Source organism: Labeo rohita, chromosome 3, assembly GCF_022985175.1.
Source record: "Labeo rohita strain BAU-BD-2019 chromosome 3, IGBB_LRoh.1.0, whole genome shotgun sequence".
In the NCBI taxonomy this organism is placed as follows: domain Eukaryota; kingdom Metazoa; phylum Chordata; class Actinopteri; order Cypriniformes; family Cyprinidae; genus Labeo; species Labeo rohita.
Window position 1 is genome coordinate 8,836,765 of NC_066871.1, and position 72,089 is coordinate 8,908,853.

At 35.7% G+C, this 72,089-nt stretch overlaps 2 protein-coding genes and 1 long non-coding RNA gene across 4 annotated transcripts in view; all 3 read left to right on the forward strand.

Moving 5' to 3' along the window:
• kctd5a (potassium channel tetramerization domain containing 5a) overlaps positions 1-2,088 on the forward strand; it is a 13,237-nt gene extending 11,149 nt beyond the window's left edge. The window contains exon 6 of the mRNA XM_051100277.1: positions 1,616-2,088. Within this exon, the coding sequence (XP_050956234.1) occupies positions 1,616-1,645 (30 nt within the window). The 3' untranslated portion in view covers positions 1,646-2,088. The remainder of the gene's footprint in view (positions 1-1,615) is intronic.
• Positions 2,089-9,060: 6,972 nt separating this feature from the next.
• Positions 9,061-38,218, forward strand: usp31 (ubiquitin specific peptidase 31). 2 transcript variants are annotated; one of them, XM_051100229.1, is made up of 17 exons: positions 9,061-10,621; positions 14,343-14,480; positions 17,092-17,186; positions 17,274-17,366; positions 23,168-23,303; positions 23,571-23,718; positions 24,302-24,476; positions 24,640-24,751; positions 25,628-25,722; positions 26,103-26,180; positions 28,240-28,369; positions 29,116-29,235; positions 31,254-31,479; positions 31,816-31,974; positions 33,616-33,768; positions 33,949-33,987; positions 34,074-38,218. In XM_051100229.1, exons 1-17 carry the CDS (start codon positions 10,094-10,096, stop codon positions 35,570-35,572), a joined length of 3,924 nt encoding a protein of 1,307 aa, XP_050956186.1. In that variant the 5' UTR covers positions 9,061-10,093; the 3' UTR covers positions 35,573-38,218. The 2 variants fall into 2 exon arrangements, with proteins under 2 accessions (XP_050956186.1, XP_050956195.1); XM_051100238.1 differs by lacking the exon at positions 33,949-33,987.
• A 2,684-nt stretch (positions 38,219-40,902) lies between these two features.
• Positions 40,903-43,852, forward strand: LOC127163484 (uncharacterized). The gene is made up of 5 exons (XR_007827491.1): positions 40,903-40,984; positions 41,340-41,442; positions 41,514-41,625; positions 43,154-43,266; positions 43,525-43,852. It is a non-coding gene; the product is annotated as an uncharacterized LOC127163484 (long non-coding RNA).
• Positions 43,853-72,089: the final 28,237 nt, after the last annotated feature.

Here is a 72,089-nt window from a genome sequence, read left to right on the forward strand (position 1 = left end):
AAAAATTAATAGAAATTAGAATGATGTCTCCATGCTAATTTTTAAAAAAGTATATACATTTTATTTTATTTGTTTATTATATAATTTTTTATTTACAGGTTATTAGATTAACTAAAACTGTTTAAAAAAAAAAAAAATAATAATAAAAAAATGTCAGCATTTCTCATTCATTTACCAGGATCTACTAAATACTATATATATATATATATATATATATATATATATATATATATATATATATATATAGATATAAAAAAAAAAAAAAAACTGAATAATTTACTAAAACTTTACAACCAGGAGTTATTATAGTTGACCAAAACGGTAAAAAAATACATTTGATTTGTTTAACTTGATCTACTAAATGAATAAAAATACTATAGACAAAATACATAATTTACTAAAACTTTAACTTGAATTAAAATAAAAACAGAAAGTGTAAAAATAAATGAAGAAATTAATAGAAATTTTGATAGTGTTTTTTTTTTTTTTTTTAAATAACTTTTATTTATATACATTTTATTATTTTATTTATATATTATATTATTGATTGTTTACAGGTTATTAAATCTAACTAAAACTGGAAAAAAAAATTGTCAGCATTTTTCATTCGTTTACCTGGGGGTGTTTCATAAAACAAGTTTATCAAATAAGCCAGGCTAATTTCAGTTAGTCCGACTTATTGTCAATTGATTTTTGCTCAAAATAAGTCAGAATAACTGAAATAAGCCTGGCTTATTTGGTAAACTGGTTTTATGAAGCAGCGCCCAGGATCTACTAAATGAAAAAATATTATATAAACAAAACAAACAAACAAACAAAAAAAAAAAAAACACAGAATAATCTACTATTTTATTTATTGTGTAATTCTTTATTTAGGGGTTATTATACTTAACTCAAACTTTTTTTTATCATTTTTTTATTTATGGGTTATTATAGTTATCAAAAAAAAAAGTTATCATTTCTCATGTTTAAATTAATCTAAATGCATAACTATAGACAAAAATTATGTACTAAAACTTACTTGAGTTAAAATTAAAACTAAAAAAGAAAGAAAATGTAAAAACTTTTATTTATTTAATAGTTTATTTTTTAGAAATTTTAATGGTATCTCAACACTAAACAGATTTTCTTTTCATATTCATATGCATTTTATTATTCATTTTATTTATTATATAATTGTTTATTTATGGGTTATTATAGTTATCAAAAACTGTAAAAACTAATTTAAAAATTAATAAAGTTATAATGGTATCTTGATGAATTTTATTTATTTGTTTAACAATTGTTTATTTACATTAATATTTAATATAAATGCTCTTTTTTAGATTTATTATATTTATATTTTCAAACAATGCATAGTGATTTATACTCACATATTTACACATTTTAAAATGTTTTCATAAATTATATGTAAAATAGTACGGAAGTGTTTCTGTGAACATTTGAGTCAATTCAGTGTTGAACTGATGCACAGAAATAAACCAAACTTCAAATCCATCCGTTTTCTATGAATTTTAAATCACATATTGAATATTTAATGTCTTTCCTTGTTTTATTTAGACATGCTCGCTTTCATCATTCAATCCGTCCATTAACTGTTGTTCCTCTCTTTTAGATCCTTCAAGAACAAGGCTCTCGAATGTGAAACAACCGTGTTTAATATCCTCCGGTCCTGCAGTTGCCGGGCAAAACAACCCGCACCATATCACATCGAGAAGCAGAAAATCGTCAAGCGGAATGACAACCTATTTGGAACGGATGTTCTGTTTTGTTTTAGATTAATTGACACTTGTTTGTGCCTGCACAGTCATACCGGACTGTTGGCGGATCTAAGGTAGGAATATGCATGTCATTAGTAAAAAGCTGAGCAAAAAGGGCCTCAATCACGCCTGGTCCAATCATGTTTACTCAGGGTCTCTTATCGACTTTCACAAAATATGTTTATCATGTCATACGTGGTCCAGTGAGCAATTTTGTCAAAAAGAGAGAAAAATGTATATTATGCCAGAGAGTTGAACCTCGCTGTTTAAAATTATAATTAAGAAAGGAAAAAAAAAAAAAAAAAAAAAAGTATTTTTTGATTCAGATGACATTGGTGGCTTACATATGTAACGTTGACTGCTAAGTGGGATCGGTGGATTTTTACAGCAAGGATTTTCGTTTTAGCGGCGTGTTTGTAAAATGAGATTATGATTTGGTTTTATTTTTTGACTCGCATAGTGTTAGATTTTCTACCAGGAGGGTGAAAGAACATCCGTAAGAGTTTGCCTCAAAGTTTCCTCACTTTTGTGAGGTTTTACTGTTGCTGCCTTGAGTTGGTTAAAACAGAACAGAAAAAGTTCGTCTTCCATCCCCACTTTCATTCCACTTTGGATAAACTGGAACTATTTTTACATTTTCAGGGGTGAAAAACACCTAACGCTGTTGAGTTTGTGACAGAGCTAGATTTGGATTAATTGAAGAATTACGGCAAGGCTGCGACGGCACTCGGTCTGATTTGTTTTGGCAATACGGTTTCGAACAACGCTTTATTTACATGACGGCGACTGTTAATTGGTGGCGTCGTAGGGCTTATTTTGTTCAAGAGAGATGGAGACGGAGTGGGCGCTTGTTGAAGAGAGACAAATTGACATTCACACTGCGGTTTTTGATTTGCTTTAAAGTGCATAATCCTGTTGTTATTTAAAAACATTTGAAAATGTTGCCTTTAATGAACCGACACAAGATCTGAATTTGATTTGGAGTTGTTGTCAGGGAAATACATCACATCACATCACTTTGCTAGGCTACAAGCATATCTGTCATCATGTATATAGACTAAAGAGCATCATATTCAGTGCATGTTATTTTTCCTAAACCTCTCACACATAAACACAAACACACACATACACACACAAAGGGCTTTTAATAGTGGAATACAAGCTATAATTTTTTGCAGAGATTCATCCGATCTCTTAATATTGCCTGATCGAGGCGAAGTTTACATGGCTAGTGTTTTATAAACGATAATACTACACGTTTACTTACCTTGACTATGTGACACCACATTCTAGTTTGGTTTCAAGACCTGTATGTTTACATATCCTCTCAGTTACCTAGTTAGTTAACGTCAACCTTGTGTCTTAGCAGCTAGAGGGGAGTTTTGGATCCGTATCGGTGGAGTGTTACGTTGTTTGCTCACTGAGGTGAAATGTGCCTCTGAGGCTTCACTGAAAACGCCCATCGCTCACCGCTGACGTCCGGGCCGTGACACTGGAGAGTGACGGTCATCACTGTGTAGGGCGCTCGGCCCTTAAACTGTTTTTTTACGTCCTGCCTCTTAAGTAGGATGCGCACGCTGATGCACCGATTTCACGTCTCCTTTACGTCTGCTGGATTTTGTCAGCTACGGTCTACATTTCAGTTGCCCGTTTACATCTACTCGTTTCTGATGGGCCCCCGGTGAGGTTTTATTTATTTTATTTTTTTTCCTTGAGGCAGGTGTCCCACCTCTTTCGTTCTCTCTCCATTTAAAGCGTGCAATCTGCAAAATGTATTTTGAAAATGGGCAAAAGCAGACTGAGACTGAGTCTCTTGCTCCACTTTGTCACTGCTGTTCCTATACTTATTATTATCCTATAACATGTTTTTGTATTTGTATTTTTTTTATGCTTACGATTTGTGTATTCACATAGTATATTATATATGTAATTGCAAGTTACGACTGGGCAAAATGTATATGATGGTAATGCTAGAACCTGGTCAAACTAAATAAACACTTTTGAATTCTGAAACGGGGTTTCTTTTCTTAACCTGGGCTTGAATGCATACAACTAAGAAATGTATTAACTGTTGTTCAGTGGAAATTTAAACTGCAGGTGTGTTTTGAAGAATTGCAGTTATGAAATTGAGTATAGCACATTAGTGGGCAGGTTATGGATTAAGGCTGTTGGCTGGAATTTGAAAATACTGCGCTGTAGTGACACAACTAGCACAGCAGAGGGCATTTTTTAGGTTTTTTTTTTTTTTTTAAGAGTTGGAAGATTTGTTGGAGAATGTAGATCCTAAACCAGCTGTTTTTGGACTTTTTTTTCTTTTTTTTTAATGCCAGGTTCCCCAAAAGATAATGGTAATTCAAAAATTAATGTTAAGTCATTCATATATTCTAATGTTTAAGGCAATAAATAAATAAATCCATATATTTTTTAAAATATTTATAAAAAAGATTTTATTCGCCACTACCACTTATGCAAAAAGTCTATTATGCTCACCAAGGCTGCATGTATTTTATCAAAAAAAGACAGTAGAAACGGTAATATTTTTATATAGTTCAATTGAAACTATTTATTGTCTATTTAAGTATATTATCAAAATGTATATCAAAACATAGCTTGAGAATTTTGATCGATTTAATAAATTGTCCTTTATTTGTTCAGGAAAGTAAACCTTTTTGTAAACTTGTCCTCCTTTCATTGAGATTAAAAATCTATTTTTTCAAAAGTTTCTAGGCCCTAATGCCTTATTGAATAATTTTTTTATTTATTTACTTTATATTATAAGTATTTTGTTTGGTTTGGTTTTGTTTTTTTTGTTTTAGTGTTGGGTTTGGTTTGGTTTCTGGTGTTGTTGTGTTGTGTTTTTTTTTTTTTTTTTTTTTTTTTTTGGTTTTGTTTAGTTTTTTGTTTGGTTTTTGGTTTGTATTGGTTTGGGTTTTGGTTTTGTTCTTGGTTTTTTTTTTTTTTTTTTTTTTTTTTTTTTTTTTGGTTTTTGTTTTTGGTGTTTTTGAACGTGGTTTGAATGTGGTTTGGGGTAAGATAGATATTAAGTTTATAAAATTGATGAATAAATGTTATTAGCGTGATTTCTGAAGGATCATGTGATGAAGACTGGAGTGATGATGCTGAAAATTCAGCTTTTCAGGAATGCTTTTTTAAATATATTAAAATGGAAACATTTTAAATTGTAATATTTCGTAGTATTGATGTTTTACTTTTTATAAATGTATATTTCATACATGAAATCTGAATTTAGCAAGTATTAACATTACAAATGTGAAAATGTATAATATATGAATCTGTTTTTTTAATGGCATGATTTATAACCAGTCTTTGGAAAGCACAATAAAACAACAACAATGCCAAATTTAGTAATTTTTTCCTGTAACATTTTCCACAGAACACCTATTTTGGCCCCAGATCCTATTTTAAAAATAATGGTAATACTTTACAATGAGGCTCATTGGTTATCATTAGTTAACTACCTTAGTTAACATGAACTAAGAATGAACAGCATTTAATAATGTTAGTTAATGCTAATTTCAGCTTTCACTAATGCATTATTAAAGTCACAAGTTGTTTGTTAATGCACTGTGATCTAACATGAGCAAAGAATGAACCACAGCATTTTTATTAACTAACATTAACAAAAATTGATAAATAGTGTAATAAATGTATTGTTCATAGTTTGTTTGTTCATTAACTAATGTTAACAAATGACACCTTATTGTAAAGTGTTACTAAAATAATAAAATGCACTACCCACAAAGTTAAATCACGCTTACAAATACTCATGCATAACAAATGTTCTCACTTCTCATTACTCTGTGACTGAACTGATTCTAGTTTCACTTGAGCGAACGTGTCTTTTTGTATATTTTGACTGCACAAAACATTCTGCTCATGCATATCCAGGGAGCCTGCTGCAGGTGCACTTGTGCAATTTCCCATGATATTTCAACAAGCTGCGACACGCTTTTCTGCCTTGTGTATGTGTCTCTGCTTAACGGGGTGCGTGCTCTATTCAGCAGTGTGGGAATGCCCTGTCCCTCCGATGAGTTACTGCACTTTGACTCTTAGCAACAAGCCAGCCAATCCCTCCGTACAACCTACACCAAGCTCAGATTTCTATTGGCCAAAACGTCAGAAGTGACAGATTTGTTGGGGAGCAGCACAAGAGCTAAGCATTAATAAAGAGTATTTGCCCAAACAGGACAGCCCTGTTGCATCCTAGCCTGATTCAAAACCAGGTATGTAAGAAAAACAGTGCTTTGTTGACAAAGAAAACTTTGGTTTCCCCTCACGCGTTCTGAATGCGCTGATGTAATGTGTCTTTTTCATGAAAACTGTAGACATTTATCTTGTTCACATGAGAAGGTGATACATGACTTGCCTTTGAAATAAATCAGTCATTTTCTACTTCTGATCTCGGATGACGTACATCAAGCAGAGCTCTGAGAATCCACAGAATTATCACAATCCACAGGGAAAAAAGCAATAAAGATATAAATGAACAGTCATTAAAGGTCATGCATTTTTAATATGTGTCCTATATTGAGCATCCCAGCTATTCTTTATTTCCACTCAGAAGAGAGCTGTTCTATGTGTAGATGAGTGTTATGCAGGATGGATGTGCTACAGGGGATGGGCAAAGAGCTTTCTGCCAGATAGAGATGCTGCTCTCATGTTACAACAGACCTTAGTCAAACGACCTTGAATGTGTAACAACTGGATCAGCTGTGGCAGCAGGCCAAAACCGATGTCTGATGGTTCACATTTAGTACTCCTGGTCATGTTTTTGTACTATAAATTACACAAATGAATGAATGGATTTCATAATATATATCAATAGTTTATCAATAGTTACATAAATTTATGTATCAACATCAATCTACATGTTACAGATGACAGACAATTTGTTTTACACATTTATATGTAAAATATGTATGTATAGATAGATAGACAGATATTTGTTTTACACTATGTAAAATGTGTATAGATAGATAATTATGTTTTTACACATTTATATGGAAAATGTGTATATATTGGCAGATAGATAGATAAATAGATATTTTATATTTTACTTCATATGTAAAAAATATATGTATATACTAGCATAGATGGACAGATAGATATTTGTTTTACACATGTAAAATGTGTGTAGATAGATAATTATTTGTTTTACACATTTATATGTAAAATGTGTTTCTTTGTAGATAGATAGATAGATAGATGGATAGTTTCACACATTTATGTAAAATGTGTATAGATAGATACTTGTTTTACACATTTATATGTAAAATGTGTTTATTTGTGGATGGATGCATGAATGGATGGATAGATACACAGATACATATGGATAGTTTTACACATTTATATGTAAAATGTGTATATATTGGCAGACAGATAGATAGATAGATTTACACATTTATGTAAAATGTGTATAGATAGATAATTATTTGTTTTACACATTTATATGTAAAATGTGTTTATTTGTGGATGGATGGATAGATAGTTTTACACATTTATGTAAAATGTGTTTATTTGTGGATGGATGGATGGATAGATACATACATAGATACATAGATAAACAGATAGATAGATACATAGATAGTTTTACACATTTATGTAAAATGTGTATAGATAGATACTTGTTTTACACATTTATGTAAAATGTGTATAGATAGATACTTGTTTTACACATTTATATGTAAAATGTGTTTATTTGTGGATGGATGGATGGATGGATGGATAGATAGATACATGTACACATTTATGTAAAATGTGTATAGATAATTGTTTTACACATTTATGTGTAAAATGTGTATATATTGGCAGATAGATAGATATTTTTACATCTGTATGTAAAATGTATGTATGTACTAGCATAGATAGATATTTGTTTTACACGTAAAATGTGTATAGATACATATTTGCTTTACACATTTATATGTAAAATGTGTATATATTGGCAGATAGATAGATTTTACACATTTTTGTAAAATGCGTATAGATAGATACTTGTTTTCTATCTATTGAATTAAGTTATTTTATGTAAAATGTGTTTATTTGTGGATGGATGGATAGATAGATACATACATAGATACATAGATAGATACATAGTTGTACACATTTATGTAAAATGTGTATAGATAATTGTTTTACACATTTATGTGTAAAATGTGTATATATTGGCAGATAGATATTTTTACATCTGTATATGTAAAATGTATGTATGTACTAGCATAGATATTTGTTTTACACGTAAAATGTGTATAGATAGATAAATAGATGATAATTCTATCTATCTATCTATCGTCATATAGATGAACACCAGCATAATGCTTTACTATAAATACCATCCAGTACCGTTTTATTAATAAATAAACAAACGAACGAAAATTTCTCCACAAATACTCAGTGTGGGTACCGGCTATGCATATCCACTAAGTAGGCCACTTCCCAAAGCGTAAAAGTCAGTTGGGTTAAAATCCTGTTTGACAAGATTTTCAAATTAATCTAAAACAGGTTTCTGTGCCCTCTTTATGACTCCATCCGCCTCAGCGCCTCACAAACACACTTTCCTCTCACATTCTGGATGACACTTCTCCACTGTCTTCTTTTCAAATAGCCTTTGAAAGAATTTTTGACTGTTAAATCTTCCCCGCAAACGTTCTTAATGATTACCCCAATTCAACTGCTGTTAATACAGGGTCGTGAACTGCCTTTTTTATTATTTTGCACTGTTCTCTGACATCCACTTATTATGTTATCAAAATTTTTACATTAAAAGCATGTGCTAAGATGTGCTTTGAAGCTAGAGATACCATGTGAATAGATGAAATAGCTGACTATTATTGTGCCATCAGAATAAATGAAAGTTGTGGCGTTTTGAAATCAAAAGCCCTTATATGTCAGTAACAAACATGATTTCTACTTGCTAGCTAGTTGCGATTTGCTTTTCTATTCACGGCATTCATTATTGAATTAAGTTATTTTAAGAACATTATTAAAAATGCTAAATAATAGCTATCCACTATGATATGAGTGAAAGGAACACATTTCTAATTTGTCGGGGGGCTATTTGAGCCTTACTAAGAGAGGTACCAAACAGCTTAGTAAACCATTTGAAAACACTTTTGTGTTACTGTCGTGCACTGCTCACTTCTTTAAAGTACGAAATCAAAGTGCTACGACTCGCTAAAGCCTGAGGACACCCCTAATCCTCGTACACCAGGACAATAGCTACCAGAAACTACCTGAACTAGACTGCTGCTGGGCTGTGACGTCACGGGCGCACCGCCGCCCTGCAGTGTCAGTGATTTTGGAAAAGCGCTGGAGGACGCGACGGCCCACCGACACACCGCTACCACTATCGGAATCCACCAGACACCTTCCAACCGGCCAGGCGGGCGAGGAGAAAACCGCTGAGTCAACGGGAACACGCGAAAACACGCGTTTGGGATTTGGGATGCACGCCGAACTCTGGCTCGATGGGGCGCATCTGCTGCTTGTAGCATCGCGCTGGATAGCGGTCGCTGCGACTGACTGTTGGATACAAAATCCGAATAGACAAACAAGCCGAGGTATCTCTCTAGTCTGAGCGCGTATGCATAATATTTAGCGGTCGGAGCGGAGCGTCATTGCCTGGGTGGAGTTGCAGTGCATCGCTCAATTATGCATGAAGAAGCGGCATCGGCTAGCGCACTAGCAGCGCGAGCTAACCACTGTCCCGTATTATGACAGTGATCTGCATGCCTACGGCGTTTGATCACCAAGCGCGTTTGACTTTGATGCTGGTGCTGGACACGATCTCCGGTGGAAATTCACTTTTGCCCGCTTTTTCGTTGACATGGCAAACGGTTAACCCGGGCAGGCCTAGCTAGCCGCCGTGTTAGCTAGTAGAAATCACTTCACTGGATTAGACAGCATGCAAACCCAAACGGTTTGTTTTTAGTGAGAGGGGCCAGTGAGTGCATGTATAGATGCGGAACGAGTAACGTTAGATATACGGCTGACAACGCGATCCTACTGCCAGGCTGCTGCCAACTTGACATAACAGGTTTTAATATCTGAAAAAAGTGGCAGGCGTGCGCGTTTCACAATGCATGTTCTTAAGGCAAATTTGGGTTGTGTCACTGAAGCAAACACTTGGATAATAGAGGCACCGCTGCCTCCGGCTAGCTAGCTCTCCGTGACTTTGCAAAGTAACATGCCAGATCTTGAGTCGATTTTATGCTCTAAATAAACAGCCAGCGTTTGCACTCGTTTTGCCTCGGCTGGCAATTGTAGCTAGTTTATCGCTGGGAACGAGGGGATGCCCTAACCGCTCCGAAAACATGTCCAGCAAAGCTTCGGGTAAAGAGAAGAAGTCCGGCTTCAGCAAGAAGCTCTTCCGCCGGGGCTCGGTGCGCTCCGTGGGGAGTTTTATGAGCAGAGTCCTGAAGACTCTCTCCACGCTCTCTCATTTCGGCTCGGAGCTGCACGCCCCTGAGGGCGACAAGGACGATGGGGGATTCACAGCCTTCAAGAACGAAGGCAAGGGGTCCGTCGCGTCGGACGACAGCGACTGCGGGGGGTTTCTTCCCAGGGACAAAATCCCCGGAGTGGCCGGTTTGAAAAACCACGGCAATACGTGCTTCATGAACGCTATTCTGCAGTGCCTGAGCAACACGGAGCTGTTCGCCGAGTATTTGGCGCTCGAGCAGTACCGAGGTGACCAGACCGACGACGAGAAACCCAAGACGAACGGGGTCGTGCAGAGGAAGGGCGGCCAGGACAGAGGAGAGGTGACGGAGCAGCTGTCGGGACTGGTTCGAGCCCTGTGGACTTTTGAGTACACGCCGCAACACAGCCGAGACTTCAAAGTAAGTTCACGCGGAGGAGTCTAGTGACGTCGTCGCTCACACCTGGGAATGTTTTACTTATCTGCACGCACGCAAGATTATCCGACTCAAACGAGTCTTGCGAAATTAAGCTGCTCTTTGTTGTGACACATCTAGGGACGGCGATTCTTTTGAGTCGGATCTTTTGAGTGAATCGTTTTAACCGTCATTCACCAGTTGGAATGAATCGGGTCAGTAACTCACTGATTCACTGAAACCAGAATCGAATGTCACTTTAGTAATTCGCCGAGACATATAACGGGAAATTACTAGTTTTGCTTTTTTTTGAACAACTTCTTGGAAGCATACTTTTCGAGAAGGGATTAATTTGTGGAAATATGTTGCGTACTCACAATGATTATTTCCGCAGTGATGTTTTGTTGGTTGCTAGTCAGCTTTAAAGTTCACTTCCAAAACAAAAATTTACAGATGATTTCTGTCATCCAAGATGTTCATGTCTTTCTTCAGTCGTGAAGAAATTGTTTTTTGAGGAAAACATTTCAGGATTTCTCTCCATATAGTGGGCTTCTATGGCGCTCAGAGTTTGAACTTCCAAAATGCAGATTAAATGCAGCTTCAAAGGGCTCTAAACGGGTCTTATCTAGCGAAATGATCGGTTATTTTCCAAAAAAAAAATTAAAATTTATATACATTTTAACCTCAAATGCTCGTTTTGTCTATCTCTGCGTGAACTCTGCGTATTCCGGTTTCATGTCAGTTAGGGTATGTCGAAAAACTCCCGTCTCATTTTCTTCTCCAACTTCAAAATCATCCTACATTGCAGTTTTACCTTTTTTTTTTTTTTTTTTTTTTTGTAAAGGGTGTTTGATCTTTGCATGTTAACTTTGTAAACGATGCGTCGGTGTATCTGCCGCGATGCAGGACGATTTTGAAGTTGGAGGAGAAAGTGAGATGGGAGTTTTTCGACATACCCTAACTCTCATGAACCGGAATACACACAGTTAGACAAGATGAGCATTTAAAATTTAAAAAGTGTATATATATAAAGTGACAAATTTATTTTTATTTTTTTAGAAAATAACCGATCATTTCGCTAGATAAGACCCTTTTTCCTCAGCTGGCATCATTTAGAGCCCTTTGAAACTGCATTTAAACTGCATTTTGGCACCATAAAAGTCCACTATATGGAGAGAAATGCTGAAATGTAATTTCATAATTCATAAATCAATAACTGAAAACATAATTTATTTACGACTGAAGAAAGAAAGACATGAACATCTTGGATGACAAGGGGCGGGGGGTGAGTAAATTATCTTTAATTTTTTTTTTTGGAAGTGAACTTCTCCTAAGTGTAAATAGTTTCTCCTTTCTTGTAGGACAGTTACAACTATAAGCAAGCCATATGTAGGTTTCATGGAAAAGTGTTTTTTTTAAAGAATTTAGTGAACCTGTTTGGTTCTCTTTGGTTAACAAGGTTAAGTGGTCCTTTGCCATTATTTCAGTCCATTGCAGTAATTTCAGAAGATCCACTGAGGCACCACAAATGTGAGTTTTATTCAGTGTTACATTAACCCTGACATGTGAGAAATAGTCTTTTTTTTTTTTTTTTTTTTTTTAATAAAATGGTATATAAAGGGTTTGCTCTTACATCATGGTTTGGTCAGTTTGGATGTGCGGCCATATTGGCGATACTTGGATGTAAACAACAGCATGGATTGCATGGTTAATGTACTACTGAATATGTTGTTCTGCTAATTTATGCTGTCTAAACCACAGAAAAAAAATGTGAAAGCTGCTGAATCATACAGAGGACTTAGTAAGCAGGAAAGGGCACAATATTTTGACAAACTAAAGTTAATAGGTGGTAAAGATACGTACAAGCAGTATTAATTATTAAGCCTAACATTTCACCTCCCTGACCGGAAGCGATAAGAACAAATACGAATGTTGTCAACATTCTTACCCTGGAAATCCTGGTTCAGTTTGGCCAACCACAAACGCCTTTTGTTCCTCAGACTGTTTTTTTTTTGCACTTGTCTCCTTGATTTGTTATATCTTTTGGCAGTCTACAGTAATCCAAATGTTTTTTTCCGGTCTGACCAATTAGTACAGCCCAAAACATGTCTATAGTTGACCATTTTCAGCTGCAATAATCAGCAAGTTTTGTTTGGTTTAGTGGCATTGTTTATGTTCAGTGCCACCAATGTAGCCGGCACATCATGAAAACATTATATTTAATGGCCCAACTGAGCAAAAATAAGCAAATTGTTGCAGATGTTGTTATTTATAAGGCTGAAAAGTAAGATAAAGTTCTATCTTGTAAATCAGTGAGATTTTTAAAACGGTATATTAGATTACTTACATAAATGCATATAAATATCACTATATTTCTCCCAGTAAGGCTTAGTTTTATGAAGTAGGGAAAATATAATGCAATGCACTACAATTATGATTGAGAAATGTACAAATAAACATTACTCAGAAGGCTGAGTAATCTGTATCAGATTTGATACTCACTTTTTAATGAATTTTCTTTTGGATAATTAAGTAAACCTAAGTTTTTTTTCAGTCCAGTAAATGTTCATCTTCAATACAGTTATGCTTACATTAAATACATAAAAATCATTAAAGATTTTTCTTGCTAAATAAATATCAGAACAAAAGGCATGTAGTAGTTTGAGTACAACAGGGTTTTCAGCAAAGTTTTAATATATTTAATGTGTTTAAATATATTTAATGTTTAATATAAGACTGATCAAGGCTGTGTTTATTTGATTTAAAATGCAGGAAAAAAACAGTAATATTCTGAAATATTATTGCAATTCAAAATGGTGGTTTTCTATTTTAATATACTTTAAAATAGAATTTATTCCTGTGATTAAAGTTGAATTTTAAACATCATTAGTCCAGTCTTTAGTGTCACATGATACTTCAGAAATCATTCTAAAATGCTGATTTATTATCAATGTTGTTGAAACAGTTGTGTTGCTTAATATTTTTATTATTATTATTATTTTTTTTGAACCTGTGATACTTTTTTTTTTCTGGATTCTTTGATGAATAAAAAGTTAAAATTTAAAATAGAATTTTTTTTGTAACTGAAATCTTTTGGGTCAGTAACTTTTTAATTTGAAAGAAATTAATACTTTTATTCAGAAAGGATGTGTTGAAAAGTGATAAAAAAGTGATAGGAGAGACTTAAATTGTTAGTAGATTTCTATTTGGAATAAATACTGTTCATTTTAACATTTTATTCATCAAAGAATCACAGATTCCAAAAAAAAAAAAAATCAGCATTTCTACATTGAAGACTGGAGTAACGGTTGTTAAAAATTCAGCTTTGCATCACAGAAATAAATTACATTCTAAAGTATATTAAAATAAAAAAACTGTTATTTTAAAGTGTGATAATATTTTATATAACTTTTTTTTTCTGTGTTTTTGATCAAATAAATGGAACTTTGATGAGCATACGTGACTTCTTTAAAAATTGAAATCCTTACTGATCCAAACTTTTGACCGGCTGTGTAAATACTGATAATTTAGAGGCTGTAGTGAATCATTTGTAAAATATGATACAGTAAGCTTTATATGATTAAAAACACATAAAAATAAATCCCTAAAAAGCACAAATGTCAACACTGATTAAAAGTTGTCCATATCTGATCTTGCTTCTGCAGATTAGAAACATTCATGTCGTATTGTTCAAAATGTGACTAATACTCTGTGTGTGTTGTGGTAGAATGCTGTGGCAAGGAGTGCCATGCAGTATCGAGGAAATGCCCAACATGATGCCCAGGAGTTCCTTCTCTGGCTGCTCGACCGTGTCCATGAAGACCTCAACCATCTGGTACACCCAAACATCAGAGCCTCTATAAAGGTATGGCTGGTATTTTAGTGAACGGACATAGATGGGTTTAATGACCGAATGTTTCGCTGAAGCATGGCTGTTTGGTCTAAGGATGTCAATACAGGACGTTCACCTCTTAACTTAAGGTCAGCTGAATTCGGCGACCGTTAACCACTCTAGCTGTTGCACAGAATGGGGTTTGTATCAGCAGCTCCATAAAAGCTTGGGATTTCAATCGTTTAAATAGCAGAACAGGAGAAGAGCCAAACATGGCTGGATTTATAGAGCCATTCTGCCCTGGAATGGCAACGAGGAGTCTTGCATTAGACATCAGTCTGACAAAGATCAGGACAGAAGAGTTTAAGGGATCTAAATCCTCCCTTATATCAAATAATGGGACGTCGTTGAGTCGCATCCTAAGGCCTGTTCGGAAGAGGGCTCGTTCGGTTTCTTTTTACAGCCTGTGGTGTCCTGGTCAGGGTCAGCCACTTGCATACTCGCATGAGGTCATTCAGCTTGTCCGATTGATTTAGATGTACGTTGTGGTTTCCTGGAGTTTGTGCCAAGAAGCACGAGGCTGACAGTTTCCTGGCCGACTGACTGCGCTGCTCTGAAGAGCCAGATGCTTAGCTGGAATCTTAAACTCATAGAAAAACGCCAGTCTCTCAAATTATTAATCATTTACACTGTCTTGGCAATATACAGAGGTTTTATTTACTGACTCAAGCTCTATCCTTATGGTGAAGCATAATCATAAAAACCTTTACTCTGACTTCTGACAACAATTCTTCGGTGCGCTTAGATTGTGTAAATAGTAGGGGTTTAACAGTACACAGATGTCACAGTTCGGTACGTACCTCAGTTCGAGGGTCATGGTTCGGTACAAGAAAAAAAAAAACAAATGTACTATTCTAGGTTTCTTTTCATTTATTTTAAACAGACAGTAGTACAAATTGCCATTGATTCCACCTACATGTGAAAATACTAAATGTTATATCAAATTAATGTCATATATAGGCTATAAAATCTGCATATACAGACAAGGAATAAATACTTGAAATATATTAAATTTAGTTAACTGATAGACAAGGGGAAAAACTGCGCGACACGTAAAGTAGCCTATATTTGTTGAGTTTCAGTTCAGTTTTGTGACAGAGAGGAAACTCAAATGGCAGAAAGTGACATTCTGTTTGTTTTTTAAGTTGATTTTGCTGGTATGAGGAAAATTATAATCGTGCTGACGCACACAAACACAAAACATATCAGTTCCAGACTTCCAGCATTGGTAACTTGACTGCAGTTAGTACTTTAAAGGGGTCATTGGATGCTAAGTTCACTTTTACGTGTTGTTTGAATATTAATGTGTGGTGGCAGTGTATGTCCAAATCTACCCTATAATGATAAAAATCCATGCAGTGTTTTTTAATTAATCTGTAAAAATAATATCCCCTTTTTCAAATCAAGCCATTCTCAGATGCCTGTCGTTGTTGCGTCACATCCACAGAGGCCGCTCCCACAATAGTTGATTGACATGAGCGTCTTACCTCAGATCAGTTGTAACAGTTCAACCTCCATGTTTCGATGCCGGAGCAGACATGAAAGTTAGACAAGAATTGAGCGATTGAGGTGTTGTGTTTCTGGATGTAATAATGAACGTAGTGGTCGTCATTTACTCCCAACATCTGAGCTGCTGAAGATGCAGTGGATTACGTTTGTTTGTGAAGGGAATGTGCCTCCCGATCTACATAAATCAATCTATGTTTGTGCAAATCATTCGTGATCCAGCTTCACTTACAGCAGATGTGAGTATAAGGGTTTTTTTTATGAATCTTTACGATGACCTTTCCTAATAATGTGCTAGTTAGCAAGTTTAGTGGTTAAACACGGCTAAAGTAAACAGGCTTGTCGCTCCACAGAGAGAAGAGAGGGGCGGATACACGAAATATGTACCTTGGATATTATACAATTTGCAGACATACAGCATATGTGGAAAAAGACACATTTGTTCAAGACTTGTTCTGTAGAATGGCCCATATACTAGTACTATTGTTTTTTTAAGATTTTTTTTTTCTTACCTAGGCTGAATTTATTTGATTAAAAATACAGTAAAACAGTAATATTGTGAAATATTATTGTCATTTAAAAAAACTCTTTTCTGTTTGAATACATTTTAAAATGTAATTTATTTCTGTGATGCAAAGCTTTTATTATTAATTATTATTATGAATGTTGAAAACAGTTGTGCTGGTTAATGTTTTTGTGGAAACCACAATCCACTTTTAATATATAAAGTTAAAAAGAACAGCATTTATTTAATCTTTTAATATCTATTATAAATGACTTTACTACCAGTCTTTAGCAATTTAATGCATCCTTGCTGCATTTAAGAAAAACATGCATGCCTTGTGATGATCATTTGTTCATTAGTTTTATGAATTATGTAGTTGTTCTGCTTTATGTACTTGATTTGAGCTTTATCTGCCTGTACATGACACATTTTATTTTATTGTTAGTGTGGTAAGTGTTTGTAATGTGATATGCAAATCTATCATGCATATTTAATAGCTGACCTTCCGCTGGTTTGTCTTGAGTTACTAGTATTGTTAAATAGCACCTAACATTCTCATGTTTGTCACCGTAGCCTCCTATTGAGGAAGACGATGGAGCATTAGAGGGACCTTCCCCCCCTCTTTCAGCTGGCTCTTTTGTCCAAGAGCTGTTTCAAGCTCAGTACAGGTAATGGTCACTGATACCTATCAGTTAATTGTATTTAAATGTTTGTCTTAGTTGAATCCGCTCACTTTGGCCTTTTGTTGATTCCAGATCTTCGCTTACCTGTCCGCACTGTCAAAAACAGAGCAACACTTTTGATCCTTTTCTTTGCATCTCCCTCCCAATTCCATTACCTCACACACGGTAAGTACTGATTTCAGAAACACCCCCATTTATTTTAATTTTTATGTTTTGTTGACAGCAACATGCTTCATTTGTAAGTGTAGACATGAAGGCAGATTGATCAACCGTCATGTCTTTATTAATAATGTAACTGATCATCAGGGTAGGTTGAATATGAAATATGATGAAGTGTTCCAGCTTTGTTCGATTTCATGACTGTTGGAATGATGTTGTTAATTTAGTCTGCTGTGGACTTCAACTTTGCATTGAGCTACAACTATTGGGTTATTTTAACTCTTAACTGAAGTTTGTGCTGCTGGATCCACCATTTATGAAACGTGTTGTTGCTCTGTGCTACCTGCTTAGATACAGTACCAATCAAAAAGTGTGGGTCGGTGTGATATTTATTATTTGAATCCAATTAACTCACAAAGGCTGTATTTATTTGTTTAAAAAAGCATGATTTTGAAGCTACATTTTCATTATTCCAGTCTTCAGTGTCACATGAGCCTTTAGAAATCATTCTAATCTGCTGATTTGCTGCTCAAAAAACATTTAAAAACAGTTGCGGTGCCAAAATTTGGTGTGGGAACAGAGATACATTTTATCCTGTAAGCATTTGTAAAATTACAGCATAATATTTTGCATTGCATTGCATAATATAGTTTTTTTTTGTAAAATATATACCTTACTGACCTTAAACTTTTGAACAGTGGTGTACTTATTCACTGAGTATGATGTTTTTGATATTTTTTTTTTTTGTTCTTGTTTAAAGAAATTATAGATTAAATACAACTGTACTGAGAGCATCAATATGTTGATTACCAAAGAAAATAATTTCTGAACAAAGGCTAAAAACAAGTGAGCTGGACGATTAAAAAAAAAAAAAAAAAAAAAAAAAAGCTAGTCTGAATCCAATTTTCTTAAAGCACTTAGGGCAGGAATTATTCAGTAAATACAGTTAGCTTCATGTAAAGTAGTGATTTATGAAAACTTATGTTGTATGATATCATCCGAAAGTTAGTTGTTTTAACAAGTTAATATGAATATTGCGTTTAACTTTGCACAAGGTTAATAAGTGGAACACCTCTCATTAGTCCTTTTCACGCATACAGTTTTACTGGTAAATTATTGTTTGGACATCAGGCCCTTTTAAAAAATACTGTTAAATTCATAATTTTTTTTTCTGGCAATTTATTGATTAGAGAAGTTGCAATGTTCGCAGTAAATTACCAGTAATGTGCTCTGTGTGAACACAGAAAAAGATTACCGGTATGAGCACATATGAGTTTAAAATGCGCTGGCGTAAGACGTCTACTCTGGGCCAGTCGTAAAGTTTTGAAGCAAATGACGCATTTACTCCATGCTTTGTAGTTTGGTTTGAAGCAGGGCTCTGAACCAGTTCAAGGAACGAAAACAAAAACCAGAAATGAACGAAATTTTGACCGAAACGGAAACAAAATCAAATTTTATAGTTCCGAACTGAATAGAAAATTTGAAATGGCCATTAACTGGTTAATAATGTTATTTTATTGTTCCATTTAATATTTGAAATTTGCCTTCAACCAATCACAGGTTCAATCAGTACAGCCAATGCAAATGTGATCCAACAAATGAAATGCCTGCACTCAGATATGAACTAAGTCGCAATGGCAATGCACCAGCGTTAGAGTTTATCTGAGCATAATTTAAAATAGATTCAACAGATCACATGCACCTGCAGTGCTTCTGTGAATGAAGAAAACAGAATAAATCTATAGGCTTACATAAAAAGGAATATATAGGCCTATACACTAAATATATTTCACTTAAATCATTGATGCATTAACAAAACGAAAGAAAAAAAATGTGCTGAGCTGCGGGTTATTGTGACACGATCCAAAGTTCACAGAAAGGAAAACAAGACAGCAGAAAGAAGTTTTCTTTATTTCGCAAAAGCTTTACAGTTTTGAATGTCTTGTAAGTGCAACAGTTAAGATACCAGATCTCTTCCTGTTTTTTTTTTTTTTTCTTTCTATTTTTCTTTTCTTTTTGAGTAAATAAAATGCTGTACTTTATTATTATTATTATTATTTTATTTTATTTTTTTCCAATTTGAAGTCATCTAAAATGATCTCTCTGGGCCAAAAACAGCTACATGAATGTGAACGTTTGACATAAAAATTAACACATCAATAAAAATACCTGTCCACATTTACAAACACCACACCGGGAGGCACAGCCATTTAGAGGTCATTTCTAGTTAATGATGTCACAACATTTGCAGGTGTTTTTAAACTGATGTGTGAATGGTGCTTTACCGGTAAAAAGATGAAACATTGTTGCCTGTGATTTTTGTATTTACCAGTAAATCCTTCTGGTAATTTTGTGACAATTTACCGGTATTACTGTGTGAAAAGGGGAAATTGCCTCATGTTGCATGTAGTATTTATTATTATTTTGAATTAGCTTGTATTATGTGTATTTTCAATATTACTCCTAAAAGTTCTTTTTCTATTCAGTTTTAATGTTTTTATTTCAGTTTTATTCGTTTTAGTGCTTTACCTTAAACTTACTTGTTTTTAGTTTGTATTGAATGTTTATATTTTATTTTATTTCAGCTTCATTTTACTTACAGAAACGATGTATAGTCTTAGTTTTATTTAACAAATACAACACTTGCTACATATCTTTCATCATAAGTGTATTACCAAAGAGTACAGACATTTTCCTTCGTTTTTACAAACTGATGGACAAATTAAATTTGTTGGAAATTGACAGCCATGGATATGTGTCGGTGGAGCTTAAATTACTTTTGCTCACAATATTTCTTGCTACTTTCACCTGGTTTTAGGTGCTAAATATATACTTTTCCCTTCACATGATCATCCTGTTCTGTTTCTCTCCTGAGGAGCTCTGATGCTATTTTTAAGAGGCCAGCATAGTGGTTGATCAAGGAGAGCACTTGGTTTAATCCCGAGGCTTTTTTTTAAGCTGCTGAATTTATTAGTACACATTAATGATTAAAGAAGCCGTAGTATTAGAAGACAGACAAGTGATTTACAGCACACCTGCCTCTCATAGTACAGCAGAGATGATGAACTAGTGAATAATAGTCCCTGGGAGAGCAGAATAGCTGGGCAGATTTAACTTCCACATCATTATTGAGTACAACCCTGCCGGTGTCTTCATATCATCCCTAATCCAAGACATTCTACATCATAAAGAAGAATCGGGGGGGTATTTTGACCCGGCTTTTTGCACTGTCGGCATCTCTCTGCCGACAGTGATAGATCTAAAAAATCTAAAAAACATTAGTGCGAGGAAAGACTAGATTTGGAGCTTATGCTCTGCCAGCATGAAGAATGGCCGATCCGAAAAGAGGAAATTTCGTCTGGAAGTTCAGCGATGTGCGTCTTAAGCGATAGTTGCCCTGGTCGTCACAGTCTGTGGGAGTAGATTTCATTTGCCCTCTCCTTTATTCTGTTTATCCATGCCTAGCAAGTGCTGTTATCTCTGTGTATTATTTCATAGGCCATTTATTCCCTATGCTTCCCTGATATGCCACTTCACGTGGGCAGATATTGATGAAGAGTTGTTGATTTAGTCTGCCTTGCCTTCTGGGGCCACTGCACACAGCTTTTCCTCTTTAGAGATGAGTTTGCTTCCTAATGCATTTAGAGGGGTGATCAAGCATCATTAAAGCAATTCTAAATGCTCTCAGTCCTTACAGGCTGCTGAATGCAGTAAAAGGTCCTTAAGTAGTGCATTTCGTGGTATCAGCTTAGTTTTTTAATTAATGTGGGTTTTTTGCTTTTCTTTGGAATGTTTATTTGAATGTTTATTTGTTTTATCCACACCCAAAATGTTTTCGTATATGAATATAGTTGCGTTAGCATTAGGGCTGGGGAAAAATATTGATTTCTCAATTTTTATGAAATGATTGATTCTTGAATCCAAGAATCGATTAGTCTAGCCCGTTTTCAGTTAATGAACGGAAGTATCGCACCTCCCATCCAGTAAATCGGAATAAGCTTTGTGCTTTGTTACATCTGATATGAAATAAGTCTCAGATTTCAAGTTCCATCCATTTTATTGCAATATTCAAACAATAAATGCTGTTTTGGTGCTGTTTAATGTGGAGTAACAGATTGATGTAGTGCCTCCATTCAAGAGAAGTGGCAGGTGAACTGATCGCCTCTGCTTTAATACCAGTTTCAGCACAAAATAAAGATGAATGAACATCCGAATATATGTTGAAAAAAAAAAGTACAATTTGTCAAAATCCATATCCTGTCTCATGTCAGTATAACTGCTTTTAAACGTAACGTCACATTTCCCTGCTGAAAAAATCAGCTAAAACCAGAGATTTAATTTCTTAAGTGTTTAGATTTCAAAATAACTTCAAGTAGTAGTAAAGTTAGTATTATAACTTAATTATTATAAAAGCTTAATTGAGTGTAATTTAAGTGATTGTATACAAATCAGTTAATTTTAACATTCAATACCACAGTAATATAGTAATAACTGACTCTCATGTATATTTTACAACATGAGAAATGAGAAAATGTGGCATGTACTGTACCTCATATATATACAAAATAATTGATATTGAATTGAATCGTGAGCTTGTAAGTCAAAATCAAATCGTGAAGTTTGTGTCAAAACCCAGCCCTAATTAGTATTAGTCTTTAAAGGGATAGTTCAACCAAAAATTCAAATTGCCATTATTTACTCACCCTCATGTCAGTCTAAACCCATAAGACTTTCATTCATCTGTGGAACACAAATGCAGATATTTTTATTGAAATTGAATGTCTATTTTATAAATGCTTCATAAAATGCTTAAGATTTAAAGAGTTCATAAAGACATTGTAAAAGAAATTCATATGAATTAAAGGCTTTAATCCAAGTTTTCTTTTTAATTTAGGCTTTTATTAAAATATGAGCATTGATCAGTACACCTATGTGGTAAACAAAAGCTCGGATTGGTTGTATGATAAGCAAATTTATTATTATGTGTCAGTCAAGCTGTTTGAACCTGATTAAACCATCTGATTCATGTGTGACCCTGGACCACAAAATTACTCATAAGGGTCAGTGTTCTGAAATTGAGATTTTATACAATCTGGAAGCTTCACATTTGTTTATGGTTTGTTAGGATGGGACAATATTTGGTCCAGATACAACTATTTGAAAATCTGAAATCTGAGGGTGCAAAAAAATCAACATATTGAGAAAATCGCTTTTAAAGTTGTCCAAATGAAGTTCTTAGCAATGCATATTACTAATCAGATATTATGTTTTGATATATTTACGGTAGGAAATTTACAAAATATCTTAATAGAACATGATCTTTATTTAATATCCTAATAATTTTTGGCATAAAAGAAAAATCGATAATTTTGACCCATACAATGCTTTGTTGGCTATTGCTACAAATATACCCGTGCTACTTAAGACTGGTTTTGTGGTCCAAGGTCACATATGGATTACTTTTGAGACAACTTTTTGAAGCATCAAAGTACTATCAATGAAGGGACAGAAATCTCTGAGGTCTTCATTTGTGTTTTGATGATGGATGAAAAACTTATGAATTTCAAACAATATGAAGATGAGCAAATAATGATAGAATTTTCATTTCGGGTTGACGGACCCTTTGAGTTTACTTTCAGGTGGTGATGTGAACTAATGGTTGAAAATTTGGGTTAGCAATTTAAAGTCTGAAGGTTTGCATGTGGTGATATATGAACTTTTTACTATTGTGCCCTTGGTTGCTCCAGGGTGACTATCTCTCTGAAGTTGCTTTGGATTAATTTGTTGTATTACTTGGCATCCCTCAGGCCTCTGTATGTGACCGTGGTTTATCAAGGCAAGTACTCTCACTGCATGAGGATCGGTGTGGCCGTACCACTCAACAGCACTGTGTCCAGACTGAGAGAGGCCGTATCACGCGAGACCAAGATCCCACCAGACCAGGTGCAGTTTCCACAGGTTTCTTTTGCACAGTACTGAGATGTTTTTGCGTCGAATTCCCGTCTTGGTGTAAAGATCTTTACAGTTTCCCTGAATGCAATATTGATTCTCCATTAATACTGAGGTGTAGACACTGATGGAGGGTTGATTGCTGTTTGTATGTTTGTCTTCCCACACAACGTCATCTACCAAAGCCGTTTCCTGTTTGTTTGCCTTGAGATGTTGAGTGTAAACCACTTCTGACCATCCGTCTCTCTTATGTCTGTGCAGTTTGTCCTGACTGAAATGTATTACGACGGTTTCCACCGGTCCTTTTGTGACGATGACGACGATCTTGATATCATTCAAGAAAGTGACTCAATCTTTGCTTTTGAAACTCCTGAGACTTTTAGATTAGAAAACATTCGCTCTAAAAGAGGTACTCTTTCATGCATTGCTCTTTGGTTATAGCTCAAAGTATACTTCAGTTTTGACGCAAACGCTTAGCGTACATCCCAACACTTTTGCTCTCATAGTAATCTCCATTACATAGCATATGCAAACACAGGTGGTTAACACATGTGCACTAGTAAGTCCAGTGTTGGTTTCTCTCGAGAACTGTAATCTAATCTAATCTCTTTACCCGTTCATCAAGGCAGGCGTCTATTTTTGTTACCATCTCCAGTAGTTTGTTTTTGTCTCATTTGTTTTGTTTTAGACTGTGAAACCTTGGGCTGGGCCAATGTTGGCCCCATTTGGACCAACTAATTAGTGCAACAACAAAAAATAACAAAAGTCACATGTGCAAGCTGAGCATAGAGAGTATTCACAGTATTTATGCAAATGTACGCAAACTTTAGCATACATGTAAAAACCGAAGTATACTTTGGGTATATCAGATGATTTTAGATTAGGATCATCATAAAAGTAGCTTGGAGAGTTTGACATTAATTGCTCTTGATACTATTTCTAAGTTTTATGTTGTTTATAGTAATGTAAGTAACATTTTTAACTATTTCCAGGGAGCCTCCTTGCTAATCTGAATCAGAACAATTTGAAATACGGTGCGGAAAGCAGCCGAACGCCGTCTTTCATGCAGGGTGCGATGAATCCAGCGTCTCCCAACAAGAATACTGGATGTGAGAAAATGATTCTGCTGATCTGTAACCGAGCCTGCACTGGCCATCAAGGACGGCGGTAAAATTATTGTCTTTATGAAATTCTCATACAAGGGTTTAAGTTTCATTATTTTTTGACACAACGTCTTGCATGGAGAAAATCTCGTTATACACAATATAAGAGCGTAATGTAGCACTGTCATGTAGTGGAACATCAATGCAGTACTTTCTTTTTGTTGCAGGTTCGGTCTTCCGTTTGTACTATATCTAGAGCGCAGTGTGACATGGGATGTGTTACAGAAAGAAATTCTAGAGAAAATGCGTCACCTGCTAAGGCCAGGGGTTTACATTCAGGTCAGTGAAACCTCTACCTGCCGTTAAAGGGATAGTTCAGCCCTCGCGTCGTTCCAAACCCGTACGACCTCCATTCAACTTCAGAACACAAGTTAAAGGGGTCATTGGATGTTCACTTTTACATGTTGTTTGAACATTAATGTGTGTTGGCAGTGTATGTACAAATCTACCCTGTAATGATAAAAATCCATGCAGTGGTTTTTATTTAATCTGTAAAAATAATATCCTCTTTTTCAAATCGAGCCATTCTCAGATGCCTGTTGTTATGGCATCACAATGACAGAGGCCGCTCCCACGATAGTTGATTGACATGAGCATCTTACCTCCGATCAGTTGTAACAGTCCAACCTCCATTGTTTTGATGGCGGAGCAGGGATGTAAGTTAGACAAGAATTGAGCGATTGAGGTGTTGCGTTTCTGGATGTAATAATGAACGTAGTGGTCGTCATTTACTCCCAACATCTGAGCTGCTGAAGATGCAGTGGATTACGTTTGTTTGTGAAGGGAATAAATATTTTTATTTTCTTTACACACAAAAAGTATTCTCATAGCTTTGTAAAATTACAGTTGAACCACTGGTGTCACGTGGACTATTTTAATAGTGTCCTTACTACCTTTCTGGGCCTTGAATGTGACAGTTGCTTTGCTGTCTATGCAGGGTCAGAAAGCTCTCTGATTTCTTTAAAAAATATCTTAATTTGTGTTCTGAAGATAAATGAAGGTCTTACAAGTTTGGAATGACATGAGGGTGAGTAATTAATGACAGAATTTTTATTTTTGGGTAAACTATCCCTTTAAACACAGATCTTAATTTTTTTTTTTTTTTCACGTCAGTACAATTAAATGACTGCTAATGACATAGATTGGTTCTTATAGGTTGGACCTTTTAGTTTGCGTGTGGTCGGAGTGGTTGGAATCACATATCTGTTGCCACAAGAGGAGCAGCCACTATGTCACCCAACTGTGGAAAGGTTTGTAATGCATGACTGCTGTGTTCAGAGCATATTTTGTGAAATTTAATTTCAGGTGTCCTGCTGACTGATTTAGACATGTATTTTGTTATACTGTTCATGAGTTTTTCCAAGGGCAGGAACATATTCCCTACCTTTATTACAGCAGCATTATTAACTACACAAACCTCCAAAGACTTTAAATACCTATGCTAGATTAATTGAGTGTAGATAAAAAATTTGTCATAACTGCTTTAGTATGATCATTGAATTTAACAAATGTAATAACATAACGAAGCTTGATTCTTCATTTTGATCTGTTAAAAGGATAGTTCAGCCAAAAATACATTTTTCCTTTTTTTTTTTTTTTTTTTTCCCATTCCTCAATTTTTCCTTTTTAGAGCATATAAATCCTGTGGGCCAGGAGGACCTCCTCATGTTAAGATTGTAGTGGAGTGGGACAAAGAGACAAAGGAATAGTAAGTAAAACTAAGCCACAATTAATAACTTGTCTGTAGTTTTTTTGTTTGTGCGTGTGTGTGTGTGTAGTGGCCCGAAAATAATACTTAGGCAATTAAACCACATGTAAAAATTGCTGAACATCATTGCTTTATATCAGAGATTCCCAAACTAGGATTTAAAAACCCTTGGGGTTTGTGAGGGAACGGCAGGGAGTTCATGAGCTGATGAAAAGCTAAAAACTAGGTCATTAACTCTTGCCCTGTCAAACACTGAATGTTCCGGGTTTCCGCGTTCTCGCTATTATACGCTCAGGGGTGCTATTACACTCCTGAGTCTAGAATGTGCCGATCAAAAACACAAATGAGAGAGAGACACAGAAACGAGCGATCTCATATGTAAGTATATGCAAATGAAAAATAATGTGATCATCAACAATAAGCAGCATATAAATGAAAAATGCCTAATGTTACTGAGTAAAATGGCAATCCAGGAAGTGGTAAAGGACTGTGCAAGTTGTAGGAGTGCTTATGGAAGCCATCTACTGCATCTTTGCTTTGATAATAGTACTGAATATAATCCAGATGTAGTATTTGATAAAAAATGGGATTTTCTCAGCTTTTTTGCTCAGAATGTTGCTTTTTTAATGAAACCTACCAACATTCAAGTATTTATAAAAAAAGGAATGCTTGAAAACTAAAATAAAACAGATTTTTTGTTGAAAAGTAAAGGGTCTGTTCTTTATTTTGATGTGTTGCATGTTTAAATATTCATGCAACAAAATATTCTCCTCAAAAATGCTGGCAGTGGCTGGCAACTTTTTTACAAAAATGCTGGTGGGGAACGAGTTAAGTGAAAAAAAATTTAAAATACAATATTAAAATAAACACATTTTTCTTCATAAATAAAATAATACTATTAAAATAAAATGAAAGTACTTATTTGTTTCCTTTGCATGTCATGTGACCATTAAAGGCACAGTATGTAAGATTTTTTTTTATTAAAATATCCAAAAACCACTAGAACAGTGTTATATATTTTGCTGACTTGTCTACTTACATTATCCCAAATGTGTCTAAGAATGTTTAAATCCAGAGAAATAAGCAATTTTAACTAGTGTAACGGACCTCGTCATAGCGTCGCCTGCCAATGACGTCAAACACCCTTGATTTTCCGGTTTGATTTTGTAGAAAACTTGGAAACCCCAAAGACGCTTTAATATGTTATGCATTTTATTAGACAGGTGACGAACGCACAGAGTTGCATTATAACAACACTTCAACACACTCAAATGTATCTAGTATGATAAAACAGAGTTGTATTTTTCATACATGCGCATGACCGGAAGAAGCGGAAGCGGTCGACTGTGGCAGAATAAAATCTCCGCTGCATTCAAGCGGTTTATCACACTCGTCCTTCATTAGTAATTGCTCCAGCGTCCTCGTTTTGCTTTCATGAGTTTCAGCCCTACCCTGCTTTACATTACAGTGACCTTAATACGTCGTTAATACATTAGCTCATAAAATGAACATGATTTCTGCTGTGGGGATGAAAACAACAACTCCCATGATTCCACACTCAATCATGGCATCATCAAACTTTGCCTTTGTTTCATGTTTGTTTTGAATATGCGCCCTCTAGTGGCAAAAACTTACATATTGTGGCTTAAAACTTTGAACATGCAAGCATATTGTTAAATTATTGAAATATTAAATTAAAATAAATGCTTTAGCTCAAATGGGTTTAGCTGAAAGAAACGTTTGGGAACCTCTGTATAAAAAAGCCACAAAAGTAGCCATTCAGGAGAATGTATGGCTATAAATTTTTAGAGCTCGAAATTTTAGTGAAGCTTGAGAAGAAGGGTCATTTCAAACAGTTTTTGAAGTTCGACACTTTAAGTGTCAGAGGAGTTCCTGACCACACGTGTGCATGTATTAAACATTCTCTGGCAGACTGTTGGAGAAAATATCTTACGGAGATGAAATAAATATGTGTGTTGAAGCCACAATAGAGGATAGCAGACATGCTTGACGGGTCTGGTTAGAGATTTGTTTCCAGCGTATGTTCTGATTCCCGCAGTTTGTTTGGACACACTGAGGAAGAGTACATCCCTGATGCTGAGAGTGTGTATCTGCACAGAGAGCAGCACCATCAGCCGCAGGCCTGCACCCTCGCTCAGTGCTTCCAGCTCTACACCAAAGAGGAGCAGGTAAACGTCCTGCATAATACACATTCAGGTTTTACCCACATAAAGGATCCGTTTAGCCAAAAATGAAAACTTTGTTGTGTTCTCACTGTCATGTCTTTCCAAACCTGTTCGATTTGTTTTCAAAGGGAGAAATGTCAAAATTACTCCATACAATGAAAATGAAAGAAGTCTAAGGCTGTCAAGCAAGATTTTCAGTTAATAACAACATAAATTTCTGTCCCTTCATCAAACAAGAGGCAGTTTATAATGCTTTTATGCCATCCTTGGAGCTTGACAGCCTCCATCCACTTTCCTTGTATGGAAAAGAGCAGCTCAGATATTCTCCTCCTGTGTTCATGGAAGAAAATCATACAGGTTATGAACGACATGAGAGTGAGTAACTAATGACAGAATTTTGATTTGTTGGGTGAACTATTCCTTTAAGAGAGCCCTCACACTCCTTTAATTTCTTTAATTTCCACTTCTCCAGAGCTGCCTTTGTGGGCGCATATGTCAAGGTTACTCTATTTCTGCTGTCAGTGCTGTTTTAAAATTGCTAGTTTTTTTGCGAACACATCTTTAACCCTGGAATTGGTCCATCCAGTGTATAAATATACACTGTGGTTAGCCAAAGCTGTCCTCGGGCAGCTAAGGAAAGGGTTTGGAACTGGCTGTGCTTTAAGGAAAATGAAGAAACAGCCAGATTTGTAAATGTAAAACCCTCTCTGACTGATTGTGTTTATGTCTGCTTCCTGTATGCCTTCCAGTTGGCCCCAGATGATGCCTGGCGCTGCCCCCATTGCAGGCAACTGCAACAGGGGCGGATCAAACTCAGCCTGTGGACCCTGCCGGATGTCCTCATACTGCACCTCAAGAGGTTTAGACAGGTGCTGTACTAATCAAATCACATCATCTGTGCAAATGTGCTCTCAGCACGGAGTGGAAATGTGCGGTGGCTTGTGCGGTTTGGATAGTAACTTAAAGTTTGAACCCCACTAGGTTCAATCCTTTGACTAGGGGTGTGCGATATATGTAATCTTTGATAATATCGTAATTGTTGTTTAAACTATATGCAATTTGGCATTGAATAAATCGCAAAAAAAACATACAAAAACACACCCAGAGAGTGCATGCATACACTACATGATTTAGGTTAAATTGTACAAGCACATTTAGAGTTCATGCTTTCACTGTGTGATTTAGTCTATTAAAATACATTTAGAATTCCCTCAAAATACAAGATATAGGGGCAAAAATGCCTCCGAATGTCTTCTATGTGTCTTTTATATTTAGAACATCTGATATAGTTAAAATTAGGGCTGCCCTCAACTAAAGATTTTTCTGGTCAGTAGTTCTGGTAGTTTATTTTAAGGATTAGTTAGGACTATTAGTTGCACGTTTAATAAACCATATAAAAAAAAGTTTGCCACAGCGCACTGGCAGATATAATAATTATGAATGTTTCAGGGAAAAACAGCATGGAGACTTCATTAATGTTATAATAATTCATCGATAGACTAGTGCTTTCTTGTTTTTGGTTTAAGATGAAGTCGGCGACACTGACTCGTCATCTCCACAGTAGTGGATGCACCTTTATGTTTCTTACGGATTATATAATCAGAGAATATTTGTTTTCTATTTGAATTGGTTCATTTAAAAGTAGACATTTCACTCTCTACAGATAAGCCAATATTTTTCATGTCAAGACAAGTATACACAGAGTTTTGAAGTTTCACATTCAAGTTCACGGAGACTGAGATGGCAGAAAGCGCATCCTGTTAGCTTTCTTTATTTTACAAAAGTGCAACATTTTGTTGTTATTCTTAGCACACACAAATACACACAGAGTCTTTACAGATTGGAAATTCACTAAGAATATAGATTCAATAAGTGACTAATAAAATTTTGGTCGACTAAGCCTCTTCTCATCGACTATTTGGGGGCAACCCTAGTTAAAATCACACGCAGAGTGCCGTTTTGTTCTCCAAATATCAGCACTGATTGCAAATGTGATATTGATTTTATAAAACAGTCCAGTAAACATTGTTAATATTAATTTACATTTACAAATTTCTGTTTTTGCTTTATTTCGTCAACGAGAATAGTTTCAAACAAAGCCACAGCAGAACTGTTTTGCATCTCTGAGCGACACACAGTGTTTCGATACTGAATCAATCAGCCATTTGAATGAATCGGTTGAATGAATGACTCAAGGACTCACTCATGCAGATTTTAGGTTTATATTAAAAGTATATTTTCCATTTTTTTTTTTTCCCCCAAAGAATTTCAAATATCAGTATTCAGTTGTTTTTTTTTTAACATCAAAACATGAATTATGCATTTATTTGCAGTTAAATGCATTCTAGTCCTGCATACCTCTGCATTTGCAAAGAAAAATTTAGTTGATAATGATTTTATTTGGTTGGTAACAGCCCTATAGAGTCCTACTATTTGAATTTGATTAAATGTAAGAATTTGACAAAAGATGATGCATACATTTAATTGTGTTAGAAAAAATGGCTGTATATAGATAAAAATGCCCATAAAAGGTAAAAAACAATTTAAACTTACTGGAAAAGTTCTGTTACTCCTGCAAACTAGTCACTGCACAGAATATGAAGAATATGAAGAAATGTTTTGGGTGTCAGCTGTCCATGTCAGTCGTAAACCTGCCAAAATAACACAATAACATGCCCAGCAAAATATTGTCTAATTATCGTTATCTACAAAATTCCGGGAAAATATCAAGAGATTGTTTTTTGTTTTTTTTTTTGTCATTATTGCACACCCCTACTTGAAGATCTACCTGATCTAGCTGTGTGTTCACAGACTATCTTTGGATTAAAATGCGTAATGTGTGTAAATGACTGCCTGGTTACTAATGTGTGCATCTTTTGTCTTCAAGGAAGGGGACAGGAGGGTTAAGATGCAAAACATGGTGCGGTTTCCTTTAATTGGCATGGATATGGCGCCTCATGTGGTTAAGAGAAGCCAGAGCAGCTGGAGTTTACCCTCCCACTGGTCACCATGGAGGCGACCTTATGGACTTGGCCGTAACCCAGATGACTACCTTTATGACCTTTATGCTGTGTGCAACCATCATGGCAACATGCACGGAGGACATTACACAGGTAACGCCTTATGGAGCACTAAGAAAAGAAATAGTTCACCCTCATGTCGTTCCAAACCCGTAAGACTTTCATTCATCTTCAGAACACAAAAGAAGTTATTTTTGATGAAATCCGAGAGCTTTCTGACCCTGCATAGACAGCAATGCAACTGACACGTTCAAGGCCCAGAAAGGTAGTGAGAACAACAATAAAATAGTCCATGTGACATCAGTGGTTCAACCGTAGTTTTAGAATTTTCATTTTTAGGTGAACCATCCCTTTAAGTCATTGGACTTACTTCAAAATTGTGTTGTATTATTTGATATTTCAATCCCTGGCTTTTTTCTCTCTTAACAGCGTACTGTAAGAACTCCATTGATGGGCAGTGGTATTGCTTTGATGACAGTGAGGTTCAGCCTGTAGCTGAGGAGGACGTCTGTCAGCAAACCGCATACATTTTGTTCTATCAAAGGAGGACGACTATTCCCTCGTGGTCGGCAAACAGCTCTGTCGCAGGTGACTCTTGTTCCTTATTGAGTTTTGGGTTGACACAGTTTGCTGAATCATTTGTCTTGTTCATTTTAAAGGCTTGTGAAGGTGCTGGCATGTGAACCAAGTGACCCTCTTTTTCCAGCCCAATGAAACTGCTTCATATTAGTATGACACTCTTTGATGAGACTTTCAGTAGAGCCTGATTCTGTTCTGGAGACGTAAAAAATAAAAAAATGTTTGATGTACTGTCTAGACATATCTAGCACTGAAGGGCATCCAGTTCATTTATGGAGGCTAAATTACAAAAAATGGGTCATTTAAATTTGTCAAAATATTGACAATTCATGTCATGAGTCATGAGCACATTACAGAAATAATTCACCCAAAAAATTACATTTTCTCGTTTTTCTTTCCACACTGTGGAACCAAAAAATTGGATTATTGTAAGTTACTTTTAGGGTGCTTTTATGATTTTTTTTTTTTTCTTATGAAACAGTACTGCTGTTTTATGGGGCTGAGTTACATTTTTTTTCTTCCCAAACCAGTCAAGACCCCGTTCTGCAGCCAGTTCTGAAGATTTCAGTGATCATGTCTAGGGCTGTGTAAAAAATATTGATTTCCCCATTTTAATTAATTCTCATTTTTATGAAACAATATTGATTCAATCCCAAGAATTGATTAGTCTAGCCTGTTTTCAGTTAATGAACGGATCATTTTAGCATGCCTCCTATCCAATAAATCTTTTGATGTTTCTTTTGATATGAAATTTGAATTATTTATTTATTTATTTATTTATTTTTTACTATATTCCAAAAATGAGTAACATTTTGGCACTGTTTAATGTGAGTAACAGATTGCTGTAGCTACTCAGTTCGAGAGAAGCAGCACAAAGTGCTATAAATTTCATTTATATGGGTATGTTATTAAGTGGTGTTAAAATTGCTCTGTGCATAATGAGCTGGTGGGTTTATGGTGTGGTGTGGACCGGGTGTGGTGGGCCACTCTGTGCCAGAAAGTCCAAGGCCGTTTTTTAGCCCCAGTCCGCAGTAACTGCCATATGACCAACGACTTTTACATATCAACATCTGTTGCTATTTAACAACCTTGCAGTGGTCAGTCTATAACAGGGGTGTCAAACTCAGTTCCTGTAGGGCCACAGCCTTGCAAAGTTTAGTTCCAGCCCTGCTCCAAAACGCAAATCATAAGCCTAAAAGAGTTGATTAGCTCGATCAGGTGTGTTTAATTAGGGTTGAATCTAAACTCTGCAGGGCTGTCACCCTCCAGGAACTGATTTTGACACCTGTGGTCTACAAGGTAGCCAATCAGCGTATAAAGAGTACTGTATCAAAACAGCCCATTTAATTTTAAGTGTCATAGAGTGGACAGAAAATAGCATGTTTTTTTTGTGTGAAAAATACAAGGTTATACTTTATTTTAAGGTGTCCTTGTTACAGTGTTACAATTATAAATTTAAGTTCTGAGTAATATCAATTTAATTAACTACACGTACGTATTATTAGGGTTAGGATTAGGGTTTGACTTACGGTTACTTGCATGTAATTTGTAATTATACATAATACATTTTTATTATAATAGTAAGTACATGTACCATGTGTGGCCCTGTAAATAAAGGTACTTGTTTTTTGATTTGTGTAACTCTCCTAGGCTCCACCAGTTCATCTTTATGTGAACACTGGGTTAACCGGCTTCCGGGCAGTAGGCCGCCCAGCCTGGCCTCCGGAGCCTCCTCGAGACGCACATCCCTGATCTCTTTGGCAGAGTCAGTGGAGTTCCCTGGTGATCGCAGCGAAGACGATGGTGAGGAGCTTCATTCTGCCTCTAACATGGGTGTTCATCTTTCTGGTGTCTTTAATAAGTCAATCTTTAGAAGCTAAGTAGTACCTATTTTGCCCTCATCTTCCTTGTGTCCTTTTATTCTGTGTATTGTGCCAGTGTTTTACTCTTGCCTTTCTTTATGATGTCTTCTCTCTCTTGTAGCTTTAGCGCTTACTAACACAGGATCTCCCGCCTTGCTCAGTTAAGACAAAACTGCATGCCAATGCTCTTTTCATTCACTCTGGTATTAGCGCATTATTTTAAATCTCTCTGTTCTTTTTCTTAAGGAGGATTTTCGACACGGCCCTTTGTGAGGAGCATTCAGCGCCAGAGCTTGTCCTCCAGATCGTCAGTTACCAGCCCTCTGGCTTTCAGCGAAAATGGGATGAAACCATCCTGGTCCCTGACACAGAAACTACAAATGAGATCCAACTCGCCCTCGCGATTCTCTTTGGACTCACGCTCCTCCCCTCCTCTCGAGAGGATAGGAGAAGCTTGTGACGACAAAGTGTCCACGTCTTGCTTCGGTGGCTATAGCAGGCATGAGCGACAGCCTAGCAGTAAAGCCCCGCTGGCCACGATGGAGGGTAACGGCAGCGATGACGGCAGCGGGAAACGGATCCTGGACGAGGCCTATTGCAGAGCTCCGACACAGTCCGACAGAAAGAGCTCTAAAGGCGAGCCCGTCGACAACAACAACCAGATTAATGCCGTGGACCAGAATGCTCTTGGAGCACTCTCCAAGGACCAGAAGCATAAGAGCTCCAGCTCGGAGAAGAAAGCAGAAGGATCCGCCAGCAAGAAGAGCTCCACAAAGACCAAGGGAGACCAAGAGAAGTCCTCCAAGAAGCGCCAGAGCACTTCATCCATAACCAAGTCTCCATCCTCCCAAGTGTCTTCCAGCCCTCAAACGAAGGGCACCAAAGCGACCAATCTAAAAGAGAAGAGCGATTCTCCCAAGAGTACCAAGGGTACGCCTTCAGGAACGCCCTCCAGAAGGAAAGAGTCCTTGCAGGCACAAGAGTCTCCAGTGTCTGGAAGCACAAAGGGGAAGCCGTCCTTTACTTCCACACCCCAGTCCTCTGCCTCTCCCTCGCCCACATCCAAAAAGAGCTCTTCGGTGGCTGAGAGGAACTCTGTGTCTGGCAAGAAGAAGCTGGTTGAAAGAGGCTCCAGCAAGGACTTGGCGCACACCAGTCCCCTGGCAGAGAAGTCTAGAGTCAGTGCCACCCCTCGAGCATCCCAACCCAAAACTGCCGAGGCGAGCCGACCCGAAAGGAGGCCGGTGAGAAGCTCCAGCAGCAGCTCCTCAGTCACCAGTCTGCGCTCCCCAAGCGTCTCCTCGAAAGACCTCCGCCGCAGCAGCAAATCCGAGGACAAGGGACTCTCGTTTTTCAAGAGCGCGCTTCGGCAGAAAGAGACTCGGCGGTCAGCCGATCTGGGCAAGACTACGATTCTCGCCAAGAAGGCTGTCGAGAGGACTGCCAAGTCCAGCAGCCAGTGCAAACTCAACGCAGACGATGGCGAAGGCTCGGGAAACTCCTCCCAGCAGGTCTCTCCGGAGCCGCGCTCCTGCAAGGCCGCCGCCGTCGAGAAGGAGTCCTCGAAGACCTCCACCCCTAACAAACGCTCTCTCTTACCAGTAGGCAAGTCCAAGTCTTCCAACTCTGAGACTAGTCTTCAGTCTCCCATCAATGGGAAGAGGCCTCTCGAAAAGATCTCATCCTCCAAAAAGCTTTCTTCCAGCATGCAATCTTCTGCACGGCCAACACAGACGCCTCAATGAAATTTGAATAGCAGTTCCATTATTTTCTGTAATGCAGCTATTTTTTGATGTGCCTAAGAAGAATATAAAGTATATAGTATATACCTGTATTTTACTTTTCTCAAAGAAAATATGTAAATTATCAGAAAGCGCCTTTCTATCCTGCCATGGAACCAAATCATTGCCTCCGGCAAGGTATGGTATATGAATCTACTACTGTTCACGACTCTGAATAGGAATGTTTTAACTTAGCACTTTGTATATATTTTTTCTCCCTCGAATAACGCTTAGATGTAACGGATGATCTGTACAATACTTTTTAACTTGGTACCGTTCCTTTTTATTTGGACAAGTCGAAATTAGATTCTTGCGATATTCCTTGGAGTACTGTACCAATTCGCTCCACATCTACACTTGGTGCTATTTACAGTCCAGTGTTCCCCTGGCACTGATACAGTATGAGATTGAGAAGAGTTACATCACGAAACCTGGCCGATTTAACGGGGTTCAGCAGAGAACAATCTCTTTGGTACCTCTCGAAGCCTGCTCTCCCACCCTGACTTTTTTCGTTTTTGTACTCGAGAGCAGTTACAAGTAGCATTACTGCCCCTTAGAAATGTGCGCAACAATGCCAACTAGAGGCCGATAGCTGAATTGTTGCTGTATGAATGTGATCTTTCGAATGGTACATTAGTGGAGGACAATCTTTAAACACACTCTCCTTATCTGGATATTAACGGAGCCCTGCATGAATTTGTTTTGTATATCTTTGTTTTTATAATGAAAGCCACATAATCATACTTGAACCATTTCGTGCCCGCCAAATCCAATGCCAACATATACGAGCGGTTTTCATTCGGCTTGCTTCGAGTTGGGGATGAACCCTTGCGCAGAGGTTTTCGTCGCCCATATTTATCTGTGGACAACCAGTGCAATAGTTTTCAACATTTTTAGGAGAACAGATATATGACCTTCTGTATTTGGGAAATACATTGAACTTGCTGTTTTAGAAACAAATTATTTTAAATATCAATACTGTGCATATGCAATAGTAATGAAAAACATTTAATCAAGACTGTAATGGCTCACCACAACAATGTTTTTTTTTTTTTTGTTTTTGTTTTTTGATTTTCTCCCAAGAGTTTGTGATTTAATATCCAATCGAAATGGCTCTGCAGAAAGGCCTTTGTTTATTTTGCGTACACCATAGAATATATTTTCTTCTCGAGTTAGCTCCGAGTTCATTCAGACTAATTCAAAATGTTATATATGACAGGAGAAATGTAAGGTTAAGCAAGTCATTATTGTTACATTTGCATAATAGTGTCATTACGTCGGCCGCTGCTCAGCTTGCTGCCCTGTAATTAAAACATTAATCCAAGCTGCTGACGCCACTGGTGAACCGTTCTCATTTTCATGCTGCTTTCTGGTCGCAGAAACCCATCTCTTTCAGCACACTTTATCTTAAAATAGATACTTCAGCAATGAACCTAATGTGTAGCACGCTTCTTATTATTTTTTTTAATAGTTTTTTTGCGACAGGCCCATATTGTGTGTGCACTGAAAAAGTATTTGTAAAAAGCAGTATTGCATGATAACATTAACGCATGCACTTAACTATGCAAGTGACTGTTGCTAAACAAAACGAGTCTGATTATTATTTTTTAAAGAAAACCGCATGAATTTTTTCCATTTTATTGCTTTTTTGCACACTTTTCCAACTTTTTAATTTTTAAATATTGTGATACGAGAGAATATATGATTAGCTTTAACCATATGTATTTCAAAATTAGAAATTGGCATCTTTTTTATTATTAAAACTATTATTTGAATTCATAAGCTGTTGTTTAGGGTAAGACCTCCCTGTTTCCATGTGATGAGTTTTTATATTTTTATAATCACCGCCTGTTTTGGTTTTTCACATTTCGCTGGCGTGATGTGGTCTGCTCATGCTTTCCCATGTAGTACGTAGGGAATGTCATATGTTATATCAGCTATGTAACTTTATTGTCAGCATTCAATCAGTGCACACAATTCCCGCATCGCTTGCAATGCTGATACACTAAACACTACATTCATTTGTGTTTTGTCATTCCATGTTTTAAGTTGTGAAGTTCTCGGACCATGAATTCAGAGAAGTGCTATTACCCTCTCTTAGTCTTATTGCATATGGGATGTTTTCAATGGCTCAAGTGCTAATATGAGATGGTCTTATCAAGCGTTTGGATAGGACGGATGATTTTATCATTATAATGAAGCTGTATCAGTCTTATGGGATAATATGCGTGCTCTTGGTTTACACACTGGACTTGAATGATTTCTCTCGGCCCAGAGCGGTTTTCATGTATTGTTCACGAACTGGTACCTGCTTTATAACTGGGCTGTCATTTTATTATATAAACACCGGTCTAGGTCAACCAAAAGAGGAAAATAATATTTGGTTTAGAAAAGGTGAAAAACCATGTAAATGTTTGGTTGCATGAGACTGCGTCAAATGCTTTTTTTGTTAATTTATTTGTATGTTTTATGTGTATGCACTTTTTTTTTTATTTTGAATGTTTGTTTTTTTATTATTTTAAAGAATGCATTTCTTTGAAGAATCATTTGTATTCATAACATTGTCTCCCCAATGTAAGTTGGCGGTTGAATTATGATTAAAAAATAGACCTGCATTAGAGGTCTAACCTCAAATTTGTCCTCGAAATTATTATTTTGATTAATTTTGTTTGCTTATCTTGGATTTGAACTTTTCTTTGCTGCAAGTATTGTAATATCCAAAGGTGACCACAAGATGGGGCTTTTCACCAAGCTTTTAAAAATATTCAGAGCTATATTTCCTGTTAGGGCAATTCTAGAGCCTTTTTGAAGGACTTTAGGCTCTTTGCAGTTAATTTCGTTCATAAATAATGAAAGTGATTTACCAATGGAATCATTGTAGTTTAGGTAAACACAGAGGTAAATGCAGCCATGTCCACTTAAAAATGAAAATTCACACCAAAGAACATATTTTGAAGAATGTGGCAACATTGTTGGTTCCTGTTGACTTCCATTGTGTTTTTGTCAGTAGGAACCAAAACTGTTTCATTACTAACAACATCATCTTTTTTTTATGTGGAACATAAGAGTCATACAAGTTTGGAATGACATGAGGGTGAGTAAATGTGACCCTGGACCACAAAACTAGTCGTAAGTCGCACGGGTATATTTCTAGCAATAGAGCCAACAATACATTGTATGGGTCAAAATTATTGATTTTATGCTGAAAGTCATTAGGATATTAAGTAAAGGTCATGTTCCATTAAGATATTTCGTACATTTCCTACTGTAAATATATCAAAACTTAATTTTAATTTTAATTTGCCCTGATAGCACACACACATCACAGAGACGTCTATTTGACGTCTGCATTTACATATGGAAGACATATTTTTTAGTGTTTGCTCATCTACAATATGTCTATAGAATGTTATTAGATGTCTAATAGATGTCTTTAAGATGTTTATGATTTAGAACATGTAAAACTGACGTCTTACAGATGTCTGTCAGATGTTTGTACACAGCAGATGCTTTCCAGATCAAATGATCTATAACAGACATCTTGCAGACGTACATGTGCTATCTGGGTGCATTGGGTGCATTCAGTTGATCAACTTAAGGCGATTTTCTTAATATTTTCTTTTTCTTTTTTTTTTGCACCCTCAGATTCCAAATTTTCAAATGGTTGCACGCGAGTCAAAAAAATTCACCTTTATGGCTGGTTTTGTGGTCCAGGGTCACAAATAATGACAGAATTTACATTTTTGGGTGAACTATTCCTGTAAGTGAACGTAAACAGGCAAGCTAATCTTAATGCGCTAAATGTGTCATATTCACATTAAATTAGTGCGTCAGCTCCAGTGTTTAAACATTTTCACATGAGAAGTTCATGTTCACATTTGTAATCTCTGTTTTGTAAAAAGCTCGTGTTGTTCTGTCATTAGACGAATAGTGGCCAAAATGTTTTTGCACTGAGAGAAAGCGAGGCTATTATTTCATTTGAGGCCTCGATATAGGCTACCCCAGGTGAAAAAGACGTAGTATTAAATGTATTAAAAATGTATTTGAAATTCAAATAGTGTGTTTTTAATACATTTGTATTACCAACGTGCTTATTTGAAGTGCATTAAAAATATACTAAATCGCATTTAAGCATATTTACAGAAAGTATAGTTGTAGTACTTTGGTAATAAATATATGCTTAATTACACTTTTAATAAATGTGCTAAAATGAAGTACAATTCAAATACATTTCTAATAAGTATAATAAAAGTACATTGGTAATAAATATATGATTAATTACACTTGTAAGAAATGTGCTAAACACAAATATATTGTAGATATATTTCTAGAAAGTATATTAGAAGTACTTTGATAATAAATATATGCTTAATTACACTTTTAAGAAATGTGCTAAACACAAAGATATTGTGAATATATTTATCGAAAGTATACTAGAAGTACTTTTGTAACAAATACATGCTTAATTACACTTTTACGGAATATGCAGAAATAAATGCACATTAAATATATTTACAAAAAGTATACTAAAAATACTTTGGTAGTAAATATATGCTTAATTACACTTTTTAAAATTATGCTAAAACAACAGCATACTTTTGTTAAACTTTTGGTGCACCTACAGAAAACATACTTAATGTACTCTTATTTAATGTATACATTATGTGTATTGTGTTGGCAGTATATGTAACTTGCAAGGCCTACTGCAATTTATATTAAATATTTATGTAATGAACATTAGACTGCTTTTCAAATATTTTTTTGATAAACATTTGTAACATTTAATATATTTTATAAAAACGGTAATACATACATTATATGAATATGCAATTGCATTCTTATGCGTAGTTTTTGGAATCTTATTATCTTGTAAATGCAGGTAAGATTTGTATGTCTTCATTACTTCGTCACTTCAGTGCCACATTTCATCCGAAGGTCAGGCGACAGAAATAATAATAATGATTGTATCATCAGTACTTAAATATATTTATTTATTTATTTTTTTTTTAATTTTTTTTTTTTGTAGCAGTGCATTCAGTTTGACCAATCACAGCCAATTCCTTGCAGTTCAATTTGGCCAATCAGAAACAAGCTATACAATTTGCAGGCAATTGTCCAATCACAGATTTTAAGGAGATGAGCACAAGTTGAGCGGGTAACGGATATGATATTTCAACGGAAATCATGTCGTTTCCTAGCTATGCTTTGTTTTATTTCCCTGACTCGGAGATAGTGGACAGCACCGATATAATTTTAAGAGAACACAGACGAGCAGAGTACCAGCTCGCGAACAACTCAGAATAGCGGTGCGCCTGACAAGTCGCGGCCGACATGGACAGAGCAAGATACTGGCAGCAAAAATACTACTACTTGGTGGTAAGTTAAGTTTATTATTGTTACCTATTAGCGACTAGCTTTAAGATAACATTTTGGGTGCATAAACTACTTTTCCACGTGGACAGTGTGCATATCTCAATGTTAGTACGTGGACCTTTGACGTTAACAGCAACACTTATTAACGTTAGGTCTAGAAACTTCTGATGCTTATTCTATAAAGTGACTTTTCTTGTTTGATTCAAGTATAAAAGCATTGTCTGTTGTCTGTTGTCTTTACTCATAAAAAGAGTAAACTTACTATAGGTAGATCAACCAGCTACCATCAAATCAAATAACTGTACACTGTGAAATTAAATGAAATGGTGTGTGTGTGTGTGTGTGTGTGTAATTGCAGACGTTTACAAAGACTTAATCATGAAGAGAGATGCTTTTAAGAGAGGAGAAGACATCTGGAAGACCACTGCAGAGAAAGGGAAAAACCACCTGAAGCCATAAAGGTTTTAGATTTTTTTATTTATTTATTTTTATTTTTATTGGTGAAATGTTAATTTTAGTGTGTTGCTTTTAGAGTGCAAGTACATCTCAAAGTGCAGCTGATGCTGCAATGGGAGACAAACTTAAAAGAGACCTCCAGAACCTGCAAAGACAGAAAGCACCTGTAACCTCTACTCCAATGTCAGGTGACTCAGATAACACTGACACTGAGCTGTTTGAAAATACAGAGCAGAGACAATCAAGGAAAAGAGTAAGCAGTGTTTGCATTTCATATAATTTTTTTTTTTTTTTTTTTTTTTTTTTTTTTTTTTAATATGACTAATGGTTGGCTGCCACTTCATCTCAGAAGAAGATTCATAAAGCATGTTCTCTTTCAGGTGTCCAACTGGTTCCTTCAGTAGACTGAAATATGCAAAAGTATATTTTAGTAAGACTTGCTAATGTAGATTTTGGTAAGATCTACCCAATTTTGAATCCTTTTGCCAAATTAACTGGGTATTTTAGAGTCGTTGTTGGTTATGTAAACATCCATCCATAGAAAAAAAATGAGTGACCATCTATACAACCATATGACTGTACTTTAGGGCAACATATATATGTGAAAATATCAAAAATATATTTACAAGCATTTATTAAAAAATGTAAATGGATGCTGCCTTTTTGGGACAGCAAAGTTCTTCCCTAAACCTACCCAATAGATTGATTATTAAACACTTGTTTAACACATTTATTAACATAATATTTAATTGTTATTGAAGAAATATTTCCGAAATATTTCCGATGTTCTGATATATACACTACCGTTCAAAAGTTTGGGGTCAGTAAGACTTGTAATAGTCTTTAAAGAAGTCTCTTATGCTCATCAAGGCTGCATTTATTTGATTAAAAATATAGAAAAAAAAACAGTAATATTGCAAAATGTTTTTACAATATAAAATAATGTTTTTTATTTTAACATACTTTAAAATAGAATTTATTCCTGTTACTCCAGTCTTAAGTGTCACATGATCCTTCAGAAATCATTCTAATATGTGAATTTATTATTAGAATGATCAATGTTGGATAATATCAACAGTTGTGCTGCCAAATATTTTTTGGAACCTGTGATTTTTTTTTTTTTCAGGATTCTTTCATGAATAACAAGTTTAAAAAGTACAGTGTTTATTCAAAATATAAATATTTTATAACAATGTAAATTATTTATTATTAACTTTTAATAAACTTTTAATTATTAACTTACTACATCCTTGGTGAATAAAAGTATTAATTTCTTAATTGTACTGACCCCAAACTTTTGAACGGTAGTGTATGTATATACTCTAATATATATATATATATATATATATATCTATATATATATATATATTAGAGTATTTTTGTCTTTGATAGGGTACCACAGCCAGTATGGAAAGGAAAAGTCATCTTGGTGACTCTTTATTAACAGCTATGTCAATATAAGGCAATGTAACCTTTTTTAGCCACATTACCATTATGGTATATGATCGTTTGTTATATTTATAAATGTAACAAAACCTTATTAGCCGTAACCAACTTGCCATTATCCTTAGAAATTCCTGTCTTTGCACAACAAAAGTTTTAAAGTTACAGCAATGCTTCTTTAGAAAATACATTTTATTGAATCAATAGACCTTGATTAACTAAAAATGAAGAACTCAAATGTGTGTTGTTTTTTTATTTATTTTTGTCTTGTAGAGTTTCCTGGGATTGTATCATCTCTCAAAGATGTCCTAGAGTCCATGAAAAGAGGCCCATACAGCTCAAGATCAAGTTCCAGTGAGCTGTCTCTTGCTGAGTCCTCAGAAATGGTAAGGAAAAAAGTTATGATAATAAATTCATGACTGTAATAATTATTGTGTGTTTTTGTATATGCTTAACCATATAGAAAATCCATTAGCATAGTCATTATGTGAGAATGGTGGACATTCGCTGCTTTCCAGCATAGACCAAGCCTATCAAGAAAGGGTACTGTTGCCAGTGAAAACACAAGCCGGATCAGGGTTTACAGTCCTGAATTGTACTGTAATTTGCTGAAATTTTTACAGTTTCTTTTTCCCCTTTCACAGACACTGTGATAAAAGAGTTCCCAAAGACGACAGTGTCTGAGGTGCGGGCCCTCATTTGGAGGAAGTGCAACAACGAGTCAACCTCAAAGAACAGTCACTCTCCACTGGAAGGATGAAGAAGATGTGATGTTTGAGTTGTTACAGTTCTTGGTTAACTGTTTGGCTATTGCTAGTTTGTTAAAAATGCATTTGTTTGTCTTCTGTGGCTCCATATGTGGTTCAATTGTTTGATGAAATTGCTAGTTTCCTACAAATGCTTTATGATTTATTTTTTATTATTCTTATTTTGTGTTAAATGGAGCTCTGCAGATCACTTATCTTTATTTTTGAGAACATATTTTGGCTAAAAAAATGTCAAATTAAATAAAAGTTTTGTACTTTTAAAAATGTGTATTTGATACTGTCTTTACAGAAACAGTAGTTTGCATTATATTTGTAATATATTAAACTTTTGTTATAAAAAGTATATTTTTAATATTAAAAAAAATGTATTATTGGCACACTAAATGGGTTTTTTAAATGTATATTTTTAATATATTAAACCTATATTTCTGGTATATTAAATGATTTTGTAAAATATATTTTTAATATATTAATAGTGAATTCTTCAGTGTTATGAAAATACATTATAAATGACCTAATGTTATATTTAAAATATACTGTAAATGCATTAATTATTAGCTTAGCTTAGCTTGTAATGCACTTCTAATACAACATTTAAGTGTACTCTAAATAAAATTAAGGGTAGTATAGTTAAAATACACTAAATGTACTTGAAGTGGGTCCATTTTAACACAATTTTAATACATTAAATATATTGCAAATAGATTAAAATTGATCTTAAACATATCTTGAAATGCACTTAATATACTTAAAGTTGTTTCAAAATAATACATTTAATATGTACTTAGTATAGTGCAATTTAAATATATTAAGTATGTCCAAAAAAGCACAATGTAAATATATTTCTTTTTCACCTGGGACACTTCAACCCGAACAAATATTTTTGAGGGCTTATCCCTCCCTCAGCATCCCAAGCCTCCAGGGACAACTACAATATTTATTGTTTGCTTTTAGCTTAACTTCACTCAGTTTCCACGTTGCTCAGCAGAGGTGAAAGCTGTCTCTAAACGAACTGCGTCGGCAAGGTGTTCAGAAGCACCGGCAGACCTAATACATTACCATGTGCTGCATTTCAAGCGCCCTTCTCTCTTTTCCCGTCTTTTTGTTTGCTTTTTTTAAATACAGCATCATCAGCATCCCGCTCCTTTTTTTTTTTTTTTTTTTTTTTTTTTTTTCTCCTCTTCATTACAGATTCTGACAGCCATTTGTGTTAGTGAACAGCCCAGTTCTTCGGAGTGTTGTTATCATTAGCAGCTATTTTTGAGAACTGGCAAGTGCCCTGGGTGTTGAGTGCAAATGCATTGCTGAATATTTAACATCTGCGATATTCATTTACACAGTCTAGAAAGAGGCTCACCTAAAGTGCTCTTTGCACCGTTTAATCCATAGATGATTTACAGATTGGAGGAACCTCGTTAATAATATTTCTTTCTTTGTGGCATTTTATGTTTTCCCATTAAGTTAATAGCTTTCTGTTAATTGTTAGTTGGAGATTTGGAAACTCCTGTCCAGCTCTAAAATTATGGCTGCATCTGTAAACCTAGCGAGCTGTTTAATAGCACAGCATTTTAGGTAATATTGGTGCAATCAAACATCCAATACTCTAGACATGCTGTAGATATTAGGAATGGGTCCACAATGAATAAATAAATACGCAATATATTTATGTAAATGTATTAATACATTTATTATAGTTTTTTTTTTTATTATTATTATTAATTCATTCATTATAGGATATGTTCAGTGTTATTAGCAGATGTTTCATAATTAAACCAAACTGCCATTTATTGCTCTGTGAATAATAATAATAATAATAATAATAATACAATACTCTAGACGTGCTGTAGATATTAGGAATGGGTCCACAATGAATAAATAAATACATAATATATTTATGTAAATGTATTAATACATTTATTATAGTTTTTTTTTTTTTTTTTTTATTAATTAATTAAAGGATATGTTCAGTGTTATTAGCAGATATTCCATAATTTAAACCAAACTGCCATTTATTACTCTGTGAATAATAATAATAATAATAATAATAATAATAATAATAATAATAATACAATACTCGATATAATACTCAAGACGTGCTGTAGATATTAGGAGTGGGTCCACAAAAATAATATAAAATAAAAATAAATAAATAAATAAATAATAGAGGTATCATAATCGAGGTAATGTAATATTATACATTTATTAAAACATTTATTATAGGTTTTTTAATTATATATATATTTTTTAATAATAATAATAATAATAATAATAATAATACAATTCTCTGGACATGCTGTAGATATTAGGACTGGAACACAAAATAAATAAATAAATAAATACATAATACAGTTATATTAACACAATGTTATACGCTTATTAATTTATTATAGTTTTTTAATGAATGAGTGAATGAATGAATTAATTATAGGTTAGTTTCAGTGTTAGCAGATGCACCATAAGTTAAACCCAGGTTAAACCAAACTGCCATTGTAACCCTGTAAATAATAATAATTAATAATAATAATTAATTAATAATAATCAAATACTTTACATTAATATAAGTATTTATATAATTTACATTAATATAATATTATAAATTTATTGATTTATTGTAGTTTTTTTTTATTAATTAATTATAGGTTATTTTCAGTGTTATTAGCAGATGCACCGTATTTTAAACCAAACTGCCATCATAACGCTGTAAATTCAATCACATATTTGGAACAGGAATTTCTTAGCTGTACTAAAATATCAGTGATCTGTATTCACGCTTTTATATGAACAAGTTTTATAAGAACATGGTGTCTATAGGAAACTTTTCCTTTAATTAACTGCAATATTCAGAATCTTGGGTAATTCCAATAAATAAATAGTAATGTTTATATTGTAATATATTTTCATCAGTATTGTACCATCAATTCATAAATATTTTAATATATATAATTTGATATATCTTTACTAATAGGCACATAATCAGCATCAGCAATTTAAAGCAACTTATATTTTTGCGACCTTAGTGCCCCTTACAGGTAAGTGGTATTCACTGTCGTAAATATATCACTGTTATAATTACACTGGACCGCTGCACGTTCGTTTGTTGCTGCTGTACAGCAATTCGTCCACTTGGCGGGATTTCGGTCGTACCGGCTCACGAAACTCACAAACTCCCAGAACAGACGTTTGGGGTGGAGTGTGGGAAAAAAAACAGATGCCATTCGCCTTGTTAGAAGTCGGTGTAACATCAGAGCGGATACCTTAAGCTAAAAAGAGGGGGGAAAAAACTTGCTTTACGAAATTATTTACTCAGAGTACAACTACTTTTTTATAATTCAATGAGTGGATAAAGTTACTTTTTACCCCCAGATGGTGTAGTTACGACATCTACCAGCAGGAGCTAATGTGGAGCTTCCAACAGAGCTAAACCTTTACCCCTTGTATCAGGTAAGCATCTCACAGCATTTGTGTCCACTGCATCACTCTGAATCCCACACAGCTGTTTATGATCACAGCCTAATACCGTCTCAACTTCTAACGGTCGTCTCACCTCCACACTTACTGCCGTGGGTATCTACCCCCTCCTCTGCTCTATCTGCAGTCTGATGAGCGCTCCAAAGTCTTTACATGCCAGATGAAGACTGTGTTCATCGCCATTCAACCCGATTGTGTTGGCTAATTATGACAGTTAGTAGTGGGGATTGTGAGAGTCATTCACAGGCCATTAGAGCTCAGCCCGCGAGGTGATATCATCTGTCACTTCCTCTACTCCCCTGCAGCGCTCCAATGTCTGTGGCATCAGTCTGCATCCCACAAGCCCTGAAACAGGAAGACTTAAATCTGCCTCGTAAGCCTTGCGCATTAGCTCCTTTCCTTCCTTTGTGAGGCGAGTACACACCTACCAGACTGGTGGTTTAATTGCACATTTAACATGATCGTGATATCTGTAGCCAGATGTGAGATGTAGGGAACAAACCTTTCAAAAAGGTCCTAAATGTTCCCAACTGTTTCACATCTAACCTCAGTGAAGGCAGTGAAAATAAACAAGACCGTCAAATTATGCTTATTTACCTTTGAGATGCAAATTTTTCATTTTACGCTGCTCCTCTAGTCAAGGGCAGAGGGACGATGAAATGATGAAAAATGTGTTGAATACCGATCAACAGAGGCCCCTTTGTGCATAAGCTGACCTCTAACCGCAACTGCGCTAAGAAAGATAATGCATTGGTCTCATTAGAGGGACAGGAAAAATGGAGAATTGTTTCAATATGACAACAATAATAGCTGTTAAATGATCTGGAACACTGTGGATAAAGGATCCGTTCAACGAAAACAAGAACAGTCTGTCATCGTTTACTTGTTCCAAGCCTGTACGACTTTCTTTTTAGTGTTCTTTTCCTGTTAAGCTCCAAAAATATCTGTAATGGTCTTATAAAAGTTGAACGTACAATTTACATAGTATTTTCCAAGCCATTCTTCCTAGTCCAGTCTTTCTGAGGTTATTTCGGAGCACTGAACATTAGAATGAGACAATCTAGCAGGGTTGCCAAGTCCTCTCAGAACCCCCTCGAAACATAATTTTGACATTGCTGACACCCAACGGAGGGGTAAACCACAGAAAAAAACATGACTGGGCTAGTTTTGCAGACCTGAATACGGGGTTGCCAGGTCTGCAAAACAAAATCAGCCTAAGTCCATGCACACTTGGACATGTCACACCTGCAGTCATGGCACAAAAATACTAGTAAAATTATAATTTGGATAATACTGTATATTAAAAATCTTAATATTAACTGGGTTTCTGTTAATGCAGTACATGTAATGACAAACATCTGCGGTCTCCCAGTGGTTTACATTATGCACCGTTTAGCACTGTGTGATTTAATTTACAAGAGAACAACAGAAAACATCATGCATTCATCTCCAAAATCGTTTTCTATCTTGCATGACATGAAACAGGACAAGCTCAGGAAGCTTTCATGAATTTTAATGTGTGCAAAGGATTGTAGGTGATTGAAGTACGTGAAGGATACACCTGGTGCACCCTTCAAAACAAGCCAAATGAAGGACGTGAACTTAAGACTGCCTACTAAGGATCCTGCAAACTGAGACGTCTTCTGTGGAGCTTGATGACATGGCAGCCAAGATAAGCAGTCTTACCAAGACACAACCTTCTGATTAAGAAGGACCCAGTGCTTCAAGTTCACTAGGAACAAAATTAAGCATTTTAAATTTAAACTCTGCAGGTTGTTGGCCTTACAGGAGCTGGATTTGACACCCCAAATTCCATCCACTGAAACTGAGTGGGATGCACCAGGAATATCGTGATATAGCCTTCCAGTAATGACGATACCTGTGATATTTAAAAAATGAAATAGGCCTCTTAATAATGTTTTAATACTACACAAAGGCCATGTACACACTGCAAGTTTCAGGACTGACAACTGCATTTAAATGTGGGAGTGAGTTCTGTAAATGATCGTTTCATGTGTGTACAGAACAGCAATCAGTCCCACAATTGTAACCATAGCAACATTTTGGCATCTTGCAGGAGTAAATAAGAACTGAGCTGTTTGATATCTGCCATTTTTTTTTTGCTTAAGACACTTTTTGTTAATCAATTTTAACTAAACTACCACTAATAGACGTGCTGTTTTGTTTATGATCAGGAGGCTGCTTTAGAGAGCGCTGTCTTGCAGTGTTGCCATGACCTCATATTTACAAGCACTTTTAGGCATGTTGTTTGGTCTTCGCTCATAAAGCTAGGCACTTTATAGAGTTAATAAAGTGGTCTTTTGCAGATATGAGATATATGTGGTTTTTGTGTGTGTGCGTGTGTGTTATAAAATAAAGCATTTGAGTTTTAGTGTTTTTGTGCTTGTCCTTGTTTTTTTTTTTTTCTATGAAGATCTGGCAACACTGACACTTTACTGCAGGGCTTGTGAACACAACTAGCCCCGTGTCAAAATTTGCTAAGGCAGGATGATCATACGTCCTCTTTCCCCCCATACATATCCTTTTATCCTAAAGAAATGCGCCTGGTCAGGATTTATAAATTGTCCAAAATGTCCAGAATTCGGCTTTTCCTTTCTACAGGCGCCATTCATTGTGCGCGTTTTTGTATTAAACCCTTGTGCAGGATTGTTTTCTTAATCCCGCTCCCACAAACATTGTAATATTGAATATAATTTTCACGCATCAGGGAGTCTTTATCAAAATGCGTAGTATTTAAACCGCTTTGGATGTAGCTCTTGTTAGATGTAGGGTTGCCAATTCCATTTTCCATAAAATTGAGCTGATTTTAAACAGTTAAAGCGGGTTGATTTTGTCCCGTGGGTTAAAGGTTTGAAATATTGCATAAATTACATCTCACTGAAATGCTTGCATTGAAACATTTTGCATTTTACCTATAATAAAACCAGTGCTTGAAGTGGGCCGGTACACACTGGTACGCAGTAGGGGGTGAACGGGGCACAACCTAACGCGGGGTTAGTTGTAACATGCGTGGTTTAAATATTTCCACACATGCTAACGTAACCAAATTTACGGTGTTTCTTTTGAAGATATTTATTTTACCATAGTAAAAGTACATTTCTGGCTAAAGTAAGTTTTTCATCTCAGTTTTTAGTATTCATTCAAAATAAGACAAAGCTGCTATTATTTTAATCTCCAATCTGTTATTTTATCAGTTTAGAAAGTTTATTAATGCTTGGTAAACCACCAGAAGACACGAACCAGTTTTATATTCCAGTCGCGCTGATGGGGAATACTGTAACACTGCGTTACAATCTGCCCCGCTATATTAAACTATGCTATTCTATGACATTAGCAATGTAATTTTCACTATTTTATGGATTTTAAAAAGAAACCACAAGTAACAGGTGAATAAAGACTGACAATCGATGTTCAATATTGAGAAATTATTATTTTAAGAAATGTAAAGCATTTTGGCTCGTTTATGTGTCTCGTATTCTATGAGAGCCGTGTTTGGAGGGAGGGAAGTGTTATTTTGAATGTCTGAATGTGTTTCATCTATTTGCGCACTTTGTTTTGAGCTATACTGTATAGCTGTGTTTTGAGATCATAGCCATCCCACGCATGGTTGCAATGTGTTCATTGTGAACCTTAAAAATTAGACATTTTTTTAATTCTTAAAAAACGCCATTATTTTATTTGAAAAATGTAATCATTTTATTTTATTGACAAAATATTTTAGTTTGTCATGTATATTTTTTTTAATTCGATCAGACAACATTTTAAGCTGTCATATGGTTACAACGTGCCCCTTACATGTTACAATGTACCCCACCTACAGGGCATGTTGTCACTTTTCACTTTCTTTCTTTTGAGGTAAATAACAAAAAGGTACACACTGTAATTATGAAACAAAGTTACGTATTTGTACTAGACAAGTGTGAAAATAACGTGGATAAAAAAATTGTACTCTGAACCCCACGTGGATTTACACAAACTGAGAGATTAAAGTAGTGTTAGGTTGTGCCCCACACTCTCCTACTGGCACTTCCGTATTTTAGCCTCCTGCGTACTGGCACTTTTTCGTGCATACCAGTGTTGTGCCCATTTTCGACCCTGCCAAATTATTACTCCCTCTCGTTGAAATCGCTACCTGATTTGCCTAATCCTAACCCCCTCCTCCACACCTAACGCTAAACCTACCAATACTAGGGGGGGTAGTAATCTGGCGGGGGTCAGAATTTGGCATAACACCTACACTTATTTTTTTCCACTTCAAGCACTGGATAAAACTGGTAAATATAAGTTTTGTGAAGGATGGCCACTGTAGTAGGAAGCCTTTTAGCTGTGTTTATGATCAATCTGCATAACGCTGACTGTAAAATATGTAGTTTAGGTATGGAAATGACATACTGTCCTCTTTTTTGAAAACTAAAATATGTTCACCCCAGCTAAGGTTAAAATGTCTTTCACTGTTATTTTCTTGCATAGAATTTCTGTAAATGTGGTTGTCACAACTTGTATATTTTATGGGAGTTAATGTGGTTGTTGAATGTGGTTGTCACTCCCGTATTTTAGTGAATTATGTGTGTACAGAATGCGATTAAGGAGTAAAAGGTGAACTGACAACCAAATTTAGCTGCAGTGTATACTGACATCGTAAATAATCCAGTGCCAGTAACTATTAAGTATTGCAGCTTAAGCCCCGTTCAGACTACACCGTTTTTTTTGTCGGTTACGACAATCACTATGTCAGATTATGCAATTTTGACTCATACAATCTTGTCGTGTCGTGAACATGTCAGACTACACAATGCTACCAGACCATTCGTCTCATGCCGTCATTAACGACGTGCATGCTGTCATTAATACAGCGGGACTACAGAAGTTGCTATGAGTGTAAACAAACAACGACTAGCAAACACCGTGTTTTGCCCTGTTTTCTTGGAAAAGCCCCAAAAAAGAAAGCAAACATGATAGTGGACACAAATCTGGATGGCATGAAGAAGATGGTATGGACTGTCAAAAAGAGCTGAGGAAAAATAGTTATTTTACCTTTTTTCTCATCTGCTCTCCACAGCTCTCACTGTGCTTTAATACCATACACCGATCGGTCTGCACAGCGCCACTTCAAGTCGAACACACCTGTAAACAAATCCTCTCCCATGGCCTCATGGGATAATAAAGTGTCCACCAGATGCACATTTCAGAATATCAACAGAAATAGCAGGTCATCCAGGTACTGTTTGCCAACTGTTTACTGAACACAGTGAATTTGCTCATTCTACTCTGTTCACATATTGTTTTTCACTGACTGTATAGTAGAGAAGAATGCATATTTAGATATAGCCAGTGTATTGCTATTACTGGCGCACAAAACCAAAAGTGAGACATTCTACGTACCAAAAAGTATGGGATGTTTTTGAGATGTTTAATGTTTTTTGAGGTGTATGAGACCCCAGTATGCAGGTAAACAGTACATTCTTTTTATACATTTTGTGTTACCCTAAACTACAGATTTTGTGAAGAATTACCGCTGAAAATGCGTGTTTTTTTTTTTTTGGTTGTTTTTTTTTGGTTATTTATGGGAGGAGGGTATTCAAATTAATCACGCAATGTGATTTACTTACTTTTGCGCTTGTCAGATTACTGATATTTGTGCCACTATTTAACACTCAAAAAAAGAGCGTTAAGACATAAAGCAGAAAGTAATTTGTGCTGCTCTTGGTAGATTGTGCTGGTCATTAGGGAAATAAATCTGGCCCTTTGAGTGTAATTCATTAATAGCTGGAATACACTACACAACTCACGCAGAAACGTGCACCTTGTTGCTGGGAGACGAGTGACAAATGAAAACAATATGTGTTCTAAAATCGGCTGAAAATATCAAACATGTTTGACATCCTCCATCTGGATAGATTCATAGTCTGACGCTAAAAAATGTGAGTCTATGACTATCATACATTATACGATTTTCTATAAAATCTGTCAATTCAAATTTGCAGACTTCCAGCAACTAGATTTGACTTATCCAAACTGTATATCAGAGGAAAATTGTGGCAAAAGTTGTGTAGTGGTTTCCAGCCTTAAAGGGTTAGTTCACCCAAAAATGAAAATTCATTAGTCATTAATTACTCAACCTCATGTCATTCCAAACCTGTAAGCCCTTCGTTCATCTTCAGAGCATAAATTAAGATATTTTTGATGAAATCCAAGAGTTTTCTGACCCATCACAGACAGCAGCGTAACTGAAATGTTCCTAGGTCCAGAAACGTAGTAAGGATGTTGGTAAAGCAGCTCTCGAAAGCTCTTGGATTTCATAAAAAATATCTTAATTTGTGTTCTGAAGATGAACGAAGGACTTATCTCTTTAAGAAAAAACTTCCAGTAATTTTATGGAAAAAGTGAAGCTGACTGATTGGTTCTTGTCACACTTGTAGTGTATCTACATTCAAAACAACAAACTTGAGCCCACAAAAGCAGCTCCTTATGAAGCGCAAATTTTGAATATGCAAAAGTATAAACAAGATACAAGAGATGGAGCAACATAAATGTCAGAATTTTTATTTTTGGGGTGGACTATCCCTTTAACTTGACCATGTTGTTGTGAGTTGAGAACTACAGCTCTTGTTAGTATGCTTGCACACTGCTGCTGTTCCCTTTGGTTTTCCAGTCATACAAGGAGCCAGACACTGTCTGGATCTCGTCCTATTGTGGCTAAATAAAGAGAGGTAGAGAGCAAACACATGGAGGAACCTATGTTTCAGCTCCACTCCAGTACGATGAGAGGTTTCGAGTGGCGCAGATGGCGTCATTTACGTATATTCACCTCGTCCGTTGTACTGTGTTCTTCTTGTTTGCACTCAATAATTTCTCTCTCCCACAGTAAAGCAGGTTACTTTAGTAATTCACCAGTGGTTTTCATCCCCTTTGTCCCCTTTCTCTGACTCGGCCCTGGAGAGTGAACAGAACTTTGTAAGAAAATCAATAGTAATTGATTCCTCCAAGGCTAGACATAGAGGGCCACTATTCAGAGCCAAGCATAGGAGCATCAGAGTGAGAGGAAGAGGACCTTGGGTTTAACATGCACGCAACAAACCCTGCTAAAGGTCACCAGTGTGATGCTGTTTACAGCTGCAGATTATCAAAAAGATCCAGAACAACTGTGTATTTACAGCTTTGTGGAGATGAGCCCCAATTACTGGGAGGCTGGCTGTTTTCTAAAGGTTATTTGAAGGCGTACTTTCGAGATCTCGGATTAGACTGTATTGTGTGCCTGTGAAAAGTTGACTTGGCATTCTTTGTGCAACACATAATATTTTTCAGCTGTCAAAGAAATTCACATGAAACTGATATTTTTTGACAAGAAAATGGTCTTGGTTTTATCCATTGGGTAGTGATTGTAAAAGCAGGAGAAGTACATAAAAATCAAGTCAGACATGAATGTGAGTTTGCAGTCGATTGCAAAAGAGGACATTTTTGGCTTTTTTTGTTTATTAGTTTCGCTTCCTGCTGGGAAATGAAATTTTGACATGGAGGCTGAAGGTCAAGATCAACTGGACTAATTACCAATGGTAATGCTACTTTTTCCAAATCTTTTTATTTGTCATTGCTAAAACTATTTGTTATAAAGTTAGCTTGTCACATTGATTATTTTGCAAATTATTTTCACTTGCAGCAAAGAAATACACAAAAACTAATTGGCCAAACGTTGTCCAAAACATACAGTTAGTTATTTTCTTAACTTCGTTATCAAACAGTTGAACCAAATCACAGCATTTTTTGCATCAACTTTTATTCCTTTAAGTCATTGGTTCCCAATCAGAGTGCCGGAGCCCACTAGAGGGCCTCAACACAATTTCAAGGGCTGCAAGAAGTCTTAAAGGGACAGTTCATCCAAAAACAAAAATTCTTTCATTAATTACTCACCCTCCAGTCATTTCAAAGCCTTAAGACTTTTGTTCATCTTCGGAAAGCAAATTAAGATATTTTTGATGAAATCTAAAAGCTTTTTGACCCTGCAAAGATAGCAACACAACTCCTTTTTTATTTTATTGTAGTTATATCAAGCTGTAAAATATTTTATTGGGTAGAAATAGCTGAGAAAGTGATATAATTGTGCGTAATAATAATATCAAAAATACTGGTTAAAAGTATTAATACTAAAAAGTTTAAATGCTGAAGAACATTTAGTTCTGTAAACATTTGGAATAATGGAATTTAATTATTTGAATAGTTTGTGTAATACTATTTTACATTTTGGCAACTTAGTGGATAATTTGTATGAATTTATGCAATCTCGTTCGATAATTTTCATGTGATCTGCTCACACCCCAGTGATGGTTATGTTGGGGTTGGCCTTTATATTTACTTTTTTCACTAAAAATCGTACATTTTGCTTATTCACATGGTATAAATTATAAAATACTTAAATTTTCATCCGGATTTTAGGGGCTTTTGCATATATTTCACTATGAATGCCCATGAGGTCAAAAGTTTGAGAACCAGTGCTTTAAATACAATCTGTTTGACTGTTAAAGGGATAGGTCACCTCAAAATAAAAATTTTGTCATTAAATACTCTCATGTTGTTCCAAACCCGTAAGACCTTTGTTCAACTTCAGAACACAAATTAAGATATTTTTGATGAAATCCAAGAGCTTTCTGACCCTGCATAGACAACAACACGTTCATGGCTCAGAAAGGTCATAAGGACATCATTAAAATAGTCCATGCAATGTCAGTAGTTCAACCTTAATTTAACAAAGCTACTAGAATACTTTTGTGAGCAAACAAAACAAAAATAATGTTTTTATTAATTTTAACATTTCTTCTCTTCCACGTTACTATTCTGACGATGTCCTTACTATGTTTCTGGGTCAGTTCAGTCATTTCAGTTACATTGCTTTCTATGGAGGGCCAGAAAGCTCTTGGATTGCATCAAAAGTATTTTAATTTGTGTTCTAAAGATGAACGAAGGACTTATTGGTTTGGAACGACAAAAAGGTGAGCATTTAATGACAGAATTTTCAGTTTTGAGTGAACTATCACTTCAACATTATTTCAGTCACGACAACTCTCGGGATAGATTGTAAAATCTTTACTAAAGTAAACAGAATGAGTGTAAGTTTTGATCTTGGTGGACTAGACCTGCTACACTGCTGCTGTGAAGCAAGTAGACTTTTTTTGCTTATGCTAAATGCTCAGATCATAAAATGAAAAAGAAACATGCTGTTGCTGGTGCTGGAGAGAGGAAGTTCCCTATAGCAGATCTAGACAGGTGGAGCTGGGGAGGCGGAGGGCTAAGATGAGGACACACATAGCATGCAGACATGCCATTTACTGAATGTGTCCTGATTACATAGGTAAATGGTAGGGCTGGGCTATATGGCTCTCTCTTTCTCTCTCCCTTTTTTACGATTTTTAGTTAGTCAATTGAAAATGTAACTTCAACATGATTTTTCTTTATTAACCCTGTAGTTAAAGAAAATTCTATTCCAAGTGCACCACACATTAAGCTGTCAACATGATGCAAATGTTAAACAAATCTTGTTAAATGTCTTTGCAGAAAAAATGCATGAACCACAACTACATCTTGTACAAACTTGTCTTATACATATTATATGTTCAGAAATAATATGAGGAAAATGCTTTAAAAAAATCTCAAAAGTCAAGTAGACTAGTAGACTATTCTGTGAAGAATAGTCATACAGTAGTAGTTTTTCATTCGTTAGCGCTTTTTCCATTGTTTTTCTGTGTAAACATGGACACATTTGTCTCTTGCAGCGTCTCATGCATGAAACTGCGTTCTAAAAATGTGGCGCTCAAGTTAAAAGAAGTTCACTCCCATAATCTTCCAAGTTTTTCCTATTCCACTGCCCTCGTCACATCTTTGTCAACACAAAAGCGCATGCTGTGTGAATGGCGCCTAGCGATATGAGCGCTTTACACGTGAGTGGTTAATCACATGTGCCAGCATGCGGTTGGATCAGTCTTTTCTCTTTACTGTTATCACCGGCATATTGTCAAAGTGTCTAATTCTAACGTTAGATAATATATCTATTCAAAATCGCGATTTCTCTTTTTCCAAAAATTTAAATTGTGGCAAAACATTAAATTTGAATTAATCGATAAAATTGGAAAAATCCCCCAGTAAATGATAGAGTAAATGATCCCGATTGGCTGGTAGCACTGAATTGAATGAATCAATTAGAGCGCAAGTAGAGTTATTAATTTTCATACCTTAGCAGTGTCAGCCATTAAGAAAGTTAAGTTCAGAGATAGATCATTTTGTTGAAAAATTACAAAATTTTTACTTAATCACTTGTGCACAAAAAATTGTGTATTGAAGAAGTGTTGATATCATGTTGACTGTATAAGAGGCTCAGATGTTCCACTCCATGTCCGCCCAGGCCTGGATACATCCCCCCGCTATTAATTTCCTGTGTGCCACTTTCTCATTTCTCAGGTGATTCTGTCATTACCGTAGTAGAGTGATGTGTAGAGTAAGAGACACAACAGGAACAAAACACTCAGAGCATGGCCACAGATAAAGAGGTGCGGGATCTGTCTCTCCTGTGGCGCGATGAGGTCAACTGGGCCGACAGCTTTTAGATTGATGCAGGACATCCTCCCAGACCACCGCAGCCCACTGGGCGAGAAAGTGTTGAACAACACGAGCGGTAAACCGAGACCCCTGCAGGGATTTCTGGACACTAGACTCCCTGCGGTCTTGATGAGCCTCTCCTCTGCTTCACAGCCTCATCATCAAGGATTGTTTCAGGACATTCATCCTCCCGCTCTGGGGAAGACGACACGCTCGGAAAACACAATGCGAGCGTGCGGAAGAGAAATGTTTTGGGGGCCGTTGTTATTGTTTTGGAGATGACTTGCTATAATTTCCTTTTCTTTCCTGTCTGATTTTATCTGGAGAAACAAATACAGAGTTTATCTGGCATGGAAACAAAAGCACAGTGTTTGACTGAGATCCCCATCACAGCAATCCAAACCCAAGCTTGATTTTAATATAGATCTTTGTGGTTCATGTACTCAGCCATTAAGCAGAGCTCAAATGCCACATGATTTTATCACCCCTCATACTGGATGAGTTGCTCCAAGATATTGATACTCAATCTGTTTCACTTCATCTCGCATCCGGAGGATTTTCATTAAAAATAATTTGCTGTAATTCTTACAGTCTGTCTTGGTCATTGTCAAACTGCTTCATGTGGGCAAAATTTGATTTTAAGAATTAATGCTGCCCACGTCCCAGAGGAATTTTAACCAGAATGACAAAAAGAATTGGTTAAATTGCAAATTTAGTGTGTGAAAGTGACAGATAAGACATTTATAATGATACAAAAGATTTATTTTCAAATTAATGAGATTCTGAACTTTTTATTCATCAAAAAATTCTTAAAAGCAACACTGTAACAACAATTACTAAAGTATGTTTTAGAAGGAAATACTATTTCTTCAAGAAAATATCTTTCCACTTCAAAAATTCACATTTATCTACACTGTAAATTCTGTGGTTTTTACAAAATAATTTTGGCAGCTGTGGTTGCCAGAATAATTTTGTAAAAAATGCAAAAAAACAAAAAACAAAAAAAAAAACAAAACTGTAAACACATTTACGACCAAAAACTGTAATTTACAAACAAGAAATGTTGAATGTAAACCAGTAAAAAACACTTAAATAATGCAATAAACATTCATTAAACAACAGAAGATGTAACATAAAGCCCAAATGTAAATAAATGTTAACACAAACTATTAAAAAATTAGTTTATTTAAACAAAATACTTTCAAATGTGTAGTGTCACGCAGGGCATTCTGGGAATATAAGTTTACAGTTTTCAAATGCAAATTATACATTGATTTGTTCTTTTTTATTTACATGAAATGTCTGGTTAGATCTTTTACAGTTTTTTCCTGTATTTAGTACGGGAACTTACTGTTAACCTATTAACAATTTTTTTTTTTTTCTGTAGTGTTTTTACAAAATTTTACAGTAAAAATTACACTATTTTTTTTTTATAGTGTATGTTTCTTTACTAGCAACTTCTAAGTGAAAATTGTTTCACCATCACTTTTTTTAAGTGACTGTATGACAATTTCCACAAAAACATTAAGCAATACAACTTTTCCAACTTTGATAATAGTAAAAAAATGTTTCTTAAGCAATAAATAACCATATTAGAATGATTTCTGGAGGATCATGTGACAACGAAGACTGGAAAAACTTTACTGCAAATTCAGCTTTGCCATCACAGGAATAAATTACATTTTAAAATGTATTTATTTGTTTATAAATATATTTTTAAAGTATATTCAAGTAGAAAACAGTTTAAGTTGTAATAATATTTCACAATATTACTTATTTATTTTACATTTATTTTATACAATTATTTAATTTTTAATATTTTTTACCTAAAACGAATAGTTCACCTAAAAATGTAAATTTCAGTGTTGCCAAGTTTGTGGTTTTCTTGCGGAATTGGGCTACTTTAACACTGTTGCCGTGTTTTTTTTTTTTTTTTTTTTATGTCCTCAGGTTGAAGCGACCCCAGTATAATGTTATATTTTTCCCCTGGAATGCGAACTGTACCAGGGGAACCCTGACAAAAAAAAAACTTGTATTTTACCCCCAATGTAATTGAGCTAGTTTTGAGCTAGTTTTAAGTAGCAATTGGGCAGGTTTTGTTGTGAAAACCTGGCAACGCTGGTAAATTCTGTCATGTTTTACTCTTATATTGTTCTAAACACATCTGACTTTTTCTTGCAGTGAATTTTTAAAGGATATTCTTCACTAAAAATCCACATTACTCTTTTCGCTGTATGCAGACGATTCTTTTTTTTTTTTTTTTTTAAACACAAATCAGTTGATCCAGTTCACAAAATGGGTTTGAATGATTTGTTCATGCATCAGATTGATCTGATTCTCCATAATTAACTTGGTTTCCAATGATTTCAGTAATGCTTAACAGCACAAGCTGCTTAAATTCCAGTCTGATCGTCATACAAAGCTACTGTATGGCCTCAGTACTGCGTCTTTTTATGCTGCTTTTATGTCCTTTTTGAGGCTTGAAAGCTTCAGTTCTCATTCATTGTAACTGCATGGAAAAAAGCAACCAGCAGAGTCTTCAGATTGTCTTTTGTGTTCCACAGAAAAGAGAATTTCATATGGTTGAGACTGAGGATAAGTAAATGATGACAGGATTGTACTCTTCTTTGAATTCCAATTCAAAATACAAGATGCTATTCTGTTTGTGGACTAAATTTGAATTCAAGAATTGAATCGAACTTTACAGACATTCTCAACTGGGTCCTGAATGGCGCACAACCTTGGTGTCTATGTAAGTCTGTGCGAGTTTTCTGCTTCTGTTCACAAACAAGTGAACAATCAATAAGCAAACAGCGTTTCCACTGGCCTTCATTTATATGCCGAGAAGCCCAATGCATGTAGAACAGCCTAACACAGTTACTTAGGATCAAATCTCATCTTCAGAGACTCATGCAACAATCATGACAGCATGTGTGTTTGCGCGAGAGAGGGATGGACTTGCTTTTGATCGGCCGTGCATAATTACAGCATTTCACAAGTCCTACTGATATATATCACTGCAGAGAACTGATGCGCATTCATTCATCATGACAGCAGATGCCGACTGTTTTGATTGCTGCTTCTGAAGCTTTCACTCAGATTTAATGAAGCTTCTGCACCTGTCAATTAGGTCACATTACAGCGCTCGTACTTTCACAACTTGATTAATATAATTCCAAACAAAGGCTGATAGCTGGGGTAAACATATTTTTCTCTCTACGCATTTCACCGCCTCCTTTAAACGTTGTTGCTGTTTTTTCTTGTCATATAGCCTAATATTCTTGGCATCTAATATATAAGTGTTTGCACTGCTCATAACAGGCTACCATCTCCATGGTCATGCAATGATGCACCTGGAACACAGTAAAGATTTAATATCATAGGAAAGAAAGAGGCTGAAGCGGGTTCTGAACACCTGCCAAGTGCCAAATGTGAGAGAAAATTTGTGTCAATGAGCAAATAAATCAAGTTTAGAGTGCCGAAAAAGGGCCATACATCAGCGGTCACGTTAACCGAAAATTGTCCGTCATTGACAGAATTTTTTTTTTCAGTGCCGGAAAAATCTGAGCACTGGATCCAGAACAAAAACGGAACTGTCACGAATGTTTTCCTATGCCTTGTTGTTGTTGAGTTGTTGATACAGACGAGTACACAGAAGCTACAATGATCTATCATGACACATTAAAGTATTTATTTATTGCTTGAATTTTCTAATGAAATGGACAGAATTTGAAATCTGAGACTTTGTTTTATATCAAAAGTAACACAAAGCCTAGCTGCTATTTTTTGGAGGGAAGACGCACTATGTACTGTTTTTTTTTAATGTTTACCCAGCCCTAGTGCGCTGTCGTCCTGTAGGTTCATAATTTAAAATGAAAATGTGAACAACAATAAAAGCAACTAAATGTTTATCCTGACCTCGTAGTTCAGACTTTTTTCCCCTCAGAATTGAGATATAAGCTTGCAATTCTCAGAAATAAACTCACAATTCTGACTCATATATATATATATATATATATATATATATATATATATATATATATATATATATATATATCACAATTCACAATTCTGACTTTTTTCTGAATTGTGTGATATAAACTCACAATTGTGAGTTATAAAGTTAGAGCTACGAGATATAAGGTCACAATTCAGATTTTTTTTTTCTCTGAATTGCATGATATAAACAATTGCAAAAAATAGAACTGCAAGATAAAAACTTGCAATTCTGACTTTTTTTGTATTTCACAATTCTGACTTAGATCATAATAGTGTCACAACTGCGAAAAATAAATCAGAAATTCTGAGAAAAAAAAAGTCACAATTGCGAGATATAAGCTCGCATTCTGAGAACATATTCTTTTTCCCCCTCAAAACTGGACTTTATAACTCTTCTTATTCTCTTCTATATTCTTGTCACACTTGGACGAAGCACACGAACAACGACGTAAATAAACGAAAAGTATTTAATAAATCCAACAGGGAAGACAGGAGACACAGGAACACAGGGTAGCAACATTAACGTCCAACAAAGCAAGAGGGGAAACACACGCTATATATACACACAGACTGATTACAGACACAGGTGTTGACAATGAGGGAGAAACCAAAATACACAGAACTGCAGGGGAGATGATGGGAGAAACCAGGGGTGTGACAATTCTGAGAAAATAATCAGAATTGTGAGTTTGTATCACAATTCTGAAAAAAAAAAAAAAATCATTGCAAGATGTAGACTTGCAACTTAGAGAAAACTCACAACAAAATTGTATGATAAAAATGTGCAAATAACCTTTTTTTTTTCACGGCGGAAACTCCTCCATACAAAAAAAAAAAAAAAAAAAAAAAAAAAAGGATTTTTTAAGTAATCAGTTTGAACTGTTTGCAAATCTTATTTTATTTTAAAATTGCACACATTCTGTCTTATTCTATACAGAATAAGACTGACTGTTTTCAGAATATACAATAAACAGGTTAGCCATAGGCTGTTTTAATGATTTTTTTAATTATTTATTTATTTTTTTTTTTAATACAGTTTCATTGCAAATAAAAATATTTATGACAAATGTTCTCAATTCACCCACCACTAGCAGGTGTAGCAAAAAGCTAATCTTGGAGGGTGCATTAGAGCCATTTGTCCTTTTTATTGAGTTTTATTTGTTCAATCACACAATTACTTTACAAATAAAATGTATTGTAACAGGAAATGAGCGTTATTACACATCTAAGACCACAGCTAAACCGTCCCCCATCTTCTCAGTGCCTTCCTAAATGGACAGTTTCATTTTCATGCAGTCATAATGGAGGCGGAATAGCGCTTTATCAGGATCCGTAGCCCCTTGAGTGCTAATATGGGGCTGGGGAACCAGATGCCCTCATAAGCAGTCCTCAACATTATTTATTTATGGGCGAATAAGTTCAGGCTCTTCTAATATTTCTCCGAGCTTAGCCGGAAAAAGCTAATGGGTATGTGAGTCTTTGTTCTCTGTTTTTTAATTAACCCTATTAACTGTCATGGGGATTAAGGTGGGTATTTTTCACTGCTTATTCTTCATCCTGAGTTCACAGACTCTAATTTCATTTTCTGAAATATGGCGAAAGATACTAAATGGCAAAGAATTTCAGGACTTTTTATGACGCATAGCTGTGATGTGTATTTCATTCACCCACTTCCAGTTTAATTACCGAGTTAATGCATCACTATGTGGAAACTGTGTAAATGTATATCGAAATATCTAATATATTTTTTAAAACCTGTGAAGTGATAATATGCAAATGAGAGTCCTTGAGTACAGCTGCCGTTTAACAGCCTTGTCTAAGTGAGAAAACTGCCTTTAAACTCATTGTCACTCATGAAGCAAACCTACATTATGGTAGGCTGTCATTAAAGGGCTTCCTGCCACCAAGCCTGTAGGGGAATATAAAGGAGGTAAGAGCTCAGGGTGTCTAAAAATCATCTTTAAACTGAGACACTCAAAATGCAAATGCAGATACATTTACTGTTAATGACTTGGTCGTCAGCTCTGTCTCCCCCTCATACATTTGCATCATAAATATCACCTACAGCAGCTCTGGAAAGTAAATTGGTGCTTTAATAGATTTGTCAGCAAGAGGGATTTCTCATTACTTCTATTAGGATGCAGCTGCTAAATTCTTCAGCACCAGAACAGGAGCTCACAGAGACAATAAATCAGGCCGTATTAGCGCTGTCTCTTCAAAAACAATTAAATATTTTTATTAATGTCTTACCCTTACAAGTGCATTGCTTTTAAATGACATGGATATGCTTTCATGTCGTAAAATCCGTCCTTGCTAATGTCCATAGCTAATAGATTTACATTTAACATAACCTTGACACTTTGACGAGTTGTTCTTTTGCGCCAAATGAACTGAAGCAAACCGGCAAACATGTCTACATAAATATAAATAAATGAATCCAAGCAGACTGAAAAGCATTTTAAGGAATATTACAGATATTAAAATAAAATTAAATAAGGAAAATAATAATAACGAACACGTAAATCTTCCACGTAAATTTTCCTACACTGAATCACTATGGTAAGCCTATAATAAGTGTTTATATGGTGGACCTGTCGGGACGAATTTCACGGAAATTGTGTACATACGTCACCTGTGCGTTTCTCGTCATATCTGAAAACAGGGAGAAGTAGCTCTGCCTATTTAGGCGTGTGTATGGTGTGTATAGAGGGTTTGCACTTACGTCATGGTTTGGTCTGTTACCTAGTTGTGCGTGTATTTAGCAAATACTCGGATGTAAGCAATAGCATGGATTGCACGGTTTATGTACTACTGAATAAGTTGTTATGCTAATTTATGCTGTTAAACCACGAGTGGAAGCTGCTAAATCATATAGAGTAGGACTTGGTAAGCAGGAAAGGGTGCAATATTTGAACACAAGTATGAAAGGGGTCCTATAATGCTCTTTTACAAAGTCTTGATTTTGTTTTAAGGGGTGTACTAGAACATGTTTCAGGCTTGATGGTTTGAAAAACGCATTATTTTTCACATAATTTACATTATTACAATACCTCTCTCCCAGCCGGGCACAAATGGCTCGATTAGTTCCAGGTTTATTGAAGGCCCACCTTCCGAAAAATGAAATGTTTTGTGATTGGTTAGCTGTCCCACTGCGTTGCGATTGGTGAACAGCTTAGACAGTGTTTCAGTATTGCCACGCCCTTGTCAAAGAAGCATGCTCTGTGTGCAACTGTTAGATTAAAGTGATTCTTACGTTTTAAATATGGATATTTTTCTTATAAAAACACATAGATTCGCTACAGGAGGCCTTTATTGACCCCCCAGAGCTGTGTGAGGCACTTTTTATTATGGATGGATGCACTTTATTGGACTTGTTTTGGACTGATGAAGAGAAACACCCGTCTATGCCATTCTAAAGCTTGGGAGTGCCAGGATAAATTTTAATATAACTCTGATTGCATTCGTCTGAAAGAAGGAAGTCATAAACACTTAGGATGCATGGAGGGTGAGTACATAATATGTTACAGTAGTGTTGTGTCCTATCATCAGCGTGCGAGATTGCCAATACATGATATTATGGTGCTAATGTATTTAATTGTTTACATACTTAGTTTCATTGCCCGAAACCAGCTCCAGCATAAGACTAAAAGCAGCCTAACATTATCAAAGAACATCATCACTGATTAGCCTAGCCTACTCTAGTGCAAGTTTATGCATTTTAAAAAACACTTGTGTTATAAGTGACGCTATCCACACTGTATGATGAATAAATCTCTTTCCACACACTGCACACGTCTTACGGCTCCGACGCAGCCACTCTAGTCAATGCTTGTGTTTATACCCGCCATGCTGCGGCTCGTTGAAGCGTCTCAGAAGCTGCTGTCTGCGCTGCATCACTAAAGTTAGGCTAATCCCCCACCTCGTCCCATACCCACGCCCTAACCATTCGAATTTCCGTAGGCGGGATTTATTTTAACGATATTCTAATGGGCCGTGCTGTGACATCATAACATGAGGAAAAAAATGCTGTAGTCCAAAGGAGCCGTTTGTTGTAGTTCTTGGAAAGGGATTTTTTAAAAACAAAATAATATCTCCCTTTGGAGTGGACTTTGTAAATATGTAACTTTGTAGATCTTTTTTTTTTATGCCCAAACATACACACCACACACTGACTAAAATTCATAAAGTGAAAAATCATAATAGGACACATTTAATTAAGATATTATCCTAATATTTCACCTACCTGACCAGAAATTATAAGAACAAACACGAATGTTGTCAAGATTCTTGCTCTGGAAATACTGTTTCAGTTTGGCCACGCACAAACGCCTTTTGTTCCTCAGACAGTTTTTTTTGCACTCTTCTCCTTGATTTGTTAAAACCTTTGGCAGTCTGTAGTACTCCAGATGTTTTTCCCAGTCCGACCGATTAGTACAGCTCAAAACAAGACAATAATTGACCATTTTCAGCAGCAATGATCAGCAAAATATGTGAGTTTCATTCGGTTCAGTGGCATTGTTTACGTTCAGTGCCGCCAATATGGCCGATTGATGATGTGTTGTGAAAACACTTTATAGTTGTCACAGTTAATGAGAAATATAAACTATGCAAAATGACAAATCGTTGGTTGTAAAAACAACTCCCCACAAAACAGAGCCTACAAGCAAAAAGTGAAAGTGACAGAGTCCCTAATAAAACCCAAATCAACACTGGATTCACCACACTGGATTTTAGAGGTGGCAAAAGATCTGAAAAAGACTCAAAACTGACTCAGAGATTGATTCTTTCTCCCTCAACGGGTATGATATTTTATTTAACCAATAGATAGCCATTTAAAGCAGTGGTTCTCCACTCCAGTCCTCGAGGCCCACTGCTCTGCACATTTTGTATGTCTCCCTCATTTAACACACCTGATTCAGATCATCAGCTCGTCAGTAAAAAGATCCATGAACTGAGTGTATCAGATTCAGAAACATACGAAATGAAATTAGAGCATTGCTCTTCCTCACGTCATCCTAGGCGTATATGACTTCCTTCTTTCAGACGAATCCAGTCTGAGTAATATTAAAAAAATGTCCTGGATCATGGCAATAGGGGAGGTGTTTCTCTTCAACAGGTCAAAACAATCCAATAAAGTGCATCCATCTATAATAAAAAAGTGGCTGACACGGCTCAGAGAGGTGAATAAAGGCCTCCTGTAGCAAATCAATGCGTTTTTGTAAGAAAAATATCCATACTTAAAACCCAATAATCACTTTAATCTAGCTTGCGCTCATTGTTGTACACAGAAATAGCTCCGAGCGGATGACGTAGGACGTCGGCATTGCGCATGCGCCGCTCAGAAGTGACGAATGCGGACACGCAGGGAAGAGACTAAAACAAAATAATGGTCACGAATTAGAAGCACAAAACGAGGATTTGTAAAAAAAGAATGTTGGAGGATTTTGATATAAGCCTGGTGAAGACTTCCTTTGCTCCTGTAAACAAACATTGATTTTCATGAGACTCACAGGCACATGCACAACGCATACATCCTACGCTCATCCGCCCATAGCTGCTTCCGTGTACAACAATTGGTGCAAGCTAGATTAAAGTGATTAAAATGTTTTAAATATGTATATGTTTCTTACAAAAAAGCATCAATTCACTACAGGAGAACTTTGTTCACCCTCTGGGGCCGCGTGAGGCACTTTTTATTATAGATGGATGCACTTTATTGGACTTGGGCAGTCATGGCCTAATGGTTAGAGGGTCAAACTTGCAATTCAAAGGTCACGGGTTCTAGTCTCACGTCCAGCAGGGATTGTAGGTGGGGGGAGTGAATACCACGACTGAGGTGAGACCCTTGAGTAAGGCAAAAGTTGGCTGCCCACTGCTCTGGGTGTGTGTTTGTTCACTGCTCACTGCTGTGTGTGTGCACTTGAATGGGTGAAACGCAGAGCACAAATTCCAAGTATGGGTCATCATACTTGGCCACAAGGTGAGTAAATAATGAGCTAATTTTCATTTTTGGGTGAACTAAGCTGGCTAACAGCAGCAGTTAATTATAAAGCATTAGCTACTGCAAAGGGTGATTTCATTATGGGTTTCCACCTAAAATAAGTTTTACAATAGAAGTCTATGGTGCAAGTGTACTGGAGATTTTATCAACAATGATCTGAAGCAATCTCATGAATTATTTTGTAAAATGTCAATTGAGTTGTCTAAACTGTACACAAATCTTCATTAAACATTGTTATATTTAACATGCTTATAAAGTGGCATCCTTACACTATCCACCTTTTTCTGAACACGTAAGTCTCACCAGACTAGAGCAGTGCTTTGCATTTCCGGTCTCTAGAGTCAAATTAACATATTTTCTGAGCCGATAATATAACGTTAAACCTGCACACATTTTTATATTTAGTTGTTCGGTCAGTCAGTATGCAAAACATCAAGCTTTAAGAGCTTAAGTTGTACTTACCCTGGATTATTCCTTCAGGTTCAAGGAAAGTATACTTGCATAATTATCCAAAAGCTTGTCTGAAGATTTTATAAGGCATAGGGGATAAAGTCATTATCTCACATATACATGCTGTACTTTTGACTGCCATCATAAGGTAGACATTGCTCTTTATTTTGAAACCTTAAACAGGATGGGGTCATTTATTCAACATTAAAGCAACCAACCACAGTGCTTTCTTTAAGTAATGTTCAGGGACCATCTGAGGCACAGTATTCAAGCAAATCAGTACCAAAACAACATCTGTAATCACCCTCTATACATATTATTCTGATTGGTTGATTTCTCAAATTAAACACAGCCAGTTGATTTGATTATGCTGGATGGTATTAAAATGTTACACAACAAACAACACTGCAACAGCTGAAAACATAATTGTCAAAATGACAATGGACACTTGTATTTCCACTGTATGTTATACTGATTATACCTCAGTAACATTAGTTGAATGGTTCAGGTAACACTTATATAATGTATAACTGAATGCTTTACTCACATTGTCTGTCTCAAGAAATTTCAATGCCATGTCCCATAACAACTGATGCCACAGGCGTCTTCGCTACACCTGAGCATACTGCAGCATGTTTTGACTCAGTTATTATGCTGTATTTCTCCCGTTTGAGCAGGGCATTTGTATCTCATTTCATTACTTGTCATGTAACAGATGCTTTCATCCAAAGTAAATTGCAGTACACTAATTGCAGGAACAGTCCCCCTGGAGCAATCTGGGGTTGAGTGCCGAACACAATGAAGGTGAAATTCCCTCAGTAACTATGAAGTTCACACTGATCCTTACCTGGCATTGAACCTGTGATTCTAACAGCACCAGCCCAAAGCTTTAACAACATGACTAACATCATGCCAGTCACAGTGTTAATTATTAATTTGCACTTTAACGGAGGCTTTGACTTACAGTACACTTATTACAGGGACGTTTTGAAATGCTTTGCCCCATGGATTGCCTCCTCTCTTTTTGAACCTACAGCCATCTGGTTAACCCCCAAGTCATTAGTCAACTTAAAACTTCTTTCACAACTTTTTTCCTTCTTCTTCTTCTTCTTTTTTTTTTTTTTTTTTTTACATCCATAGTATGGTTACTTTTGATATAAAACAAAGTCTCAGCTTTCAAATCTTGTCATTTTTAACCCTTAAATGCATACCTCAGGTCTTTAGCGACCCTCTCCCTCCGTAATTTTTTAACGTTTTACATCAGCTTTCTTAGTATTGCTCAATCTATTCATTATATACAATATAACAAGAACAAAATAATAAAATATAAAAGAATATCTGTGTACATAGGGTCGCTAGAGACCCGAGGTGTGTAATGGTGTAAGTATATTTTTTTGTGCACAAAAATATGTAAATATCTAACGACTCGATACGTGCAATTCACCTTTATTCCTCGAGGTGGCACTGTTTGATGGACAATAATAATTTGATGTTTCACTCATAATTATCACAGACATAAAACAAAAGAATATCATCAGCAAAAATTTAACTGGCTTGAATGGCTTTACTGTAGAGCAATTACTGTACACAATAAAATATAAATGTCACTTTTATTTGATGCTGGATGTGGTGTTTGAAGTCATTGAAAACATGAGTTTTGAGAATATGGTTGAGATTGCGAATATGAGCCAGATGTTGAATGTACTGTGGACTTTCAAGTTTCAAAATATTTATTTTTTAAAATATTTTTATATAGTTTTAAAATATTTATTTTATCAAATTATTTATTGAACCCAACCTTCTGGGTAGTAACCCAACCGCTGGGTCAAAACAACCCAGTCGCTGGGTATGTCCATATTTTACCCAGCGCTAGGTTGTATTTAACCCAGCAGTTTTTAGAGTGTAGGGCCGGATCGCTAAAGACCCAAATATGTAATAATGATTGGTGAAACATTCATGCATTTAAGGGTTAAAAGAAATTCAAGCAATAAATACCATGTTGTGCCTCTTTGAACCAATTATCTCTGCCTCTTTGCTAGTCATGAAATAAACATGAATGAACATAAGAAGGTATTTTGTTTCAACCACGGACAGACCTTAATACACACAATTTATTAAGGTCAAGTCCACTGATGTTATTCTACTCTCATGTCTGGTTTGTTTGTCGGACAAAAATGGCAGATTCTGCGTTATGATTGGTCAAATCACCTGTCAATCAAATTCCCTGCAATGGGTCAGTTGGCAGTGGGCGGAATCATGCAGACCACAACAAATGATTTTAGTTTTTTTGGTGAAAAAAGCATGTGAATTTAGCATGTTTTCATAATTTATGGATTGGCCATTCCAAGCACCTCTTTAACCACTTAAAACCCTTTAGACAGCTGCATTTACATCACAGTAAAGTTGTTAAATTTTCAGATCCGCATCGGTTTCGTTGAATTCACTTGTTGGCGAATTCATCTTAAAAAGAATGGCGTCTCCATATGCAATTGTCAGTCTGGATGCGCCTCAAGCTGTTTTGCACTGTGAATAATCTTAAGTTTGTGTGCTTAAAATATACATCAAAAGTGCAACTTCAACAGGCTTTTCAGGGTAATTGACGTTTTAAATATATACATTTTTCATAACTGCTTATGACAGCAGCCTTCCCATGTACTGTCCAGCTCCTCAAGTAAAGAGTCATGGGAATGATAATGAATGCAGCACGATAAATTATAGATCATGTTATACTAGAGGAGTGTGAAGTCTTTATTGTGTGGGAACTGTTTTAGGGCATTCACCTCAGATTTCTTTTACACTCCCAGAATCCTGTTCTCTTGTGACCCAGGAAGGGCAAGGGCACAGTAAAGTCTCCAGCAAATACGCACTATGCTTTCTCTGAAGGTGAACTTTCTCTTCTTGCTTTTCTGCTTTTGCAGTATTACCAGCAAACCGAGTGATGCATGTATCACACATTACATTGTATTACAGAAATGCATAATATAAATGCACAGTTTCTTAATACTGCAATACTGTAATTTTTGTTAATCAATATTTTCCACAATTAGATGTACAGTCATCCATATACAGTTATTTGATTTTGAATACTACATGACTTCAGTAATATGACTGACATCTGTATTTGAATGATCACCTGGGTTAGTTAGCATTAAAATTCCCCCTTTTGTAATTAAACGAAAGCCTCTGATGAATAAAATATCAGCCTATACTTCCAATACATAAACTTGAAACCCCTTTAGCTACTTGTGAGGATTTCTAAAGTTCTTCTTTTCATGTATTTTTAATTGGATCTTTAAAAAAGTGTGAAAGTGAACTCCATACAAAGTCTTGACGTGCAATGCGGAGGCAATTTACGGCAATTTAGCGCGGCTGGAATTGAGCAGACTCCTCAGGCACCTCTTTTATTTTCATACAGGATCTAGTGACAGTAATGAATCATAGTTAAGAGCATACTGCAGCGTAAGCTCCCAGTTTATTAAACAGTCAGCAGCTCATTGCTTTTGATCCTCCGGAGTGTCATAGTAACTGATTATGCCCAGACGTGCTGATGTTTCCCTTTACCCGTCCCCGTCGCATCTCCTCGCTTCTACCTTTCACTCGTCCCTTTGTGAAGATCGAGGGAGGAAGAGATTTCGATAAACAAACAAACGCGAACAAACAAACAAACAAACAAACAAACTTGTCGCTAGGGCTTTTTAAAGAATATTTAAAAAAAATGTTGATTACCATAAAATATATAAATAAAACTAACTAACAAACTAAATAACTACCTACCTACCTACTTAACAAACTACTGACAAAACAAATACATAAATAAATGTCACTCAATGTCTCACAATTTTTGGGCAATTGTTTGGAGGATTTAAAAGCAAAAATGTGAAGCTAATAGTATATTTTTTTAAAGAAGACTTTCTGCTCA

What these genes read in the sequence shown, in the direction of transcription:
- usp31 (XM_051100229.1), top strand. Translation starts at nt 10,094, where the DNA reads ATGTCCAGCAAAGCTTCGGGTAAAGAGAAGAAGTCCGGCTTCAGCAAG. An exon ending in ACTGGCCATCAAGGACGGCG is followed by an intron (nt 24,477 to 24,639) that starts GTAAAATTATTG and finishes TTTTTGTTGCAG; the next exon opens with GTTCGGTCTTCCGTTTGTAC. An exon ending in ACCTCAAGAGGTTTAGACAG is followed by an intron (nt 29,236 to 31,253) that starts GTGCTGTACTAA and finishes TTTGTCTTCAAG; the next exon opens with GAAGGGGACAGGAGGGTTAA.